Below are 72,089 nucleotides of genomic sequence, written 5' to 3'. Positions count from 1 at the left end.
TACCTCCAAAAGAATGATTAATGAGGTATATGAGTTTTAAATCCCAACTTGTTCTCTGCGTAATTAAGTCAAAGGTCAGATTGATTGTAATTAATGCAGTATGTTTGCTATCTTTTATTCTAAGGATTTCAAAAAAAGCTCTGGATTTATTAAAAGTATTTTTCTCTCTGTCATTACATTATGAAAAAAAAACGTTATCCAGTTTTAGAAAATGTATTTCTTGAGTTTATTCACAAGATGTTTATTGTAGGAATAAGCAGTTAGTTAATTTAGTTAGTTAAACAACACTGTGATTGTTGCACTGGCTTTAATAGTTAACAAAGTAAAATAAATATCGAATTGTGTTTAAATGGAAAAATCATTCCATTTTTTATAATACATGTTTGATTTTACATTTGGCATGGTACGCAGGACTAAGTCTGCATTATATTCATATTTTCTTTAAAGAAGTGGTCTTTAAAATAAAACTCTTTGCAATATTGGATTTGCACCAGTAGAGGTAGCCATAGACTACAAAAAAGTTACATGGTGAACCCTTTATTTTAAGAAATGAAAACGTATACCATAAAATGGAACTGAAAAGTCTTGCATGGTAATCTTTCAATACTCTTGCAGAATGCCAAAAAATAACAACTGAAAACAATACGATGACCAGTCTGATCTGTAATTTTTACAATGGTCAAAATAAGTCTCTGCATATACTGTATATACCATTTGGTTTTGCAATTGTTTATACTTCACACGGTCAAAACGTTCACGTTTCGTACGAAAAGTAAAGGTAAAGGCTGAAAAGTACGGCTCATCTTTAGGATTCTACTGCTCAAATTAGCAGTGTTACAGAGTAGGAACACAAACTATGATGTGTTAATTTAGCTTATGTTTAGTAGTAGGTTCCTGCTCTAATTGATTCAAGACTGTTTCTGTTTAATGTAGGAAGCAGTAGAGAAGCCTGTATTATGTATAATGTTGGAATCCACTTTACAATACTACAAAACAACTTATAGACTCAAAATAACATAAGAATGTGAGAAAGGTTATCAATGAGAGGAGGCCATGTGACCCATCTAACTTGTTTGGCAGTTAACAGCTAATTGATCTGAGGATCTCGTCCAGAAACTCATCTTGAAATAAACCAGGGTACTGACTTCTACTCCCACAAGCCTTTGAAGAGCTCCATAGGGTTAACTTTGCCAGTGCCTTTGAGGACTTTGAATACCTGTATCAGATCCCCTCATAGATCTGTTCAGGACTAAATAGGTTTAGTTCTTTTAGAAATATCTTAAAGAGGGCTGTCAGTTCTAACAGTGCTCTTTTCCAGCCTTTTCCATCTTCAATCAATATTTCTAGCTGGAATATTAGAGAGATAACAATTTGCTTAAGGAACTAGTGTCTCTTTCATGTAGCAGCCATATAATTAAAGTGATAATCATCATGTGCGGCCCTCACTTTTCCTTTAGTGTTTTTAGGTCCAAGCAGATACCTCCATCATACTCTATAATTAGAAAAGGCAATTCCTCCTACAAGGTGAAAACATTTTATATCACATTTTCTTTCTGAAATTCTGCCTTTGACAAACGACATTAAAGAAAGCAAATTAAATGTACTATTCAGCCTTCTTATTTAACACTGTTTAATGCAATGCACTTAATTGTAGTCAAACAGTACAAATAAAAGTAATCTGTACACCAAATGATGATTGTTTTACAAGGGGAATTTAATTATAATATTTCTGCTTAATACAAAATATACATTGACACAGTATAACAACTGAAAGCATTAATAACAATTTCTTAATTACAAAACAGATAGGAAAAAATAAAAAAACTGCTGGAGATCTTCTTTTAAAATAATTTGTAGGAAATGTTAATCACTATGGAAAATTACTTTATTACATGTACACTAAACACAGTATATAGCACATAACACACCACGACTTTCACTAGGACAAACATGATTAAAATTGATGATTAGAATAACACTTAACAGTATATTTTATGTGTTAATTATCCAAGATATGTTTTCAGAGCATGCACATAATAAACCTGTAGTTTCATACACGTACATAAGTACAGTACTTAAACAATCCACAAACTATTGAATTCCATTCCTGATGCTATCTGAATGACAAAACTATACTTTCAGCCTTTTCAAAAGGCAATTTGGAGCCCAATATATATTTATACATATGAGCAATGGCATAATACAAAAATGAACACATTGCTCAGTTGTAACTAGAAGCATACATAAATATAGATATATAACATACACAATACTTTATAATGTCTTACTGATATAGAACAGTACGCAAATTATTACAGCGCTGATACTGCACAATTACTTTTGTAAGGGTCAGCCTCTTTAATTTGCTTTACTGCCAATTTACCATGGCACAGACCCTAATAGCTGCTTATAGAGCAACCTTGACCTCATTCAGAGTCTGCTTTCAGAACACTGCCCCCAATGTACATACCCCCTCCCCTTGTGGTGACCTGGTCTGCTTCTCAGATTTTCAAGTGCTAATACCCCCTAGGGATTCAGCCCGTGTGATTGTAATAACCTTTACGGACTGCTGGTGTGATCCAAACTGACCCTAACTGTCCAGTGGCCATCGGACACGGTGATCCATGTGTGTGCAGTGAGGCTGCTGTCAGACACGGCACTGGAGTGTGGGTACGTTGGGCTACATGGGAGAGAGAACACTGTGTCTGGAGATTCAGCTTTGGACTTCAGCTCTACAGCATCGACTGCCTGAATGTGTTTATTCCAAAAGGGGTTTCGAGTGAAGATTTGTTCTATTCCCAGGCAGTTTTCCAACACACCACAGCATGCCAATGATGTACAGTACACTAAGAAAAGCCTGTTCTTCAAAACATTTTAATGGCACATCTCCCCTTTAACTGATTGTTTTTAAAATTATTTATACTGTAAAGTGTTGTCTGCAAAGTATAACTAAAAAAGGACAAGTGAAAGCAGCCAGCTCTGTCCCCACCATCCTTTTTTTGTTTGCTTTTGAATTTTAAAAGACAGTAAAAGGGAATTTGTCATCTGTAAGTGTCAGTTAAAACCTTTCTTTTTGCTTTCTGTGATTTTGTTTCTGGCTCAAATAGTATGGTAGATACAGAATGGGGGCAAAGAAAGTTGTACTTATTTTGTGTTTGTTGAATACAAATTCTTCTTTAGTGATAAATAAAACAGAAATATATTAGACACAAGGTGATATGCTCTGAAGCAGTGTCTCACAAAAATCGAACATGTAATTCTAAACTTTCCATGAGTTGTTAAGGTACAAATTATTAGCTTTTGTTCAAAGGGGGAGTAATGTATCCTTTAAATTGAAGCTGAAGGAAGGTGAAGGTGTTTTCAGAGCTTGAGACTTAAAGACGTAGATCAGTCGCAAGAAATATTGTTAAAGGTCTGCACACCCATCAACTGTGTAAATAAATTATACCTTCTGGGTTAGAGCATGCTTTCTGAAGTTCTGGACTTGTTGCAGTCGCGCCCCTTTATTTTTGGCATAATTCATGAGTTATTTGAAATTTGGCAGCAACACGAATACCCTGGCTAGAGACCAGCCTTGCTTCAGGCCATCTATATGAATATGAATTCTGGAAGTTTACTTAGACTTATTCTGTCTCTATAGCAACCTGTGTTTGTTTTCCTCTATCCTTTTATTTATTTTTCTAATGCTCAAGTCACCTAATTTAAGATTTATTTTTCCAGATTTGGGTGTCAAAGTATCAGCATGAAAGTAAATGATTTCTTTATGTTTTATCGTGATATATGTATTAGGTAGAGAAACAACTCTTTGGAATTCATTAAATCTCAAGGAAAGCAAACAAAACCTTTCTAAACTGCTGTTTTTACTGTTCTGCTATACTCAGTTATGTGCTGTTGAACCTGTTTTTTTCTCATTATCCAGATAGTTTATCCAGAAACAGAAAATTCAGAATAGTTCTGAAAATAAAATCAGTACCATGCATGTATCAGAACAGATGCCATCAGATGAGTACATTTATGCATCCTGATCTTTCTTTTGAAGATTGTGTCAGCCCTTTACTTTCATTTTGTGTTACTTTCATTAGGTTTGAGGATTTCTTTTATCAGCATTGTTTATCTAAAGTTTATTTCATTGGAAAAGTGAGAATGGATTAAAAATGTCAATACAAATAGAAAAGCACTTAGAAATGTTATTGGTTGTGAGACATCGCAGGTGCACTTTGACTGCTTCTCCAGCATGCGTTGTTAGTTTTCCTTTTTAGTTTCCCTTGTAAGTAGATTCATTTTTTAGCGAATTACTTTTACCTTATTTTACTTTCCCAGCATCTATCATGCGTTTAGTTTTTAACCAGATTTGATTATTTTAAGGCTGCCTGCTGCAAACTTTGGAGTGGCTACACTTGCTCGGCTGGGATGGATCACTCTTTGTCATCACTGTGTGGCTCAAGTCTGACTCCCTGAAGATGTCACAGTCTGCTGCAACCTTTGCCATCGCAGTGGGCAACTCTGCCTGGCTGAGATTACTACCTGTTTCCCTGTTTGCATGCTCAAAGGAGTACTTGTGTCGCTGGAGCTTAATTTTCAGATACGGATTCTGCTGCTGTCTTCTGTTTCAGATGAGGGTTTAACTCAGCAACTGTGCTTACATGGCATCACTAGTCCTCTTCAAACAGCTTTCAACTACACTTCTGCTTTATAGCAACTAACCCCAGCAAGGTGTGCTTGCAGTCTGTCTCTGTGCTTTTTAGTATTATTTGCTGTGATTAGTCCCTGCAGACTGGACTTGCTCCGCAATCTTCTTCGCTCACCAGTGTTTATTTTGGGTTGCTAGGAGACATTGCAAGCTGTGCCGTCCGGATGTCATCATGGACTTGCTCGATTTATGCCTGGCTGCTGCTCAGGAATCCTGCACATCCTAGATTCATATTTGGATTTTGCTGACTTCGCAATGTCTCTGACTTCCGCGTTGCGTCTCCTGAAGGAATTGCTGTTTGTTGGAAGTTTAGTGTACTGTGTGGGGACTCTGGCTACAGCATTGTGACTAATCCACAGCTAATTGTGTTAAAAATAGAGAAGTCTAATTTCTCCATGAAATCTTGAAAAGTTGGATATACATGGAAAGATACTGGCCTACTGTATCTGTTCCTGTTTTTGCCTTCAAGAAATATCAACACTTCAACAGTAAACTCCTGATTTCCATTATGTTGTCATTGTAGGGAGGCTTGCAGAAGTAGGGAAAAGGAATCCTAGGGTTCTTTATATTCACAATTAATCACAGTTCCAAATGCAGTTACAAACATACCTTTTGAAGAGTCTATGAAATCAGCTTTCCAAATTTTATCATTCTAATCTTGCCAACATACAGTAAGAAGTCAGATTCTGTATGTTGAGACTTCATAAAGCAGTTTATGTACTTTCACATTTCATCCATTTCACTTTGTAATATTTCTCTGCTTTTTTCCTCAACATATCTGAAAAATATCATTAAATTGAAACCTACCATATGCTCCTTCAAACCTATTCCCACTGTCTTACTCTTTAAATTGTACAATATTATCTTGCATATCATTAATGAATCATTAAGATCTGGAAATGTCTCCTAGCCCTGGACAGTCTCCATCAAACTTAATAATTATATGTTGATTTTTTAACTTTCCATTTTTGGCAAAATTTCTAGGCTGTGGAGGTGTTCAGTTCCACGACCATTTATTGGTAAATAAGCTATTGGAAACATTTCAATACGTGGGTTCAGACTGATATACATTACAGTATTGAAACAGCTATTGATAGGGTCAGTAATGATTTCCTGCTGACTGGTCTTTCTGCTGCCTTTGATACTGTTAATCATTCCATCTTGCACAATAGATGGGGGAGTGTGGTTGATATTATTAGAATTGCCTCGTCTTGGTTTATAGGAAACAATTTGTTTGAATTGCTCATTGTTCTTTAGCAAAAAGTGTTCACGTCTGAAATCTGGTAGGGCTTAGTTCCTGGTCCCATTCTTTTTAGTACTCATATGTTACGATTGCATTGGACCCTTAATAGGTACAGTATTTACAGTATTTATATGTTGATAAAACCCATTAGTGTGCACGCATTACCTGACACGAATCAAGCCTTTTCACAATTTCCAAAGTTAATTGATGAGACTGAGGTTTTGCCGATTGACTCACCTTATCGGTTCCATAACTGCATCAGCTTTAGTCGGATGATTGATGATGGTGAAATCAGCCCAACAGCGGTCAAGAATATTGGTGTCCACTTTAACCCAAGTCTCGCACTTGAAGTACAAATGTTGTGATGATGCGTTCTATTTTTTTTCACATTACTTGTATCCATTAATGTCTCTCCCAATCTACAACAGAGACGCTAATGCAAGTATTTTTGCTTTTCTAGGATCAATTACTTTTTTGCAGTGCTTACCTTTGTATCCAAATATGTACGTAGATAAAACTAAAACACATAACAATAACGTGCAGCCTTGCACTGGCTCCCTGCTCACCGTTCAGGTCTTGAATGGTTGGGCGCCTATGTACTTCAGATGAATTATCTCCAAATACACCTACATAGCTTTTGTACTCTTTGGCCTTCTTTCAGCTCCTGAAACATGACTGTGAACTCTGGGAGACTCTCCTTCCTGTTTTGTTGTAGAATGCAGTAGAAAGCAGTAGAATGATCTCCCTGCTGTTAATAGATCTAGCAAGTCAGAAGGCACTTTTAAATCCTGTCTAATAAAAAAAGATAAATAATAAAAAAATAAAATAAAATCTGGTCTCAGATTCAATAAGAGAACTGTTGATTTTCAGGGGTTGTAGTCGACTTGTGTGTTAAGGTAAGACTGTACTATCACAATATGGCAACCATGTCTCATGTCTAACACAGCAACCCCCAAAAACAAGCAAGGAGTTTTTATGGTTTCATAAAACCATTCCATGGTGATGTCACACTGAGGACCACCAATGAATTGCATCTTATGATATGATTTATTTGAACTTTTGGAGAGTACCCAATTAAAGAATAATCATCGACCAATATGCAGTATGTGTGCCTACATAAGTAGTGATGTCAACCTATTTGTGAGGTTGGAATGAAATATCTGGTTCTTGCAGGTTTTGTGACTGTAAAAAGAGACTTTGGATTTTTGTCCTTCTGGTGGCAGAAGAAAAGGAAAGTGCTTGTCTTTGACTGAGGAAACATTGCAAGAGCAAATGTGTTTCCAAATATGTGCCTATTCCAAATGCATATTACAATGCTCTTCTATACAGCACACATCAATTTATTGTTTATTCAGCACAAACGTCAGTCCAATTAATGTTTTATTACCATTAATTAGGCAGAGGCCTTCATCCAAGGTGACACACAGAGTACATACAGTCTATGCAACAGCAAACACTGCAGCCATAAACAGTAGTAAATAACCGTCATGTATGTTTCAGTACTGGAAGCATGTTACACAAATGATGCTGATCATTTATAATATTTTCAAATACGTTTTCATACGTGCATTTCATATACATTTTTAAAACCTTTTTTGTTACTCAAAAGAGATTCAAACAAGCTGATTTGGATATAACAAACCTATTAGGGTAACAAACGGTTTAAGTACAGGGTTACCCAAATTTTTTAGATCAATGTCCTTAAAGGGCATTGCACTAGGGTTGTGTTTGTTGTTTTTTCCATAAGCCTTCAGATGGAAAAACGGTGGTGAGCCAGTTTTGTATTTTCTTACTTTATTTCTGCAACTTCCCATAAACCAATATTCTCATTTTTGTGTTTTTTTTTAATCTCTGTTGTGTGAGAGAACAAATTGAAGCCAGCAACACTCTGGCTTCGAAAAAAAAAAAAGAAATATCCTGGAAACTGCTCAATTTAAATAAAATGCATATGTGTTTCTTGATTTTGAGTTAATGGAGACACTAAAAAAATGAGTAAAAAGGAGATGCAGAGTTAGCTGAACCACAAGGAGAGCAGTTAGTGGCAGGATTGTGCAGCATATCACATCAGCAACTGTTCCTACATTGCTGAAGTTAATTTGACATTAACATAAACAAATCACAGTGTGTTTACAGAGTAATTAGGCTGTATTCTCACTACAGCAGCCAGGGCCCTTCGTCACGGTAACCGCAGGACCCAGTGGCAAACTTTGCCCTGTTGAAGCAAAGTCCGTAGCAACGCAGAGCTAGGGCTCATTTGGTTTGACAGAGTGGCCAGTGAAGCTTCCAAGACCCCATATTGCTATGCAAATTTGTTTAGCAGAAAAACATTTTCTTCCAATTCCTCAGTTCAAGTTTTTCTTACAAGGGGCTGATTATTGGCCTTAGAATGTCTTCTGGTGGCTGAGAGGGTTGACATTGATAGAGAAGCTGTTTAGTCCTGCACAGCAGTAAGAAATTACAGCTGTAATGATGATTTTCCACTTTGTTTGCTATGAGTAACTTTTCCATAATGATTTTTTGCACATATTGTTTACAGATTTAAAGATACGTCGATTTGTTTCATTGCGTTGGAATGCAATTTCAGTTTTGAGTTTACACACTCAGTTTCTGTATAATGCATGAATGAAAGATTTTCAATACTCATACAGAAGCTCTGATTCTACATACTGTTAAATGATATACAGGTTTGGGTGACTGGGGAGCATCTCTTAGAACCACCAAAAATCTTAAACTCTAGCAGCAGTGAACACTTTTACCACAAAATGATCACTGTCTTACTGACTTCACTGTTTGTCTGACTTCACTTTACATGACACTTTAATATTTCCCATTACATATTCTATATTTGAGGTTATTATTTTCGTAACCCTTGGCAATTTCAAAACTGCACTTTTATCTGAATTTTAACACAATACTTCAAAATACTTAACTAATTTCAGGATGCTTTTAACAAGGGGAAAAAAATCTCAGATATTTTCCAACAAAAGAGACTGAAATTTCTTTTAGGCAGCTTGACAGAAGACAAACACTAAGTTTCAAATCTCTAACCTGACAGAGATGGGCCAACAATTTTGAGTCATTATCTATACACTTCAGTAGTTAGGTGAATCCTTAATTAATGTAGAGGTGTGATTTGGGTTAGGTCTTTTATTGTCTGAACTCCACTGGCTGAGGGAATGGCAGCCTGACCATAAGGCTGTGGCTGACAACCCCCCTCACTTACAAGGAATGAGCCAGGGAGCTGCTGCAATGGTGAAGATGGGCAGAGGGAGTGGATGCTCTGAAAGGTCTAGTAGAGAGGTAGAGGGGGAGATTAGTGTTTGACCTTCTCCTGAACTACACTTTTAAAATTTCATTTCTAGTATTATCCCTTTACATTAATTGTTTTATATTGTTTTATTGTCACTGTAGTTGGGAGGTCTCACAAAACTTTCATTCTTCGCTCCACTATGAAGATGGGTTAAGGAGGCAGTTCAGTTAATTCTTTAAAACCAAAAATAGGTATTTTAATGCCAAAAACAACTCAAAATAAAACCATATTTTATAAAATTAAAAAACAGACACAACAATTATTTCTGAGATCTCCAAGATGATTACTACTTCATTGTTTCAATGTCTACAACACAGATAAAAGTTTGTGTACGTCTCGATGGGTGCTCCTTTTGGATGAAAAGCACAATATACTGTACGTGCAAAGAATTATAGTGATTATAATGATGATGAATGAAAATGGAGGCTATTTTTAAGTTTATATAAACACCTGTGGAAGACGGTTACTGGGAGTAGAGTTTCTAGTTCTTTAAAAGCTCTTTAAAAATGGCCAACAAAGCAGAAGCCAGTTGGAAACTAGCCCTGCTAGGGGATCAAGCCTAATGGCCCAAGTTGCTTTGTGGAATGGTACATGTGTGACACTAACTGCGGAGACACGTGTGTCTGTAGTTAGTTTTCTAAGTCACGCAATTTTGTAATCTGGCAGTTGAATATGTACAAAAGAGAGAGACATGTTTTTATGACTCATGTTTCATTGACCCTAATCAGGTAAAGTTGCCAAATTTAATCTGTTATAAAAAATCAGATATCTAGTGGATATTAATGAGCCCGCAGTGGTGTTACTGGAATTAAATTGAAGACCATGGAGCATTAAAAGCCTGAGTGTGAAGCTGCTGTTTCCTAAAATCCTATTTAAAGAGAGTTTGCAGGATTAAAGGGTGTTCTCCTGTTTTTATCTAGTGTTTGAGCACTTGATCACAGAGGCATGCCCTAATCCAAACATCAATATATCCTCATCAATTCAGTCACTTGAAGCTGTCCTATGACAGTGGGCTTCTGGTTTGTTTAGAGCTGTCGCACCTTTATTAAGGTCATAGATCTTTCACTTTGATATTTGATGCTGAAAGTCTAATCTGATAAACTTCACTTTTCTTTTAAACTAACATCTGCGAACATTAAATAAAGAGACTCTAAAAAAGATTAACCAAGGTTTGTAGATCGTGTATAATTTTGTTTATAGAAATTAGGCAAAGAAGATAAGCTGTTTATTTCAGCAATGCCACAAATACATAAACCATGTCACTTGAATAACTACAACAGGATACTTGCAGGACTTTTTTTCTGCAAGTTGCCCTTTTTGATGGAACGCAGAGATAGTTGGCTCCAGCCAAGTGCGAATGATTAGGCAAATCAATTGATTTTACTATAAGACCAGTGCAATGCAATGTGAGCAAACAGTGCAGTTTTGTTGCTCCATTATTGAAAACTAAAATAACATTGTGGATTGTGCTGCTTGGGCTTTGATTGAATAATCTCCTTTAATTTAAAGCTGCAAATGATAGCTCATTTCATATGCAGCCAGTTTGGAAGGGTGAACTTGTTAAGATTTGGCTTTAAAGGTTGTGAGAGTCTGGAACAAGCTACCCAGCTATGGTGTCAAAAATAATTTCAGGAAATGACAGAAGGAGATAAATTAGCTACTAGCCATCAACTGGTCTCCTCTCGTTTGTAATCCTTCTTATTTCTTCTTTTGTATCAGTAGGGCTCCCAAACAGCAGGGAGAGAAAGAGAGCCCACAGACATGGTCCTCCAGCACTTCCACTTGTGGATGCAGCAGGCCTCTCTCTGACATCGCTGCAAACTTGCAGGAGCCTAGCAGGTCGTAAGAGCCCAAGAGGGCTGTAGCCTACTGACACCCACCCTACTCCAGCGGCACAGTGCCAAACATGCCACTGCCTGGCAAATCTTAGTCACAGTGAAACTGGTGTCTGGGTCACAGGGTGACACCCGCACAAGATACTGCTCCTTTACTGAGTCAACCACTGGGGGACCCTGCTTGTGACTTCCATTATCGTAGAATCACTTAAGAAATATAATGTTTTTACATGAACTTTAATGTAAGCATAAGTATTTTCCAGATGTAATTTTCCCATCTCATTTGATTTATTATAGAACACCATGCATCTGACTGTTCTACGATGCCTGTCCACTTCAGAGCTAGGTACCAAATATATCTATTGGCTTAGGAGTTTATTTTTTCTGGTTGTTGCGGTGAAGCGGCAATAACAGGCTCCACTTATTCCGTTTACTGGTTAGCTCATTTTTAGAACCACAAATGTACATAAATTGGCTTGAAAAATGAGCTTGGTTGATAGATTTTACAAGAAAAATGTTTGTGTCAGCCTGTCTTGTGTGCTTGGACTGGAGAGGTTATGAATTAATTCTAATAAATTACAAGTCATGTTTATACATAAGAATTTATATGATTTCAAAACTATCTGGTGTACTTGGACTGAGAGGCACAACTTAATTAACTACAACTTAGGACTGTCTAAAACTAGCATGTATTTGCATTTAATGAAGGCACAGATTAGGATTTCACCTTCACATAAATAACTGTTTAGCAAAGATGTACATGACTTTCAATCAGAAAGCTTTTTGCTTCAAAATCAAAGTGAGATTTTGAATGATAATATAAATCAGATTCAGGAAAAGCAGATTCTGCTTATTGGGAATCTCTTCATTTCAATACCTGTTTTTTTCTCCATGCGGAAGAGTGTTTGTTTTGGGAGGCAGCTGAGGTGGGGTGGTCATTCAGAGGTGGGGTGGTCAGATCTATTAAACACTTTGCAGCTTTATGCTGCTTCTGAAAAAAATACCTTATGGGGGCTCAGTCTGTCGTCCTGTTTCCATGGTGCGTACATAACTCTATTCCCCAGAAAGGGAGAACAGGCTTCAGCAGGACGAGATCTGCTGGTGTGGAAGGAAGGAAAATGAATTGCTGTTGGTTGTGGTCAGAGCTCTTTGAGGTGTTACATGCTTTGGTTTGGGCCACTCGGTTTGGGTAACATCTACATCAACGAGTGTTTGACCAGATATTACAGGAAACACAGAAAAATGACAGAAAATCCCTGCATTGTGCGGAAACAACATCAACAACAACAACAACAACAACAACAACAACAACAACAACAACAACAACAACAACACCATAGAACATTCTATAATATAAGTGTGCCTTACACTGCTTTTGGGTAGTTTTACCCATTAATTTATATTTTATGGCACCTGATTTTTCTTTTCTTTTTAAAATCCTAACAGACACGTTTTAGCAGAAAGTTTTAAATGACCCAACAGTTTCAATTATATTATTTAATTAATGTGGCTTTATGAATTTATAATTCCATTACATACATGGCATACTGCACTTTAAGATAAATATAAAAAAACAAAACAAAAAAAAGAACAAAACAAAAAATGATTTTTGACAGGGAAGTTTAATAAAGAAACCTCTAATTACTTCCTAACAGTAGAGTCATAGAGATAACGACCAGCAAAAGTCTAATAGCCAGAAAGAGCCTGGAGTAAAGGTACTGTATATCTTCATACCCTTTTAACAAAGCATGAGAGCACAACACATTTGCTGATAAACCACGGTCTTGTGTACATGGTGTTTGCTTCTTATACAGAAATCATCAGCAGAATCACAGAAGCGTTGAAAGAGTTTTTTCCTGTCTAATTTGAGAACAAGGATGTTTGGCTGGACACAGGCGCCAGATCAGATGGCCCCCCGACATCATGTTAGTAGAGCTCGGTAGTGTTTAAAAAGCCACAGAAAGCCTGTTTAGGAAGAACCGTTTTGCTTAGTGAAAAGAGCTGCCTGTAATGCTGAGGTTGAGTTTTATGAGGGGGCTGTATATCATATTCCTCAATGTATTATAAGTGCAAGTGAATATGCCATGTTTAAGGGGAACACAGTACATAAAAGGAGAAGTATCGCATTTTCCCTGAATTCTTGAGGAAATTGCTCTCATATACAAAGGCAGAACTTGGCGGGGATAGGCAGACAGAGGCTCGTTTGCATGCCATTACTAGGCTGGGGAAGCCTGGGGGTGGGGAAGAGGGGCAGGCACACTAGGAGTGCTCAATCTTTTGGGACTGCACCTAGGTCAGTTTGGGGGTCAGGATTGTTTAGTCTGTAGGTTCCCTCTAGGAGAGTAGGCTCCAGTTTTCCGCCTAGTCCAGTGCAAAACAGTTTGATTTATGGTTAAACATTCTAATCTGTGTGGTGCTTTGGAAATAATTGTTGAAGGGCACAGACTCTCTTGTATCAACGAATACACCAGCTTCACACCATTAAAGCAAGAATGCATACCATGCAAATAATAGCAATACAAAGTGCATGCTTCAGTGCCTGATACAGTGTTTGAAGCACATAAGTTGTTAATATTTATTCCCTCTTCTTCATTAAATTAAGAATGAGGGCTTGATTTACAAAATGCAGTAGGGTGTAAAACGCAAACACAATATTAAAGCTGTTAAATTATAACACAATTTCTTCTACAGAGTCTAAATTAGTGTTGATGTTCCTGAGGAGCAAGGTGGACGCCATACAGTAGGTCAGAAACTATAAAAAAGTTTAAAGGCATCTGTTACTGGAAAGTACAACTGTAGTTAACATTCCACTAAACAGAGTGATTGGAGATTTGAGCTCTCTTACAGTTTTAAAAAGACATTAATTATTCCTTCCCTCTGCAATGTCTCATATCAAACTGCATTTCACATTTTTGATAGAATTTGTCCTGGATTTCAGCTTGAGGACATTCTATTGAAATATTAATAAAAATAGTATATGAATTAATTTGTACTTATTTTACTAATGTCATGTGCCCCTTTTGCATGTTGACCATACAGTAAGTCACTTTAGATAAAAGCATCTGCCAAATGAATAATTGTAAATGTGTTTCAGACTTTATGCCATCGCATACAAAGAACTCCTATCTTGTGCACATTTTCACCTTTTTAACATGTTTCACTGTGTGAAATGTCCTATGAGCCAATGGAAATAGTAGTGAGAACAGAAGCATAATATTCACTGCAGATTCTAGACTCCGAAATAAACTAATACAGCTACTTAAAAACTGCCTCTCCTTAATGACCAAAATGCAGTCAAGTAAAGTGGACCTTTTAAAAACATCCCTGAACTATAAAAAACAGCAATGTTATGCTCATGCCAGTTCTTAATCACGCAGAAAATGCTGAATTTAAAACCGCTCTTGGCTTAATTTGTAATGTAGTCTCTAGAGAAGGGAGGGTAGGGCTGCCAGAGGTTGAACAATCATTGGAGCTGTCTAGACTGGTGGGTTTGATTCGTTTAGAAGAAATTCACTGTCTTTTTGCCTTTTCACTGGATGAAACAGCACAAAGCATGACATGGCAAAAAGTATTCAATTAGACTTGGGGGTGTGTCTTGATGAACTAGCCTCTTTGGTTAGCGGAATAAATTTACCCCTCTACTGTACATGTGTAAACTGGGTGAAATAAATCACAAGGAAAAACCATACGGATCAGGGCTTCCAGCTACATAAGCTGAATTAAATTTCAAACAGAAAATGTAAATTAAGAAGCTTGCCCTGTTGGCAAGCTGTAAAATCCATGTGTAACCTGTAGGGATCCTTACTTTTTGTGATTAATTATCTTGCCTCGTGTAATTTAATAATGCAGATGAGTTATACAAATGTATAGTTAAACTGTCTTAAATGCTGAAGACTCCAGATGCATGACAGTTAGATCCACCTGAGCTTTTACAAGTCACCCACATTGGTATAACGATCATCTTTACTTCATTACAGGGCTCAAACTCTAGCACTCATGTAGGAATACAGGTCGTTCTGTGTATTTACTCACCTTTATGCACTACGTACAATAGTACAGAGAAGCATTTACTGCTTCCAGGTTTACATTTTGTTCACAAAACGGATAGAAGAAGGGCAAGAAATTTCAGAACTATAATATTTACAAGCTGTCATCATAGATCCAGTTAATTACACCACCGTGGAAGAATCTGCTCAAAGGCGTTATGTTCCATTAGGTCTTTCATTGGAGAATTGATGGATATCAGTGGTCTGAATGCGCTTCGTGATTTCGCAGCTACAGAGTTAGAAAGCTCAGAAAGGAAGAAGCCTATCAAGTTGCCTGAAGTTCGACTGCCAGCCCTGGCCAACATCTTCAGGAGGGGATCGGCCAAAAGTCATCATCTTCAGATCCAGCGTCTTCAGGAGTGGAGCGCATTGAGTGGTGGCCTGACCTGTTCTTGAGCTTCCCACACTGGCTCTGAAGAGGGGGTGGAAGATGATGTGAGGTTTCTTTTGGGCTGAATGTATGTTTTAATGTAGTACTTTAATTCAGGTTCCTTACTGTCAAACACTTTATGATGTGTTAGCATGAGCAGCACTGTCAAGTCAAAAAAGGGGAATTAAAACCTGCTGGACCCTGATCCATGAGGACTGGAATTGCTTGTTTCTTGTCCATTTTGATACTGTGTCACCCAAATATAAGCGAGTCTTACACCACCTTCAATCACTAGTTCTAAGAATCGTAATAAAATAAATCTTGTGAAAGGCACAGATAATATGAATTCAATGCCGCAGGAAAATGTAACTGAATTAATACACAGTCTACAGTGTTTTTACAAATTTCTAAAAAAGGAATGACACCTGAAAAAAGTCCATCTGAAACTGTATTTGTTTTGCAAAGTGTCTTGCTTTGCCCACATGGCTTCATTATTCTGTCTGTTTCAATATAATGATGTTTTTTTCTTCCTGGAGTATCAAAGCTTCAATTTTGTACAAAAGGTATAATTGCAATAGTAGTTATTGAAATGTTTTTAGGTTATTAAAGTAACAGAGACCTCAAGTACATTACTGACATGTCAGCAAGATGTTACGGTATCAGTGACAAAACCCAGTATCCTATTTTCTCTGTATGGTTGTCAGATCTTGAATGCTGAAAGGTTCAGGAAAAGCTACAGCTCAGAGTAATTGGTTATGATATTAAGCAGCAAAATCTAAATTGCTTTGCAGTTCTAATTTGTAAGCACTCTGCACTTTCCAAACAAATACAGGCAAAGAAGATTCTCTTACATGCAAAATAAATGCATTTCTAACACAATCTGACCCAGAAAATGTTTTATATCTGCGAAAGCAATCCATTTAGTTTTCTAGCTTCATTTTTGTATCTCAATCTATCCTTAAAAAATAACCCAGTTTGGTGGTGAAATAGATAGCTTAGATATCTTCTTATGCTTAAAATTGTTTTTCCTCCATATAAAGAAATAATAATTCACAATTATTATTCATATATTTTGGAAGCAATTATTTACAGTGTTTGTGTTGCCTATATGCGTTTCACTGTGGCAGTATTTTGGGTTTTGAAGATGAAGAAGTGATCTTGGTCTAATTAGGAAATGTGTGCATTTGCACATTTAGACACAAAGGACAGAGTTATCATTTGATATCTGGAAGCATTAACATTAAAACTATTGCCATAAAATGTAGATGACAAAACACCTGAGACCCAATGGATTATCAATTAATTGATGCTTGTTGTGGGTTAATCACTGAAGAGGCATGCTTGGTTGAAGTGATTTCTAGATTTACTGTGGATGTCAGGAGAGTTAAGGACTACATGGAGCCATTATAAATACATGATGGCTACAGACTAAAGTAGTAAAAAAAAGTTGCAAAATTGAATTGCATGAAAAAGTAAACATTAAGATATACACATGCCAAAAATTGGAAGAATTGCTAAGGCATATTAATCCCCTCAAATCTGTACTAAAATGAATATTGGATTCTAGGTGTGCAGTAGGATCATATCCAGGGATTCACCTGTGCTCAATGCACTTAATAATCATGAAGCTATATCATGCTGAGAAGTGCTGGACAGAAGAGGAAATCACAGATTGAATGAGGTCAAGTTAAAAATATCAAGATTGTCTTTCAAAAAATAGATAAAATAAAATTCTTGTGTCAATAAGTGGATAAAGTAAAAATTGCTTTGCTATGAACGGACAAGTGGCTAAAATTGTTCTGCTGGCACGAAGCAGGCAAGCCACTCTCTGGGAGTGGTGGCACAGGACCTGGCAAGGCAAATCTCATTGGGTGTGTTTCCAAAGACTGGAAGTGTTCTCAGACAGTGAGGACAAGGTTTTCCGCAGACAGCCACAGCGGTGGATTACTGTAATGCTGGTCAAACAGCGATGCAAAATTGAAGCATTGCAGTGTTGAGCTGAGACCTCATACCAGCCACTGCAAGGGACGCTATAGCGAAAACAATCAGGAATTCCCCCTGCTGACGCTGTTAACAACCTTCAATTTGTTTGCATACCAGTGATGTTTTTTCCTTACAAGAACATTACACAAGAATCCAATGCAATATTTTTAGAAATACTTTTAAAAATGTATATTTCTATTAATACATTTGGATGGATATCTGCTTAAAAATGCAGCTTGTGCCCTTCCCTTTCAGCAGGGACACTGTTGTGCCTTCCATTCCTTCCTGGCTGATTGGTGTCACCTCACGTAGTTAGAGATGTGATCCTTCTGTGTCGAGTGTGAACACATTCTTTAGGCGGCTGATCTGCTCATTTCACACCAGTGTCACAATTACTTATGAATTTCATCTGCTCCAGGTTTATCTGTGCCGCCGGTGAGCTGATGTGTTGCTGTCCAAATGCCAGCTGACAATAAGCATATGCAGTGTAGTCTACTGGAAATGTCACAGCAATATGCTTTAAATTACTCTTTAATCATTAATTGCCAATTAAGGAAGCCTTCTCCTTGTACTTAATGCTGCCTCGCTAGAACAGATCTCCTGCTAGTCCGATTAGGAATTAAAAAACTGTGGAAATCCATTTCGGCAGTAGCATTATTTCATCAAGAGATGAGTTTTGCTCTTAATTAGCCAGTAGGCCACAAGGGATATTTCAGTCATGGGTGTGAAACAGCCTTAAGCATCAAGAGATGGAAAACTTGTGACTGGGGAGTAATTGGCATTACCACAGAATGGAGCCTAGTTATAACAATGACAATATGTTCTGCTGTAATTCCAGGTGCTCGTTTCATCTTCCTAGTTAAAAACAATTTAATTCACCTGTGAAAGGCAGCATTGTGCCAACCTGTCTGTTAAACCCAAAAGCTTTATATCTGAAACACAATATTGGTGAATTAAGTTTCTGTCATCAAGAACTAGGATCTTTTTATCATCCAAACATAACATTTTTTCCCATGCAATCTAGTCTTTCAAAATTGATAAACCAGTCAATTATACATGGAGCTGAACTGCAAAAGGAATGAGCTTTATTTAGAAAAAAGAAATGTTAAATCCTATTAATCTAGTCATTGCTTTTTTCAAGGTTTAGAAAGCAATGCAAAGACAATCTTATTTTTTAAAACAAAACAAAACAAAACAAAACAATAAAATAGATAGCAATGCACAGAAAAGGCATAACCACAAAGAGATCAGGAAAAGATTGAGACACTTCTTCAGCTGACACCAATGTAAGACATTTAAAGGAAAGCTTTAATTTTCCATTTCAGAACTTTGACAGTAAAACAAAAGATATCTTATAAAATTTATTGTAATCATGATTTTTGTATGTAATATTTTTAATAGCATTAAAGAATCATTGTAGGATTGTCCTAATATATCTTTCAAACAGTGACCAATAAGCAATTTACAATATAATAAAAAGGTAGTTACATATTCTTACATATATTTTACACAGTCATTCCTGCCTAGAAGCATTGTTACCGAATGGCATTTCTGTCCTTCACATTCATCTTTTGCATTCATCCACCACCCAATCTCCAACTTTGCACCTGCCCCTTTGTTAACTTCTCACTCTACACTTCCAAAACTGAAGCCTATAATTATGCATTGCCTTGTTAACAGCAGCCCACTGGAGCTCAGCAGGTGTGAGACTGGCCGGTGCCTGGAGGGGAGACCTCCTGGGAAAGCTAAGGTTGCTGCTGGAAGAGGTGTTATTGGGACCGGTAGGGAGCACCAAACCTGTGGACTTTGTGGGTCCTAATGCCCCAGTACAGTGATGGGGACACTAAACTGTCAAAAAGGTGCCATCCTTCGGATCAGACATAAAACCGGGGTTCTGACTCTCCAAGGTCATTAAAAATCCCAGAGCGTTTCTTGAAAAGTGTAGTGTCCTGGCCACATCTCCCTTTGGCATTTACCCTCATGGCCTCCTAACAATCTCCATCAAAGAACTGGCTTCATTACTCTGTTTTCCTCTCCACCAATAGCTGATGTTTGGTGAGCGTACAGCCATCGCACTATCCAGGTGAGTGCTACACATAAGGAATTCATTCTTCTTCTTATTATTAAAAAGTAAAAAGGCAGCCCTCAATAGAGCTAGCACTGCAAGGGCACCCCTGTCTCCTAGTCCTGTGGTCAGAAATTTGGCCTACAGTCAAGAAAGGTAAGTTGGATGTTACTATGACTAAGCTCCAAGTAAGCATTTTAAATACATTTAATTCTTGGAAGTTCTTATTCCTCGTGAAACTCTTATAACTGTTGTATTATCAATAGTTCTCCATACTTATCTTTTTGAGTGTCATTAAAACATTACTTATTAAACTGGAACATTAATAAACATACAGTGAGTACGTTTAAATGTTAAATTCTTATAATATCTATTAAATCTTTGTGCTCATAGTTTTAGAATCCAGACAAGCAGTACTAGAAATAATGGAAGTACAGAAACAAGTAGTTGTATCATGTGACTTTTGCATTTTAAATTCATAGTTTATGTTTTAAAATTAAATAATATTAATACATCATAGTAATGAGAACTACATATAACACAGGGAGTGATGCCTTTGCAGTGTTGTAAATATGTGATAAATGTAATGGCACCTAGGAAAGAAATCTCAAGAGACATGAGCATAGAAATTAGAATTTTGGCAAATCAAGGATACACATATTGACAGATAGCAGCCCAACTTTCACGTTCCACCCGGTGCTGTATATAAGGCGAGTTTCTGAAACAGGCAATATGACTAACAGAAAGAGTCACCTGCAATCTACTCTACTGCAGGGCTTAGAAACCGCACACAGTCCTGTAAACCAGTGGATTTCAAATTGCTAAAACACATTGCTGAAAAAGTGTCAGTGCCATCTCTGGCCTTGTGTTCTAAGAGGTTTTATCACACCTCCTTGAAGCTGATCAGTAGAAAGATCAGTAGCTATAACTTATAAGGAGCTCCTTGAATAGTATAGGCTTTATTTGCCTTATGTTACAGGCAAAGAACGGGGATAGGATTTTGGAGGCAAAGGAGCATTCTTTTTGTGCAGCTGAAACAGCCAAGGTTCCAGGGGCTGAACTACATACTCAGAGATATATGAAAGCACTGTGTCTTCCCAGTTGGCAGTTATGTGGAATTTGTTTTTTACTGGTTAAATCAGTTTTTTTTTCAACATAAACAATAACAAAAACAAAAAGATAACAGCCTCAAACAGAATTAAAAGTGAAACCTGTAATTAAGCATGTACCTTGTTAAAAACTAACTAGAAAGGCCTCAAAAGAGACAGCACTGATTAAGCACAGCTTTTCTGCTTTATATTCACAATACAAATTAAGGACTAAGAGATATTCTTTATAGAGCTCTTGGAAACTGAATACATAAAAGCCCTGTCCCCAGGTGGCACTACAATTAGCTGCTAAATAAAATCACTTTCTCTGTCATCTATACAATTTTAATTACAAACTGGGTAAATTAGTGTGCCATTTAAGTAAAATAAATGGTCATGTTCACAGAGCACAAAAACAAAATTTCCCCTGAGAAGTTCATAGAAAAGCAAATTAATACAGAAATGTTGTACATATCAGCTTAAATTGAGGTGCGAGATGTATGCAACTTGTGACTGTCATAGTGAAAGGTTATTGTTTTAAATTCTAATTTTCGTAGCGGCAGAAAGGAATATGTGGTGAAGATCCAGATTGAGGCCTCAAACCCGTGGCAGAATATCTGTGGATCCAATAAAATTAAAATTTAAGAAGAATGGACAATTTCAGGGAAAGCAGTTGCTATTGCACCGATAGCTACAAGCAATACTTAATTTTATCACTACAAAGAAATAAAATCACAAAATGACTTTTGAGCTCATTGATCTCATTTGTATTAAAATTCTGAGACGATTTTGTAAGGCACATAAATGCCACTGGACCAATTTTTAAATTTGGAAAACCCGATTTAAATTTAAATTTCTCCACATAATTATTAGTCTTTTAAGAAAGGGTTTTGGTTTTGTGATGCTGTTCTTATACACTAACTGAATCTACTCTTCTTCAATACATCTTTAGCCTGCTATTTTTGTTCTTTCTTTCTCTCACAAATGGCTTAGTTTCTGTTTATTTTTATTTCAAAGCTCTGTCTGAAGCTTTCTTCGGTGTGCTGAATCTGTGTCACGCAGATTTATTTCTTATGGACAGCCGCACACATTATATTCACACATTTGAATAGTTTATTCTCCATCCTGTTTATTGGCATGGCACTTACTAATGAGATTTTTCTCTGGTGATAATGCCTCTCACCCTGGACTTTACTCGTCAGGAAGCTTTGTGCAGCTCTGAAACAGACATAGATTCATGGGAATATCACCCTACATATTTTTCTAAAAGCCATGCCTAGAAGTAGTGATATCTGACCTTATCAAACCCATCTTCCTTTTAATATCTTTCCCAAAGTTTTTCCAAATGATTACCTTCTGTTGGGTTCAAGTAAACATTCCACTTTGTCTACTGGAAGATAATAATTACAGTTTCAGAGTTTCAGGCAAATTGAATATATTTTCATTGCTTTTTTGATAAAAAAAGAAACAAAATAAAGACACGGTGTATGTTCATTTCTTTACTCAGGTTGTAATCGGATTTTCATGCGAAACACGTTTTCCTCACATTGCTTGGTCATTGTCCCCTGCTGATCAGTATTTTATTGATCATATAAAGGATAAAGTAAATTGCAAGAAAACACTATCCCTAAAAAATGCAAAATTGTAAAGTCAATCTGCTGCACATGATAGGTATTTTGGAGTTGTCCAAGAGTATTCCATGGCTAAATTATTAATATAATCATATAGTATTAATAAGTAAACCTGATGATTTTGTTTTGTACTGTAGAGTTGGGAAATTACACAAGCATCTTTTGTGTATCAGTGAAGGAAGAGACTAAAAAGAGACTGAAAATGTGTGGGGCAATTGCCAATGGTAAGAGGTGTGTTTTCTTAACTCTCTACTAGAGCTAGGTTCCATTAGTGGAATGACCTACATTTCCAAGCCTGCTTACATGGGTTCATCATAACCTCTGTCTGTAAAAATGGTTTTGTACCAACTGTCACTCTGAATGCGGATTAAAATTCTGGTCATGCCAAGCTCAGTTGTGTTGTGGTAAAAGCCCAACAGAACTATGGTCAGTAGAAGCAAGTCTCTTAGTGTTAACAACCCTCCCATCTCACCAAGATAATGAAAAATCACTATCCTATTTTATTAAGTATTACATGTAAAATACTTGCTTTAAAGGATGAATGTGTAAAAGTAAGTAATTCAGAAGTTGTCAATTGAAAAAATGACACCGTATTTTTAACATACGGTACCCTGTTACAACATGAGACATCCTAAAGAAGTAAAAAATAGGCTTTATGAAATAAAATTAGATTTAACTGGTTGATTTTGTAGATCACAAGAACAGTTTCTGTGTTTCTTTCATTTTTAGAATAATTAGCACTCTAGTAATGTTGTGACCTCTGGGTGAAGAGGTTGTAATAAGATGCTGAAGTACTTTTCAGTTGTGTTTCTACCTGACAGACATCTCCTACAAGACATTTCCTGCCTGCAGAGCACTCCTGTGTTCTTCTGTCAGAGGCTGGTCTCCAAAACTGCCTCGGCCATGACTCTTCTAATGAGAACAGTTTGAGTTTTACACCTGCTGTGGTCCGCGCTCAACACGAATCTGGTCAGGAGAAATTATTTATGACCCTGCCTTTCACAAGAGCTGGGGTGGAGATGTTCCAGTCCAGAGCTGCATTTTATGGCTTTTGTTTTAGTCAGAAAACCTTTATTGCAAACATGTGTGGAATGAATTCAAGGAACAAAACAGACTACAAGCATCTTTGGTCTTATGCTTTTATATACAGTGCAGAAAAAAATCACCTCCCTCTGCTTTAGTAGTAACAGTTGCATGAGTCACTAACATCTGTATTGTCTTATGCAGTTCGCTCACCACAGACATTTGTTCTTCTGCCTCTTGTTCTAATTTAGAATTTAGAAGTGAACCATTCCATATTTGATTACACTGTGCAACTGTAAGCATTTACATGAGGCAGTTGCCACTCACTTTACCTTACTGTCTGGATATTTAGGCTATTGCAAAGATTTCAGGTTGGAATGTTTTGACCCTGCTGTAAGAGCTATACTACAGTAAAATGCCCCGTTTAGTTTTCTTTTCACTCAGCGTGCCACTGGCTGGTTTGCTGGAGTGCTCAGTTTCAGAATAGTGTTGTTGTCACTGTTTCATGAGACTGACTGCACACTGAAGCAAAGCCTTTCTGTGCTTTAATACATTTTATATTTAGGAACGTTAAAGTTGCCAGAGAAAGAATGACTATAGAATACTAGTTTTCCTGTTTTCCTAATGTATCTGTTTGTGCTAATTTTCTTGACAACAGGTGATTGAAGGAAACAAAATAAACGATCAGGGTTAAAACTAATTTAGTTTGGCTTGCTTGTATGTGAGATGTACAGTATAGTTCCTATAATAGCGGGATAGGTGGGTTGTTACTAAATCAGTTTTTTGGGAGGAATGTCTATATTGCAACCTTGAACAAGGAAAATACATGGGCAAACATGACTTTAATGTACTTTTAATCTGGAACGGAAACTCATACTACAACTATACATGATCAAAGTTATATAATAGAGTACCTATTACAGAGTACCTCATGCTTTCATTCCTGTACTAAACTAACAAGCTAATGTGTGAATGTAACACAAAAAGCTTTCAATTAAACCACCAGAAATATCCCCAAACACAAAACCGTGGTAAATACCTAACTTCTTTCCATCCATGACTTTTAGAATATCTCTTTTACAAGGCCCAGCTCTTTTACAAGGAATAACATTAGCTAAAAATGTTATTCTTTGTAAAAAATGCAAGGTTTTCTTTTGGTGGTTAGCAGTTAGTGATTAATTCTAATCAGTAAATGAAACCCCCAACATTCTGAGAAAATAGCTAGTATCCCCTTAAAGGATAATTGCAGAATAAAATTTCTATCATGCAGTGGTGAAAGGAATAAACATTGGTGATTGCTTTCTCTTTTCATGGGGGTTCCACTTAGTTTTTTCAGTTTTCTAGATAATTTGTTTTGCTCAAAAGTGATGATTATTTCCAGAGACCTATAGCAGCCTACCACCGAATTTGTAGATCACCAGTCACACACCAGTGGATGAGAATGAAGGAGTAAAGGTGATAGATAGCTACTGCTATGTATCACAAAGTCTAGGCCACTTTGCTGGGGCATGTTTTTGTACATGTAACTGCAGATATTTTAATTAGGCTGAGCTGTAGCTGACAGAATTGAAATCAGCTTGAAAAACCACTTTCAACAGTAAAACGTTTTGTTTGTATTAACTTTAAACATATCTTTGAGCTTGATTTGAACCTTTTGGTCTGTATCACAAATAATCCAAGAACCTAGTAATTGGCTATCTTGCATGAATAAAGATATAAGGGTAGTGAGCCTAATTTTAGGGCCTCTGTGAAACCGAGAAGCTTACAATTTTAACCTATTGACATCAACAGCAATAAAGAATGCTATTTATCATGAACTTGCTACCAGACGTGGTTCATGCACTTATTTGGAATGTTATTTTTTTGGCTTGAGGTCAGTGTTGAGGCCAAGTCGTATTCCTGTATTACTCAGTGGAGTTGAGGCTGAGAATGGTTTTATTCTGCTGTGATGAAAGAACCCAGATGAGTAATAGGTTGGTAGATTGAAAAAAAAACTTTGGATAGATTTTTGAACATTGCAGCTACCATCCAATGTGTCTGTTCTGGTGGTCTTTGGTGTAGACATTCCTAAAAATTTACCAGATTATCCACAATACATCAGGAACAAACCAAAATACGTTAGATTCAGAAATACCTGAGGCATCTGTTGGTGCCTACAGTACCTACAGGCTGAGGTGTCCCTGTAACCAGCACATTTCAACAGTTGTTGAACAATTAGCAGCAAATTAGCCTTTCACACTGTGAAGAAAGTTTCATCGTGTTCATATTTTATTTTTAAGGAATCGTGTCACGACACGCTTTATTAATCTGAGACTTCACATGCGTTTAGCAAATATAAAAACAAACATGCCCCGACGTGTTTGGACAGCACGAATTATTATTATTTTTTGCATATAAAGAAAAAGCATGAAGATAGCATCATGCGGTCTGAGAATGCCAGCATTGTCTTTTGATACATTTAATCTGATATTCAAGCAAACTGATATTGGATTTAAGTCACTTTACATGATTTAATTCACATAATTAAGCTTGCGTTGCTTATCAGATCCGTAGCGTGCTCTGCGTTTCCTTTAATAAGGAAACTGCGGTAGAAGTTTCCTTATTAAAGGAAGGGTAAGAGCACGGAGTATAATATATGAACACTAACGGCTCCATGTGATCGAGAAGGCTTTCTTCAAATACAACAGACGTTTGCGTGCGCACCACACCCTGCAAAAAAAACCCAAAACAAAACACGTGCTTTCATACAACGATTTTGAAAGACGCAGAACAAGGTATTGTGACTGAATGTTGTTTGTGCAACCTTATGTGGTGATTTTTATACAGTAGGTCGATAGTTCGCTAAAGCGCTATTGCCGCACCAGACAGATTTTTGTCTCCATCTCTCGGGACTGCTTTCTGCCCGATAACCAGCTCTGATTGTGTTGTGCTAGCATGTTCTGACAAGTGACCACCGGGGGGCAGTATCACCCTGATTGTGAGAGCCTAGGAGAGGGAGACGCATCTCTCCGAGGTATTCGGCAGAAATCGAAGAATACGGAGCGCCGCAAAAGTACAGGATTTTTCTGAATATCCACCTTTCACTTTGCAGGTGGTTATTTTGTAAGACACCAGATTGTGATTTAAGGCTCCGAAAGATTGCAAAGTAATGCTTTTCAGCACCGTTTAATGGTAGATAAGGAGAAAAAGCCGCAGCAGTCCTTTGATTCATCTGAATGAAACTTATCAATAGTTTTGGTACAAACATCGACAGCAGCAGTGGTTGCATTTCTTTATATTTCACAATTTGTTGTTCCTCGAATTCTAAATGATTTTAAGCATGCAATCAAGCTTATATTATCTATGTGTCATTTAGACGGCATTTACAGTACAGTACTTTCTTATCCCACCTCTCAAAAGAATATTCATGTTTAGAGTACCAGTTGAGTAGGAATACGTTTTTTGAAGAAGAACAAAATTAATCATGATATGTGTTCGCTGCAGACCATATGTGCGGCACATATTCAGAATCGGTATGAAAGAAGAGAAATAAGCCAAATATGTGCGTTATACTGCTGTTCACACACAAGTAATACATTTCTTCTGACAGAATAATAAAGCAAACATAAAGAGGTCCCTCAAAATGTTCATGCCGAGAATAACAAAACACCTAACGATAGCTCTTACCGTGTATACAAATCCTAATATTAAACTCCCTGTAAAAGGAAATTATTAATTTGTAAGTTGTGTCCCCACGTAATACATGCTAAATAATGATTATCAGTTCATGAGTATTACTTCAGTACCATTATCGTATTACGTACTTTACCTGAAAGTGGTCAGATGTAATTGTCATGAATTTCATAGTGTTAAATAAAATGCATTCTAGAAACTTCAGAAAAACGCACTTCTAACGGCCGAGCTACAGTACGTCTTTTAAGACCATTGACATTAAAAGTATAACCTTGTAAAAACAACGCTCTATTAAATTATGCAAACAGCACATGAGCTTTTTGAAAACTGGAAATGTGAAAGTTTTCTTTTGTTGTTTTCAGTTGCAGTATTTCAGACATTGGTACCGTCAGTGTCTCAAGATTTGATTACAAAACAAGGTAGCTGGGTCAACAAAACAGCATGCTCCCTTCCAGGCGATTCGCTGCTCAGCTACTGTACTTTAGGTAGCACACCTGCTGAAGATGGTTCAATAAAACGTCATTTGACAGCTATTAAATTTTAAGAACATTTGAAGAACAATTTTAGTACCAAAGCACTTAACGGTAGATTCGTAAAACGCTTTAGAGCATCATTATGTCACGTTGTGAATTCTCAGTTTATGTCATGGCAAAGTACCGATAAGACTTCTATTTTATAGTCTGTAGGTGCTGAATAGGATCTATGAATGCCGTTAAAAACATTCATACATGAATCAACAAATAATTACGCATTTAGTCTAAAATATATCAGTAATTATACAAACTATTTTTACCTCTTAAATACATTTTAACATTATTTTAGACGATACAATGCAAACTGTATGACAATGACAGCCTATTCAGCTAAACAGCGACATCCGAAACACGCACCACATACAGTTGAAAGACTGGCCCATTAAGCATCACGTGTCAAGGAGCTCTCGATGAATAACATAACATAGTGAAAATGTGAGACTTGGTACAGTGAGTGTTTTGTTTATCTCAGTTCCATTCTGAGTGGTTTTACTGTAGTTGACACAAAATGCAGTATAAACACTGGTAGGTTTTGTCTTTCATGCCCATGGAAACCGCTACCAAACTATTTAGACCACATCCCAGTGCTGTCTATATTTTAAAAGGCATATCTGCCATTGTGGGTTTATCATAGAATAGCAACATGCATATTTTGAAACATGTCAGTTTTGTTTCCCTTAAAGTTGTTTTTCCTCTCTGTTTTTAAATATGCATGTAGTATAAGCTGCGTGTTTTGTTGAAACACCCATACCATGACCTTGCACTGAAAATATGTACCACTAGTGCAGGGAACATTCTGTTGATTCCAAAAGAGGCAAGAAATCTGAAGAAACACGTCACCTGTACTGTACATGATAACTGAAGCCTGTCTCAATGATATTCCTTGACTTTATCACAGTTTAGGCACAGAGTAGGATGTGTAGATTCCCTTTGTTATGTGGCCATCTCATGAGCATGACAATTATGTTGAACACAATAGTGGGGATGGATCGTGCATCTCCAAAGTCTGAGATTTTGAATCAAAAGACTAATTTTCTGATTTTTAAGTAAGAGGGTACTAAACTTGAACTTCTTTCCTTAACCTTTGAAGCATTCGCTAAAGACATCATACAATTACTGTAACTCAACTAATGCATGTTACATGTTATACAATGTGTGCCCCCTGATTGGAGTTTCCCAGTTTTCCATGTCAGATTAGCTGAGATCCATATGGATTTCACAGCCCTCATGGTCCAGTAAGGAAAACTAAATCATATTTGGTCTCCAAATAGCAGCCTTCCCTGTGGCTGATCTATGTTGTAGTAGCAAGGTCATTTAGAGAACAAAGTAATTATTTTCAACCCAATTTTAATACATAGCACATGCATAGTATATGTATATGCTAAGTCTATCATTAGCAGACCAGGATATTGGCTTTGTGTTGTCTGGGTGGAAAAACTAAAACAACCTAAAAAAAAGAAACTACAGTACCCGAGTCTGGCCGGCCTTTGCTATGTACCTTAGGACAAGGGAGGAAATTCAAGCAAAACTATCCTATTTCAAAACATATTTTGTTACAGGCAATGTAACAAAGCAATGAGAGAAGGTTGGATGGAATATGGCCTTTTTTTGGTATGAATTCACTTACCTCCATTTTACAGGCCTGAGACTTTGATGAAATCTTGGAAGTTACTTGGAAAATTGAAAATGAAGGCACACTCACGCCAAATTCAGTCCAAATTAAAAACAGCTTGCTTAAAATGTGGGATTGTCAGTGTAATATTTACATTGTGAATTCCAAGTTTGGAAACTCACACAAGAAAAGGCATTTATGGAAATCCTTTTGTTTTACAGTCAATTCCGGTGGGTTTCATATGGACAAAGGTCAACAAGTCAAAATGACATAAAGGAAATTGCTTGCCTGAGTAGTACTGCTTAGATACACAACTTTTGTGCTGCAAAAAATTAATTTGACAAAGTTTTTTAAAAAAAACCTTCTGTTCACTTCTAATTTGAATTCTTTTTTACTCATGTTAAATTTCTACAAATGACTGCTGAAGATTTAAATAAGATAGTTGCACTTTATTATTATCATAGTTTTTATTCTTGTACACGTTTTACAAATCGATGCTCCTGTGTTATAGATAACAGAGATGCAATGATACATTAAGGTTCCTTTAGAAGGAAAAACTGAAATCTTACATTACCTCACTCGTTACAGGTTAAGTTTAATATATAATAAGCAGTATTTTCTGAGATGTATAATTTATGTTTGCGGTTCAGAAGCAGGGTTATTGGAGTGGTGAATTTTTGCTTTGGAATAAAAAAATGACCTGCACAATCCTATCCACCATGCCCATAAAATTGTCCTTCTTGCAGCATCTATTGCAAAAGCAAAATAGTTTCAAATTCTACATTACAGGTCTATTGGTGAGGAATTCTATCCTATGAATAGAATTTCAAATATATCACACATTTTCTCCAGGTGGAAAGCAAATTATGTTTTCTTGCATTTTATCTCGATTGATTTGCTATGTGTAAATTATGGCTATGAATATTAATTGGTATTTTGTATCATCTAAGCATAGCAATGCAGACATACTGTATATCCAGTATGTATTTGAAAGTCACACCCTTATAGGCCATAGGTGAAGCTAAGAACAGCAGTTACGGTTTTGTGTGAAGGGCTAATTAGTATTCATGCCAAAAATTCATTGCAACTGCTGTTCTTAACTTCAACCCTAGCCTGGCAGGTTGGCCCTTCTAATACATTATGAATAATATGCCTCTGAAAAACTTTTATATAGATATTAAAAATGTCTCTAAAAAGCATATGAAAAAAACAGCACATGCAAGACAGATAGTAGTGAGCGCACCCTGTGAGAATACAGTAGAGATCTTTGCATGTTTGCTAATGCTTTTTTGTGGTGGTCATAATCAATATTTTAACCAGGTCTGAACACTGAACCAGTTACCTTCAGGGTATTCTTGATTAAAATGTCTAACAAAAAAATATCTCATGGATTAAAAAAAATACTGCACTGATGTGCATAGAAAGTAAGCCTGGGTTTCTTGTGAGTGTTGGCAGTGTGCTTTGAAACACTTGAAGGCTTTCCTCAGCTGTCTGTGTGCCCATGACTTGCTTCAAAGCAATGTTATGGCTATGGCTTTATTCAGCACTGAGGGAAGCCATTTGTCTGATATTAATCTAACCTCTCACTGCCAGTCAACAGCACTAGCCCTGCCTTGTGGCTTCTACTAGGATCATAGCAATAAATGCAGTTTAGAGGTTTATAGGAATTGACTACAATAATTTGGTGCAGTCTAAAGCATTGATTAAAAGAAACAAACCACCTCTAGAAACACCTCAAGATTCCCTTTTTTTGTAATGCTCAAATCAACAACAAATCAATTGCAAAGGAATCAATTCTTTTCATTCTGAAACGTCAAACTGATAGCCAGGCTGGCTTAACATGTACAAATGATAGTGATTTGAAAGGAAGCGGACTGACTTATACATCAAAGCAATAGGAGTGACCGTCAGTGGCCCATTCAGATATGAATGCATGGCAGTGTTAATGAAAAAGAAGCTCATACCAAATTAGAAACACTACTGATTCTTCACTGGATATACTGAGCTTGAGTTGACCTGCTTTAAAACAGTCTGTTTTAATATTTACTACAGATTGCTTTATTTGGGTTTAATCTCACATAGTATTTTTATTACGGCTGATAATTTGTGATCTGTGTTACGCATGAGTGTTTTATTGGATATTTTTCTTAGTCTCTTATTGAACATTTTAAAATATTTCTCAACTATTCCTTTTCCTAATCTTTTTGATCCATTGAGCTACAGGGAAGCCTTGTGAAAACCTGCTGTTTTCAAAAAGTATTGCACACTGATGTAAGAGAGATTACATTGAAGGGTTAAATAATGTTGTATTATCAAGTTATGTTTTTAATGCAAAAAACAATTGAGATCAAGTAGTTCACATTTCTTAAGGAGACTAACAAGACATCTTTGATCCTACCTTTCCAAATTTCCCTACCTGAATACAAATCCAGGAGCTGTAATTAAAGGCAGAGTGTATCATTCTAATATGTGTCTGTAAATATTAATTATATAAAGATATTTCTCAAAATTCCTCTGTTCTTCTCATTCTAAATGGTACATATTGAAATTAGTCTTCTGTATTTAAGAGGTTTTGTTTCTTTAATTGCTTTCTTTTGGTGCTAGATGTCAACTAATCCCTGGGGGCCTCACTGTTGCCTCACCTGAGATGCTGGCAGACTGGCATCTGTTCTTGTGAAAATCAAACCATGGCTTTCATGTGGTCATGCAGCCCATGGAAAACAGGAAAATGACGCCATGCTGCTTTCACAACTGTTGGAATCTCTGTACAGTCACCGCATTGCACAATACTCACGAAGACTGCAAAATGAGATCAGAGAAGCAAATGGACACCAACACGGGGGAGTGAAAGACACCACACGAACAGGCAGAGAGATCTGCTTCAGCTGAGGCTGAAGGGCTTCAGAGATCTAACCTCGAATACGAAAAACAAATGTGTTTTCAGAAACGGAGACAAAGACAGGGGCGAGAATAAAGCACATTCTTGAAGTTCACTGACTTTTTATTCCTGATAGAGGCTCCTAAAGCACCTCTTTTCTGCTTTTAAAATTGTTTTAGAATTGATCAACTTGCTAGAGGGCGAGTTGTGGGTTCGCGGTGGGTCATGTAACTAGCGAGTTGTTGCTGGGATTCCAGTCAGCAGAGAACAGGTTGAACTTGGGAACAGTTAGCCAAGGCTGTCTCAGCTCCCAATAGAACAGTGACCATGAAGCTTACCGGGCACCTACAGACATACAGTACTATCAATGAGGCTTGTGCTCCTCCTGCAACTGTTACTGGACCTCCTGTGTGTTGCTGTGTGGCTTGTGCTGTATCAGAGGAATAATGAGCTGAAGGGTGGGCAGGTTGGAGCTGTCTGTCTGCACTTCATTGTTCACCCCAAGGGACCTCATTGGTCATTGCTGTGAGCTGAGATGTAAGGAAGCAATATGGCAATTCCAGATTGTGTGGGTGTATAATAAATAAGAGTCAAAGTTTCTAAATTAAAAAAAAAACACATGATGTCTTTATAATGAAAGCTACACCTTCATGTTTTCTCTATGGCAGAGAGATGCAAAATAAGGGAATAGTTCAATATACCATGAACAAATGAACCAGCCGTGACAGAATATTTTCAACCTAAATGTAACCCAGAGTGGACATGTTTGGAGTGGTTGTTTTCTTTACGACCATATTCCCCACCTCATAGTGCTTTTCTGAACTTCCTGGGAAGTTATCTTTCTGCGTGAGTTGCTCAGCAGGCTTTTTAGTATGGATCTTGTCGGCTCTTTTGCCTGCTTTGATCTCCAACCATTAATTACACCTGAACTACTCACAAGGTCACACAGATCCTCAAACCTGACCCCTGCACAAGGGCAAGCCTTTCTTTGGCACACTAACCTTGCCTTTCAATTTTGCACAAAGGAGAACCAAGCTGCTTTGTTGTTTTTCATACAGGAGAGTTTGTAATTTCGTTATTTGTGCATATAAAGATATATTTATATATTATACAACAGGGGAAGAGCACAATTCCAGTACTTAAGGGTCACAGGTGACATCTAAAAGTAACTTTAATTTTTAATTTTAGCTGTTCCTAAATCTTTTTCTTAGGCTTTTGCTTTTACTAATTGTTTGCCCGGTTAAACACTTTTCATTGCTTGAATATGTTGTTAAAACATTAAGAGACCTACCCCTAAATCTTTAGGATTCCAGCCTTTGGGAATTGGAGTCATGCATTGCTGTTCGAATGCATTGTGCAAAATGTTCAAAGGTAGAAAACATACACACAAACATATGGAAATGTAATCAAAGGAATAAAAATGTGTTGTCCACTCCGAAAAACGCCACCATTTTAAATAACTTTTGTAGGTGTGTGGAAATTGTACCTGAGGCAATGTTAAGAGCTAACTGTAAAACAAATCAGTATGTGAGCACCTGAGTGAACGCATCCTCTTCTTGAGTAATTAGTGAAATGAGTAATGAGTAATTAGTCTGAAATAGCCTGGTGGATTTACAGTATGCATCAGCTCATACACAGTTATGCTTACAGGACTAAAAAATACGTGAGTTCCACTTCTGACTCAGAATGACTTGATGTTGTGAATGATTTTTGTGTCCTTTTTTGGACCTGTATTTTGTCTGCGTTTATTAGTGGTAATAGGCATAAGGTGCAATAAAAGAAAACATAAAAAGAGAACAGGCTGCTTCTCAAATAATTAGACTAAATTGATGCATGATCCATTTGAGTCAAATTAGTACGCTGTTTTTCAGATTCACTTTTTACTTATTGAGTGAGATTGTGGATGGAGATAATTCTTCAGTACAATAATTACTCATGCCGGCATCAAAGGGGTTAAAAGGCAGAAAAGATAAATATCTAGAATGTGCTTTTTAAAAAATAACTACAATTTTCAGCTCTAGAGAAGGGTTACTGAAAATCAATTTTTTTTTGCAAAACCCTTACTAGTAACGGTATTCCATAATCCTAGCCCTTTAAAAACAAGTAGCATTGGATTAAACATATTTAAATATGTCTGGTGTGACAAAGTGAAGAAGTTGAATATTAATGCTTTGCTTAAGGGAAAAGTTAGAAGGAGCTATTTATTTATCTATTTATGATTTTCGTTTACAGGTATCCACAGGAGTAACACTTCACCAGACATCTCCAAAGACACAGCCGGTAAGTCACAAGAGGACCTCCTTATGATCCAGGAATTTATTGCCTTTGATGCAACTCCCCCTTCCATCACCAATTACTGTCAGAAAGCCCCTTCATATAAATATGGCATATTCTCCAAGTTTCACAAGTGAGAATATTTGTTTTAGGTCACATGGGGTCCTTCTGTGAACGCTGAAAGGTAGGAGTGAGAAGTGAGGATGTTGTAAGTTAATTAAATATCTGAGGGATAAATTGTCCTCCAAACAGAAGAGTAAATAGTTGGGTTTTAGAATCAGCATGCTTGAGAGGCAGCTCAGGGTAGCACCAATGTAACATGGCTGTGAAAAACAGAGTTGCCCTCAAACAATCTCATGGTATGAATACAGTGTGTTTACATACTGTACAGTGCCCGTCATTTGCCAAGCTTATTATTAGTATAACTTTCACTGCAGTTATTCAACAAAAATATCACATGTGTGTTGTGTTTTTTTTACTCTAAATTAATTGTTTTCTGATTTTGTTTGTGGGAAGGAATTGTTTGCTGCACACAGTTGTAGTATTGATATTGGTAATAGACTGGAACTGCTGCTTCAGTGTGAAATATAAAATTCAAGACTTTAGTAGCAGTATGGGATGCCACAGAGGTGCATTTGAACAGGGGTGTTCAATCCTCATCCTGAAGGGCTGCCTGTCTGTGGGTTTTCATTCCAAATGCCCCAATTATGTTAACTAATTATTAGCTTAACTGGATTGTTTTTTAAAGTTTTCCCACAAAGTGGTGGCAATTTCAGACTTATAAACCATACCTGGATGGAGGACCAGGAAGAGATACTAAGAGCACATGACTCTCCCCCCCGCCCCCCCAGATGGGACGCCAGTCCATCATAGGGCCTAAGCCCGGCAATACTGGTTCCCGTTTATACAACTGGGGGAACTGGAGCAACTGGAGTAAAGAACATCACTACAGACATGTCTGTAGCAGGCACCTAAACCCACAGCCCACCAGTTACAAGTCCAGAGACATACCCACAACACCTAGAGGTACAACGCAGGTCTAAAACAATCATCCTTTGCCCTGCTGAGCGGGTTTATCATTTTGGGTTGCACATAGACAGGTGTGTTCCTGCCTGGTGGCTTTGCAGCTTTATTTCTCCCTGGTTTCTCTTCCATGGCTCTTCCCTTAGGGTAGCCAGATCTCCATCTGAAGGCTGTTCTTGTCACGCCCTCTGCAGCCAGAGGGCGCTCATTCTCTGTCATGTCCCTAGTTTCCGGTCTGCTGTCCTTCCTGTCCCTCTCTTCCTTGGGCTATATATTTCCGGGTCTTGCACTCTGTCCTCGCTCAGCATTGATGTTCGGATGTCCTGAGACCCGCCTGGCACCAGGGCGCCCCACGTCCGCTCCCTGAGGGCATAGGTTTCTATACGGCGTTCCTGAACTCTTTGCACTAATGAGCCCGGGCCTTTTTCCCGTCTCGCCGCTACGCATATGGGTCTTTTTCTGCTCTCCTGCTCCCCACGGTTAGTCCCTTTGGACGTCCGTGACAGTTCTCCCTCCCACACACATCCCAGCACCTGACCTAAACTCAGATGCCTGCAGAATCTCCCATGACTGTTTGTTTGCTGGCAGACTTAAAATAGCATTACATTCTGCCACCTCTACCACTATCTCTCCTTCACTGGAGGATGTGGGGTGATGGTGTTTGGAATTGGCAGAGTTTCTACTAACTGGGCAGACATGGGGACCTCAGTGAGCTGGACTATTGATCAGAGTGCACAGGGATGAGCAGTGTGCCACTCTATAACTATACTACTAATACTCTACTGTGTTCCACTAGTGTTGCAGAAAACCACTTTTCATTTCAAGTCAAAATGAGGCCCTACCTTCTTGTTGAGAAGACAAGCACCAAACATTTACAACAGGGGGATAAAAAATCTTAAAAATAAAAGACTGTGCAAATGTGAGCTGGATTGCAACGTCGAGATTAACCCAAGACAAATTATTGTTTGTATGGATTGATGTGGTACATACCCCTGCCTTTAGGAATGTGAAGTAAAGACTTTGTTGTGGGAAATCAAAAATGAGCACTGTGAGTTTTCGATATCAGATTAGGTCTACTTAATGTTTAACTTCATCTTAAAAGACACACTATTCATTACCTGCCTCTTAAACTAAACTATTTAACCTCTGTATCATACATCTTAATAAAGGAAGCTGATTGATCCTATTATATCTACTCGGTTTGAATCAATTAGGACATGATATATAAAATGGGGCACAATGAGAAAGTGACTCTGTATTGCAAACATTGTTCAGTCATTAATTCAGTATGAAAATCTTGTTACAATGATATGTCTGCCTTATGCAGGCTTTTGAAGCCTATGCATTATGCACAGTCTGCAATCTTTGAAGACACTCATAATACTTTGTGTTTGCCTCTTTTACACGCCATTAAAATATGCATTTAAGTCGACAAAAGTGTTTCTCTGCAACAACAATCTTTTCTTCTTGTATAAATGCTGCACTTTGTATGAAGTGAGCATAGAGAAAGGAGATAATACTTATTTATGACCAAGAACTTTGTTGGTCACTTGGAATGTTTATTGGAAATGTAATTTTTGTTGCCTACAATTACCTTAACGCTCATTTATTCTTGTAAACTGGGTAATCTATATTTTTTGGTGACGTATTTCTCTCCCTGGGCTTTTGTTATGAGGCTGGGCTCCCAGTTTATTACAAATAGGAACAGTTTCATTGCAAATTGGTTTTTGCTGTTAAAAAGCCCTGTGCCCTGTGTACCTTGCCCTAATAGCACGAAGGAGATTGCCACAGTGAGCTTCTGATGTGGAACAGACTTTGTGAAATATCTAATCACCTTATCATTTGAGTAAATGTCTAGATGAGGTCAATACTTCTTGACCCTTACATGGCATAGAACATGGGCCATTAGTCAGGATGTATAAGCAGAATGTTCTCCAGGCCTAATTACAGCTTATTTTGAAAGGCTATAATTTGATTGGTGGAGAATTAAGGCAGCTCCTGGTGGAAAATTAAGACAGCTTCTCATGGGTCATTTTATCCTGCTTCTACAATAATTCTTAGCTTGATTAAAAATTGATCCAAAGCCTTAATGTGAATATATTATTGCTGCTATCTGTCACACTTGACAGATAATTGGGAGTACACAACTACATTTGCTTTGAAATATTCCACAGCTTGTTATTTGGACCTGGAAGTTTCCATGACTTAAATTGATGATTCTCTAATGCAGGGTTTGCAGTTGAAGCTTCCTTATCTGCAGAGCTTCGCTTACCGTGAGCTTTAAACAATACTTCTGCACCCCCCCGCCACTGTCCCTCATTTAACACGCACAGCCACACGCCCACACACAGATGCTTATGCATTGCTGCAATGTAAATAACCCATCAAGTACTCGACCTGCTTTGTATTGTGCAGTTACTTCACTTTAGGGACATTGTATAGAAAAGAAGGAGAAAACATTTATGCAAAGTAAAAAATATGAATTATTTAAAATAAACACAGGCCATGGCTGGAAATGTGTTCCACAAACCCACTGCGGCTATCAAGAACATGATAGTTATTGGTCTCCGCTGTGACGTTGAAATCCTATTTCACAAAGATGTTTTTTTTCCTCTTTTTTAAGCTTTAAGAAGCCATGGAAATAGGAATATTTTTAAAACACACTCATAGAGGCTGCATCATTATTGACACGCTGGGATAGTGGTATAGGAGACTCAATGTCTGCAGAACTCACCCAGGCAGCAATGTCATCTCTTTTCAGGGGAGGCTTAGAATATTGCCATTTTCACGGCTTCTTATTGTTATAAACCCCCACAAGGAAGACAGTTTACAAAACGTATAAAACACAACTAGAGGTTCACTGCATAAGCTCATGACTAGGATGCCTATTATGGGACACTTGCGCTGCTGGTAGCGAATTGTGCAGGAGCGGATAACACCTGGCTTCTGTGCTGTAGACCCCACATTGCCTTTATAGTAGAGGGAAGCAGCTGTTTCACATCTGAACGCTGATACCTGAGGCTGCTCTTCAGGCCTGGAGGTGGCTGTGTTTCTGTAACAGGCTTAGTGATCCATTCCTGTATCCCCAGCCACATCTATCTGTCATATGTTGGAGCCTTTTGCAGACTTATATTGTGCTTGGTGACATTCTAGTGGTGAACTTAGCCTCCAGTTTACCAATGTAATTAGCATTTGGAAATTGTGACAAAAAGAGTATTGTTCTCACAGGCATAGGTATGTCATTCCTCAGCAGACAATGTGATATATATATATATATTGTTAATAATATTAACAAATCAAGTGCAATACACTGAAAATATCAGCAGAAAAAAATTGTGCAGAACTTTCTGCAACTGAAAACTATATTTGTCAAGCATTCTTTATTCCGGTCATGTTTCAGTATTCACCCAGGCAACTGTCCTCTTCTATGGAAGTTACTAGTAAAGATTAATAACAGCATTACATTCTAATGAATGTAAATGAAATATTTATTAAAGATCCCTTTGCTAGCAATTAGGATGGCATGCAATCTTTCAGCCACAGAAAGCAAGATGATTGCCTAGCTCCCCCCCCCAGCCCCCTCCCCCCAAAATCCCCTGTCTTCATGTTGTGACAAAAGAGCCAAGGCTGGAGACTGAAGGTCCCATCTCAATTACAGCAATTCTGCAAAGCTAAGGAATTGTTGTGAACATAATTATGTCAGCACGGAATGCTGGTTTATTGATTTGCGTTGGACTACATATTAAATTGAACTATGCAAAACGCTAATAATTTCACAAGGGGTAGGAACAGATTCCTCTTTACCACCACCTAGAGAGTCTCCAAGAAGCTGTGGAAGATAGGACTGTAAGGTCTGTGTCAGCTCCAGTAAAAACACAGGCAGCAGTACTACGACTCTGTAACTCAATTAGTAACACTGTACATTGTCAGACTTTGACACTGAAAACATCTCTTCCAGAGAATCTATCATTGCATTAATCAGATTCTTTGTTTTGTCAATCAGATCTGTACCTTTGAGTATTTAATGCAGTATGTTTCTGTTTATCTCTCTTTACTTGTTGGTAAATTCAAAGTTGATCTTTGAATAATTTCAAAGTTATCAGGTGTAGGACCCTTCAAGTAGTCCATACCTGCTTCTCTCAATCACAACTGCCACAAAGTTTACAATGTTCGATTTGGTAAGACTTTTCAACAATAATTGATTGGCTTTTAAAAGCACAATTACATACAAGAGCAAAAATAACTATTTTTGAAAAATGTATTATCTGGACTTTCTGAAACGAAATGACAATCCAGATGTTTCATGCCATTGGAATTAACTGTGACACAGTTCCTGTGTCTTCAAAGAGTTTAGCCTCCTTAAAGTTGCGTTCTAATATGTAATGTTGAAGAAAATTCGGCATCTGTTGTTTTTTCCCTTTCTTTAAGGAAATTTCAGTCTTTTTCCTGACATGCTTTGAGAAAGCGATGCATCTTTCCATGTTGTGATTCCCATGTTTGTGTTTGTGGATGTTAACTTAAACAGGTGCTATTGCAGACAGCTGGGGGGTGGGGGTCAGAGGTCAAACAATCAAAAGTGGCCATTTATTGCATAGATCATCAAACAGAAATCCCATCAATGGGCTCAGCCGAGCATGGGGGAAATTAATCAGCTCAGGACTCAGTGTTTAGCCATGCTGATTATACCCTCGAAAACTGAGCACGAGATGACAAGTCAGAGAAAACTAATGTAATAGGAGTTCACTCCTGACAAAGGAGAGGGAGACAGATCAATTTGCAATATTCTGTTCAGCACCCATGCAACAAAGCAGAAACATGAAAGCAGAACATTAAGGGACGCTCCCTATGAACTCGACAAATCAATAAACATCAGTGGTAAAGAAAAAGTTTCTCATTCTGTTGAGTACCCTGGGGCCTTTGACGTGGCTCTGAAGTGCTGATGAGCACTGATGGCCTTTGTCATATTCCCTTTTCACCTGTTTGGTGTTATCCATCAACAGTGCTTGATCAAGGTGGGCTGTGGTCAGGGCTACAAGGGACAGAGGAACCTACATCTTTACTGGGCCATGTCAGGCATTTGTGTTCTCTTTATCCTTTCTAGCTTTATTGCCAAAAAAAGATGATCCCTTATGGATCGGATGTCCACACTGGCTATTGCCGATTGTCTTCCTGTAAAACTTAGGAATCCTGTAGTAATGTGATTAAGACATTGTTCTCTGAATATTATATGTGATTTTGAGTAAAATACACAAAAAATGGAAAAGGAGCTAACAGTACAGATCCTTATCATATTTCGCTTGTACAGTTCCAGGTTTATTTGATTATTTTCTTTCAGTCAGTGGTAAACAGACAGAAGTTTGCTTTTATTAGTTCAGTCCAACAGGCAGACGATTTCCAAAATCATGCCATAGAGCAGAGGAATCCGTACTACCTTCCGAGAGCATCTACCACAAAAGGCAAAGAAACTTAAGAAATTTCGTTACTAAATTATTCAATTTTCGAGAGCTCTTTCTTTTCATTTCAGCAAATTGTTCCCAAGAACTGTCATCAAAAACACTTAGACACTGATCTACAGTCCTTTATAGTAAAAAGCACATCGTTTTTTAAAGTTTCCTAGAAATATTTTCTTGTTACCTCGAAAATGCTTGCACATTATTGGGCTCATTGTATTAGTAGATGGGAAAATCGTTATTTCTAACATAAGAATGTAATACTAAGTATTCAGCTCCTGTCTTCACTGAGGTCTGTAGTTCTCTGAGAAGCTGGGTTAAGAATGGCACAAAGAGTAGAGGTAGGGCCCACACAGCCAGACATTTAACACTCCTTAGTAATTATGGGAATTTCATTCCTTCCCTGGCAGGGAATGTATTTTTTTTCCGCAGTTTTTCATGCTGCGTCCTATGAAATCCAATAGAAGTGCTTTTATCCCCTGAAGATACAGTACAAATCATCGTTGGTTTTATCTCAGCTGGGGTTGTCGATTTTCTAAATGAGCTTAGCCTCCCCAGCTGCCCGTCAGGCACATTTTCCCTCTTTCCCTACTCTGGAGCTTTTGCTGGGTTTAGGTCTTTTCTTCTGTCCTTTGTTCACTCAGGGGAGAGGAGCAAACAGCAGGATTGATCTTACATTGCATTTTGGTATTGTTCCAGCCCCCTCGTCAATAGACCTGGGCTGGGAATGCATTGACTGGAAAAGAAGGGCAAGATTGAAATTCACTTTTTGTTCTCTCTGCCTTTTAGTGTGCAGCGGAATGTTCCTAATCTGAAGGCTGCTACACTGGCTGCCCACTATCGACATGCAAATTAATCACCAAGCCCCACATTAGGGTTAAGTAAAAGTCTCTTCAAGGTATCAAAGCATGGGAAACGACTGTCCCTCCTGCTGAGTGCGACAGGTTTTGTCTTTAAAGTTTATTTGTATGTGTTGAATTTGATTTTTCCCCCCCCATTTTCTTTCCTTCTAGCAGGATGTTGGTTCAGAGCTGTCTGCTGTTTCTGTCGTTGCTTCATTTTCTGCAAGTGTAATAAAGATGTACAGTAGCAAGGGACTGTGCACAGTTTTAAACGTGCTTTCTTAAAAGTCGAGCACAACGATTGCAAACTTGTTGTCATTTTCGGTCAATTAATAGGTTTATATTAAAACATATAATAAAACTCTGACTGAGACTTGTAACTACTGTTTTAAAAATTAAAATTTGGTCAAATATTGATCTCAAAGGTTATGTTGGAAAAGTAAAATCCAACTTTAAATGTCTCTCCTTTGGGAACTGATCTTGAACACACAAGTCTATTATGTGAAACTATGTAATATTTGCAGAATGTCATTTTGGATTCATAGAATATCATAATACAAAAAATAACTCTTTTAAAAGACCATAATGGCCTTACAGCAGAGGTGATTGAAAACAGTAAATTGAACAAAAAATAAGCTACTGGTACAAAATTATTTTTTATAATATTATTATTTTAAATTATTTTATGCATGCTAGTTCCATAGGTGTTAACTTTTTAGTTATTTTCTATTTGCATTAAACGAGTTTAACTGCTGTACATGAATAAGAGATTCAGCCTCCTATTTGAAATATGAAACGACTGAATGAAGAAAAACATATGACTTCACGTCATCTCAATATCAATCTCCTGATTGTTGTATTGATACATTGTGTAGATGTGGTAAATGGTAAAGCTTCTCACAATTCTCATCCATTAAAGAAAAATCCTTGACCTTATATTAATACATCACACTTTGTGGCCTTGAACTTCATAGTTCAGTTGGCTCTAATATGCTTCATTCAAGAGCAAAGTATTATGTACAGATTAGCACCTAATAAAAGCTTTAAGATTAATTATGACATAGTGTTGTTTAATAACTATTAATGGACATTTCTCATGAGACGCTACATATAAGTTCTTTGAGTGGTGAACAAAGATATTTAATTTAAAGGTACTCCACATTATTTCATATTCATGGTTCAGTAAAGAGTTCAGATCTTAATTAATTATGTAGTTTCCTAGACACTACACCTTTTTTCAATAAAAGTATGGCAAACCTAATTACTATGCTTGACTAGCTCTCTGTATTAGTGCTTTCTTTTTATTTAACCTTACTATTCTACAATGGCTGGCTCTTGTCTTCCTTTAAGAAAGAGTGGAATGAGAAAAACAAGGGGTAGAATAAGAAGCCTTTTTATTTCTTTACATTAAGTTTTAGATTTTTTAATCATTTATATACCTTTTTTCAGAAGGAGTTTGGAAAGAATGTCCTTTATCACAGTCTTCCTGGTAGTCATACCGTAGATAAAGTTCCTTAAAAGGTTAGACATCTGTATCATTTGAAAGGGATTCTTACAGACCGAGTCAAACAAATATCATTATGTAAAGGTGAAACAGAGTTTTCATGGTGACTTTAATACTATTTTGTTTCATGAAAAACCAGTCTGACCTACATCTCTACAGATATACATATTCATTATAGTATGTGTGCATACCATATATATGTATATATACCATATATAATAAAGTTAATTAGAGTGCAGCTGATTAACTGAGAGGGGAATATGAATTCACAATGATAACTAAACAAGCGCAAATATGACTAAACCTTAAATACCTTATTTTGTACTTTGTGTGTTACATCAGTGGTTTTCCAACCCTGGTCCCAGGGGATCTGCTGTGTCTATTGACTTTTGCTCCTCCTGAACTCTAAATTACTCAGTTAATTGATATCTTTAATTGGTGCACTTGTCTGTTTAGACTTTTGGTTGATATGATTCAAAGACTTCAGGCAAGCAATTTTCCAACAAGAACTTTAAGTGCAGTCACTCCTGAGCTTGTATAGCTTTATTTCTGAGTTCAATTAATTGATGATCGGTTTGTGATGAAGGGACACAATTGGGAATGACATTGAATCAGACACTCCCAAAATGAATATTTTTTTATCCTGATACCAATTACTTATTCCATTCAAAATTTTAAGACCTGAAAGCAGATTTAAAATATGCCCCAAACAGAATATTGAACTCAGTGAGCCAGTGATGAAGAGTGTGATGCCATGTAGGGATGTGCCTCTTAAGGCATGGCTTTTCCTCTGGTTTCTGTGTGGCTTTTTTGATGCTTCCCCCTGCCCAAGATGGCCCCGTGTACCCCAGCAATCGTTCAATCAGCAATCAGCTGCACATCCTGCACCAGACAGGATAAATTGAGTGCTGAGCAGAAAACAAGATGGTGTTGACAAGGAGCTGTTCCAAAAAAGGAATAGTGTCAGATCACTCTGCCTTTACCCAGCACAGGCCATACTCATCCCTGCTTGAAAAGTTGGCTGTGAAGGATTTTATTCTGAGCTCTGGTAAGAAGAGAGACACAATTGCTAAGAGTAATTTTTCCCTATCTCTGATAGAGAGACACTGCTACTGAGTGTTATATTTCCTAGCTGGCATAGGAAGAGCAGCACTCAGGCTAAGTGTTATTTTTCCTTGTGTGGGATGTTAATTTTTTCGCCCTTGATGTGGGCTCTTGTTTGCCTTTAGTTTACCACAGAAACATGTTTTTTAAAAATAAAACCTTATTTTTCATTTAAGTCTTGTGTGTGGGGTGTATCGCTGCTGGGGGCCCGCCTAGAACCTGTGTCCTGTGTCCGACCCATGTGGCATCACAAGAGCCTGGCTGAAGCAAAAACCAGAACAGTAGCTCCCTGGGATCAGGATTGGAAACTGCTCTGTTAGTGCAATAGAAACCCTTCTACAGTCTGTTTATTTAAACTATTCAAATGCATCATTGTGTACCATGGTGAGATGTTTGGAAAAGTCCTAAAAACCTGTAAAATTAAAAATCCAAATTCAGTTAAACTTTTAATTACTAATAAGTCCATAGAGTTATACTTTTTCTATACCCAATAAATCTACCACTGATGTACAGTATTGGCCTTGTTGACACATTGCAATCATTGTGCTCTGGCAGCCCCCTACTCAACTGAGCAATGGAACAAGTGAACTTACTTTGAATTAAATTAATTGACCAGGCAGTTTTAGTGTAGACAGCGTGATATTTAGGCATCAGGGGTAACACCAATTCTCTTTTGGGATATTTAATGATCAAGTAATCAGAAACCCAGTTTAACATCTCATTCAAAACAACAGGATTACTTAAATATATATACAGTATAAGAATCCAGAGCTCTCAGGTAACAGACCTGGTTGAAAAAAAGTTTGATCAAAACTTATGGAATTAATAAATTAATGCCCCATGCTTAAAGTAAGGCTTCCTTTCAATTCTTAATATAGATACTCTTTAAAAACTTAGTTCTTATCTAATCCATGGATTTGTTTTTTTTAAAGCATCAAGCAAATGGCGCTGGCACTGAAACCTCACGATCATCTCCTTGTCACATTAAAAAGTTAGATGTGTGGACCATTTAATAAAGTTAGAATTTTTCCTTCCCCATATGCAATATTTCATATTTAATTCAGGTAGCAGAAGTGCACACTTCATCTGGGTCCCTTTACTGAAATTCAGGTACCTATCTCAGAATCCTCAGGAACCCTTTTAAAGTCATTAAAAGAAAGCTATTTTCATCTAGCAAGGCATTTCTCGATTTACATAAACCTTAGATAGTTATGTGTTGGTAAAAACAGGTTGCGTTTTTTACTGTAGATGCCCCATGAATGAAAGGCAAAGATATGAGATTGGTTATATTTTAATTAGCCATGACCTTCCTTATGTTTGGTTTAGTAATCATGAAAGGTAAGATGGAACTGTCAAGAGATTGAATTTGCAAAAAGACTCACCAGTTAAATGAAGTTTAAATAATAAAAATGATTTTTCTTAATTGAAAACTAATTGTTAGCTCAAGCGCGAGTTAGGTAATGGGCCTGAAACAAAGTGATGGCCCACTTTAAAGCAGAGCCAATTAACGCTGTTGGAGGTGTCCTACGTGAAGTGTTTTAATATACATTATTAGAAATAATTATGGAAAACTACCATTATGAATTAATAGCTTTGGTGTAAAAATTAAATGTTACCTAATACAGCTTTATAGAAACATGGAATTCAAAACTGTAGCTAATGAAGACTCCTCCTATTGACAGACCAACAACGTGTTTCACCTAATGCCGTGTGGAAGACTCTGATGGGGAATAACAACAGTGCTATTTTTGACAATAACAGTGGCTGAGGAGAAAATTCAAACTATCTCAAAGTGATATACAGTACAGTTCCTCAGAGTAAATTTCTCAATGTGACAGACAATGATCAAATAAAGAACTTGCGCTTGACCTTGCTGTAAGTACAGGTGTTAACATTCCTTCAAGAACAGTAGGATGTACATTAGCACAAAGTGGTCTCAGTGGGCATGTAGCTTTGACAAACAAAAAAGGATTGTCACCTATCATGTAAAGTTCCTCATGTAAATTCTTCACATGAGTATTAGATAACTTTTCATTTTCATACAAAAGCTACCACTGTATAATGCATAATATTGATAAAATGTAACTTACCATTTTCTATGTTTTCACAACAATTTCTAAGCTCTAAGGTGTTTAATTAATACTGTTTGATTTTTTCCATTTAATTTTCATAATGTATTTCTATTAACTATCCCAGAATACTAAGAAATCGCTGAATGTGTTTTTTCATTGCAAAGCAATTCATTCAGTACCAACAGTGAATGCTACTGCAAGGATTTTATAGTTTATCTAAACCTCATTGATTGAAAAAAAATCTGAAAGATCAGAAGTGGCAAAACCTTGACTATAGTGCTCCTAAACTTTGGATTAAAATTTCAACCCATGTATAGGAGACTCTGGAAGCATCAGTTTTTCAGAACTAATTCAAGTTATGTTTGCGTCTTACACTTTAATTTACTCTTTTTAATCTTTAATGTTTCTTAATAGATTTTTCAGCCAAATATTTTTTTTTATTTTTTATACATTCTGCACTTTCCTTCCGAAACCCTGTGTTGCAAATATGAGAGACATTGTATTAAATACAAGTGGATGGATTGGTTGAATATTGTTTAAAAAACAGAAACATTAAAAATACATTGCTATTTTGTGGAGAGTTTGTAGGTGAAGGTATTGCTGTGGGCTTTATAAAATGGTATTTAAGAGAAACAATACAGCCTCATACAGTACTCAGCTTTCATTTTCTGGGAGAACGTACCTTTTATTGTTTTAATTTATGAGCATAATATGAGACTGAAAAAGATAATGTATTTGAAAGGCAGGAAAAAAAAAACTAACCGCAATGGCAGACACTGTAAACTGCTTCACACATTGGAACACGAAATGAAATGCACATGAAGGTCATTTTAATTTCCCTCACGATTCAAGCTGCAGAAACAAGATTTGTGAAGAAGTAACTTCACAGAAATGCAGTAAAAACATATATATGCAACCCACAGGATTTGTCTAATCAAAGGTATCACAGATCAGTCTCATCCATATGAAATGTGCTTGTTTTTAGAATTATATGCCGCTTCATGTGTTGTTAAGTGTTGTAACATATATATGTGTGCACTATCTTTCATAACAAAGCCTGATGTGGGTGTAACAGATTTTCCACTAATCTCTCAGGGGAATCTGCACAAATACACAAATGGTTACTGTATAACAAGTACACATGTAAGGAATTGATGAAGAAGACTCTTCAATCATTTGATCTTTGGGGACCATCTATTTGTTGATATTTTCGTATGACATCAGATGTAAGAACATGTACAAAGTTACTGAAACCATTCATAGAAACGAGTGCTCTCAGAATAGTTTATTACTACAAATTTATTTAAAATTTCTTTGCCTCAGATCTGAAGAGAATTATATCCTCTTAGTTCCTCCTGCACATTCTTGAAAGTGTGAAGAATCTTATTCCAATGTTGAATGTTTCACAATTAACATTACATCAATATCAATAGTGAACACCAAAATGATTTTCCCCCTGTTTTTTGCACCAGGCAGCTATTGACAGATTTTTTTGTACCCTGATGTTGAATGATTGTAAGCATGACTCCATGGCAATGTAATTGATAATTCTCATTCATTTTAGAGATTTGCCCTTTAGGCATTCTTCTGTACTTATTGAAATCTGAGCCTTGTGAATTTTGAGCATCCTTGTGAAATTTAAATTAGTGAGTGCTAATCTATGCAATAGCGTATGTGATTCAAATCGAATCAGCTGTGCAATAGACACTATTAACAGATTTGTCAACCTAACATTTTAGCATTTTTGCAGAGAGTGTACTGCAAAACAAAAACTGTACTGTAAAATGCATGGTGCCTTTTGTCTTTTCAACACACATCCAAGTGCAATAAAGCCTGTACTCTTGCCTTTTTAATTTCCTCCTAGTGTTTAAGTACCCAGACTCAAACTAAAATATACCCAATTATAGCTGCTACCAGGCTCTCCTCCTCCACATCACAAATGAAACTCTCTAATAATTAAACAGCAATAATGTCTTAAATAAATCACTTGACAAGGAAATATGAGAATGTAATTAAATATTTCAGTCATTTTGCAGACTTCTGCTTTTTTTTTCTTCTGTGCAATGTTTATAGTTGTATACTGTGTGGTAGGTACTAATGAAAATCTTTAATGCTGCGTAAAAGATCTCAGACTGTTTTAATGAAATATACAAATCAGATTTCAGGCACCTTGTTGTGTTTTGGTTTAAATTTGCAAAGACAGAACCAAAAAAAAAACCTTAAATTAACTCTAAGTAGTAAATCATTCAGTAGATGTTTAAAAAAGGTTTCCCAAAAGCTTTCTTGTGTTACATTGCTTTCACAGATTCTAAATTAAACTTCTACTTTACAGTACAAATAGAGGGTTACCCAAAAATATAGCTATAACAATAAATCAGATGAATGACCCTGATCAAGACTTTTATCCCTTTGTAACAATTAAATCAGCAAAGACTACAGAAAACACATCCTCTCCACCAGCCTTTTAGTTGCTTAATGAAGAAAACAATAAAATAAACATTCCATAACATACCTTAGGTAACTCAGTTTAGAAACAGTGGGAATGGTGTCAAGCAAGAAAAGCTATATGTCTTGGTAATTAAAGCCCAAACTAATGATGCAAGTTTCCTTCAGCATGATTTTGTCTGATTACGAGGCTGCTTCATTAAGAGCGCTCAGACTAACGAGGTGTAGCTGTAATAAAGTAATTTTCTGTCTAGTGCAGTGATAAAGAGTTCCTCTAGCTAAGAAAGGATTGAAAATATAATTATAATTGGAAATGGTTGAGTAAAGTTATTACAGGGTTGCTGAAGGGTACAACGTTCAGCCTGATTCTTTTTGCAGTGGCAAATCCTAAAATTAGCATATCAGAAATGACAAAGTGTGTTGATAATAATTAAGCAGATTGCTAGCTCTGATGTAATTGTTAAAGAAACGAGGATTCAGAATAAAATAAAACAGGCTTTCCCACGTCTGTACATACTCATTAGGGAAAACAACATAAAAACTAAGATTGTCAAAAGAGCTGCCCTACACTTTTGGTTAGTTATTTCTCATATGAAATAAATAATTGAAAACATTTTTATGATATGGCTTTATACTACAGTGAACCTTACTTATTTCGCTCTGTGCTTGGTGGCTTTATATATCCAGGACATTTTGCTTTTAGTTTAAAGTTGTTATAAGGAAATGTGTTACTCTGACAGGTTATCGGAGCTTTGTTGAATATATGTTCTTGCTTACTGTGAAACGTGTAAACCAAGTCTTCTCTTTCAGTGCAGTAAGTGTTTCCAGATGTATGAATCTGTGCTTTCTTAGAAAGATCAATGTTTATCAATGCCTTTTTTTGTCTGTTCTGCAAGACAGCACTGTAATGTTAACTTTATTAACTAGACAAAAAGAGTAATCTGTGGAATCGGAGCTTCCTCATTGGATAATAAAATTTGTGACGCATCAATCAATCTTATCATGCAATTTACAATCTATAGGGGAAGGGTAAAAGGAAAACATGTTTCTTCCTAAGAATTAACATTGTCAACTCCCATATACTTTAAGAACCCTGCTTGCAATTCCCCATCCAATCAATTCTAAAAAAGCAAATTATTAGGCCTCTAAATTAAAAGTTATATGCATGCCATCTGAACCGGGGCAATTTGCCTTTGCTGTGATCAGTTATAACATTAGGGGACCTTCAGAAACAGAGCTGGCAAAATGAGTGGATTTCCTAATGAAAATGTGCAGCTTTTGAAACAATGCTGGTAAAATGAGAGGATTTTTTATTGGTTCATTGAAAATGTTAGCTGTGATTAGTTACACAATCCAACATTAACCTGTAAATTAAAATTCCTTGGTGCAATTTGATGGGTGATTTAATTTTGTCCCTTTCTGCTTGCCGCAGGCTAATTCCATTATGAATTCTTTATATAGCTTTTTCCCTTAATGATTAGCAGCTTCTGCTCAAGTTCTGATTACTATTGTACACTTAGCACTACATAAAGCAGGGGATTAATATTCCCCAGAAGAATTGTTGCTATGGATCTCCTCGTTCTCTTCCAAGAGATGTTTCTGCAGCTTCAATTGTCCATAAATTATGATCTCCAGTGAATTAGCCGTGAGACTGAACTGAGAGTAACAAGCTGAAGAGAGCACTCTAGCTCGGTCTGAGACGAAAGTGATATACTCAATTATTAATAGCAGGGATTTTGATAATGTAAGAGCAGAGATATTTTCTTTTTTCCTTTATTCTTTTAAAAGTAAAGGGACCTCCAGCATATTAGGAAGAGAGGGGAGAGTTCAGTGCACTTGGACGAACGTGAAATTCAAGTAATAAATACCCTTGTGTAACAAACATTTTCCTGGAAAGCAATTAATGTGAAGGGATGAAAGTATTTTTTTCTTCCTAACAGTACAGTAGATTTCAGCAACCGTGTACAAGGCTTGTTTGCAATGTGATGTTTCCATTTTGTGCCTTGTGCAATTTCCAAAATAATCTAAAGCCTTAACATATGGAGTATTGTGTTGAATTGCAAAACACAAAATTTGAAAAAAGCATCCATTCATACTCTGAGATATTTATTAAGCTAGAGGGGCACTGTATTATAGAAATTGTGGCAGTACAAGGTTCCAACATAAGTTAAAGAAAATAGAGAGTGCACATAATCAAACCTACTGCTTTGCTTTGCTTTTTTGTGCCTACAGTGTAAGGTTCACATACTTGTAGCCAGGAAAGTAAAGGAGTTGGGACATTTAACATTCAAATGACTTGATTGAAATGAGTCTTGCAATCTCTTATTCATTACAGAAATATAGGAATTCTATGGATTTTTACAAACTATTCTTTCTTTTATAGTGACAGGTAAAAACAAGGTGACATGGAAAGCAAGATTAAGGACTGACATCCTTTTATCTCTCTTGTACTGTAATTACTGCATAGACAGCTGTCATATCCTATTCCCCAACCAATGTGTCTCAAATTCTTGTTCTGTCCCTTTCTATGCAAAGCAATTGGTTGAATTTGTGATACAATATTATATGTAGTCTATGTTAAGACCAGGCAGATTTTAACTAAGGCCTAGTTGTTCCAACTGAAGGTCTTCTTATTATGTATGTTGTCTTATTCTTCCTACAATAAACTTCATAAAAGTTTTCTGTGAAGTCAATTCCCCTAGTTTAGGAAATTTCAGAAACATTTCAATCATTTGCCACTGTAAATAGTTTGAAGGAATACCTGCAAACAAATGCCACAGACATTGAAAAGAATAATGTTTTAACAATATCTATTTAGGAAACAAATAATTTAAATGTTATTTTTTTCTGAGGCAGGGGTAATAGAGACACAAAACATTTTCATTTTCTATAAATGTACTACTAATAAAAAAGTGTGGTTAAACACAAATAGTGACTAAAGAGAATTTCCTTATTATATAACATTTGAGCTTTATAAAAATGCTGTATTTTGTCCCACTCCTAGCCCTGCTAAAACAGTTCAGTGTCAGACTGCTGGGTTGAATCCACCAGTTCAGATTTTGCCTTGAAAAGCTCTTGGAACAAAATGTATCTACTGCTTCCAGGGTGAACAGCTGGCTTTCAGAGCCTAATGACAGCCAGCGATAAATCACTGGCAATTAATATTTCACTGCTGACTTGTGCATAAGATCCCAAGAATCGGGCAGAGGATATTTTTCTGTTTTTTTAATAAATGCTGCCCGGGGTTCATTTGCTCCATGACATGCACTCTGTTTTAATGTATTATGACGAAACTGGAAAAAAAAAGATGTGAATGAAATCTATAAAGTGGCCAGTTTCTGAGGGCCTTAGTCATGTCATTGCTGACCTTAGGCCACTTCTACCTAATGGTAAATGCCTTCAGACATGAGCTCCTCACCCCCTTTTCCTATTACCCTTATTCTGCATGAGTGATTTGATTGAGAGCCTTCTGGTTCAATTTTCTATTGTTCTGATTTGGAGATCTTGTCTTGAGATCCATGTAGGATACTTGTCTATTGTGGACCTAATAACTGACAGTTCATTATTGGATTTGTTTAGTTCACCTTACTGTATCACTGGTATTATTAGGGAGACAAAAAGAACACAAAATAGTTATCTCGTACCTTCAATTTGGCTCAGTGAGTACTCGCAGCCATATTATGATCCATGTTTAAATTGTGAATAAAAGTAAAAGAGAAGATATTGGGATATTGGTGATGCAGATGGACATTCACTGATATTTACTACTCGGTTGTTCTGAAGTGTTGTGCTACAATTCAATAATGAACTGTAAGCTAGGTAGAAAATAAATTATTTTGCAGTCAGAGGTTCTGCTAACTATAACTGAATTTCTTGTTTCCAGACCAAAAAAAACAAGAGGGTGCAAATGATGGTTACAAATTACAAAATGAAATGGTCAAATCTGAAGATAGAACTGTGAACTGTGAAAACATACAGTGTGTATGGTGAAAAATATTTTTCGTGGTCCACTTACACCTAATTCACATGCATGTCTAATGATCTCTCTTAATTCCAAGGTACATAAAAACTTGATATATGATCTGTCATAAAAATTAAGTAATGGATTTTATACCATGTCTTAAAAATGGAGCCTGCAATGGATTCACCTTTTTGAGGCTCCCTGTTCTTAAATGTCTGCCTTAAATACTGGATTCTTTGTATCAACAAGAAAAAGCTGTATCAACAAGAACATCCCAGTCTCTTCATACATGGGATCTTCAGATGTTTGATTTGTTTTAATGGTGATTGGGGGTTGGTGGTTTGCATGTTTAATTAGCCAAAGCTTTAAAGAACCACAATGGAGAAATGCTTCTATCATTGAATTAAAATAGAGGACTGCTAGGCTCATGTGAAAGTCCCAGCAAAGCTCAAAGTTTTCCACAAAGACAAGACGGAAGTCATGTTGCTTTGTCTAAAACAAAATGCAATACACTGTGGAGACTGAACCCCCAATGAGCTTCAGACCTCCCTTTGTCTCCTGTATTAAAATGTGAAATATTATTATGCATATTAATACAGAAAGGTTTTCACTTGACTATGCTTTGCTCAGGCATAATCCGTGGATGCCTGAACTTTTTTCTTTTTTTTGTAACGTCAATTTCTACGCATTATTAGTTTTGAATAAAATTTGTTCTCTATATAAAAGGTTGCAAGGCCATTCCCCCAAAGATGCAGCAGAGGTAAAAATGATAATTACATTTTTCCTCCTGTGTAATTCTGTGATTATATAGCGCTATTCCCTGGCACTGCAGGCCTGAAATGGTTGTGAGCTGTCAGTTAGTCTCCTGTGTAATCCTTAAAGCAGAAGTACTTAAGTGAGTTTGTTAGTCCAATGTATATATGATATATTAAACCTGGTGCATGCTTGGATCAAATCCCACACTTGCAAAGCTTGTTTATCAGTATTGTTATTAAAACTTTAATAAAAACCCAAGCATTGTTCGAAAGTATACAATAATTAAGTAATTAAACAGGATTAAAACAAGGATTTTCTTTTTGAAGTCACTTTTGGTTTGCAAATTATTTTAATGAAGAAGTCACATTGATAAGTTTGCTACACCTGGCAAGCGCTGAGAGTGAGTATTAAAATCAATCAGGCATTCTCAAGTAGAACTGTTGGAAGTGTATAGTGATTAGTGCTAAGAGGAATATGGAAGGGAGACTACAAAAACATGGATTACAGTAAATAATTAACAATGGAAAACTATTAAATTATATTGCATGAAGAAAAATTCTTCAGAGCTTTCAACCAGAAACTGTCTAAATAAACACAAATAAGCCTGGAGCATAGCAGTTAATCCAGTGGGTACAATTATAAACAATTGCAGTTTAGCACAGCTAATAAAAGAAATAATAGAGCCAGAGTAATTATCTTATTAAATTCCTGCATAAGACTGTTTTTTTCTTTAGTTTTCAACTGTTGCAGGATAAAATAATATCGCTGTACATGTGGTAAAAACGTTATTTTCCATGACTAAGATGATGCAAAGCTTTTATCACAATTAAGAGCACAAAGATTTTTGAAATACATCTCAGCAAATTTAGACTATTGCACTAAATATTTAACACATAGAGCAAGGTTAATTTGAGCACACTGTCTTATAAATGTTTAGTAATAAACTAAATTGAGTTTCACAAAGTTGTTTTGTCAAAATATATTGATATGATTCTCATTATACCTACATTCTTAGAGAGGTAATTCGGTTATGTTAGTAACAGGCAGATTGTCTTTAGAATCTGTCAATGGTCTTTTCTCTTTAACAAGGAAATATCTTCTTTTTTACAGAATTAACATTGATTGCAATAAGGAATTGGATTCTTGGACTCAATTTTATTTGCATCACAAGGATTTGTAAAAAATTAGACAACATTTGGTTACAGAAAAAAAACACTTTTCAACGTTGCAACATTTTGTGACATAAAGTAAGCTATTTTATAACACGGTGAAACCATAGATGAAGTCTTGTGACTGCTATACCAAAAGGGCTGAGGATACTGTCAGAACACTAACTCGCAGCCTTTTCACCCATGTGTTTTAAATAAATGAAAAGCTAAACAACATGCAAGAAGGACACTTCACTGCAGAAAAAAAAGAAATGAACAGATTCTGCATAATGAATGAATTTAAGGTATTCCCTTTGTTGTACCATAGGATGAGACATTGTGAATAGTATGCAGTGCCAAATAATGAAAAATTGATTGTGACTGAAGGATGTTTTGCGCTTGTCTGTTCTATGGCACTGAGATCTGTTGTACAGTGATTAGTACATTGCTCCGGTGCTCCCGGGAGTTTGAGCCAAACAAAAACATTCCAGACAATGAGGTGTTAGAAAAGGATAACTCAATTAAGCGTTAGGCTTCTCCTTTTGAATGGTGACAATGTGGAATGTGACACTTTGCCATTAGACTTCACAGAAGAGGTGTTACAGGTGCCGCTTCTAAAATGTCCTTTCTAATACTCTGCAAAATGGATTCGTGAACGGGTTTGTGTTTGGTCTATGATTGGTGACACCATGCTTACTAAGAAAAAGGCAAAACATTGCTTTAAAGTTGAGTCAAAACATTAGTAAAGTTTTATTCAAAGGTTTTATCAAAGCTGTATGAAGGGCTGGTGCTTTTACAATGATTCTTAGTCGCTTCACAGTGGACCTTTTCTTTAATGCAAAGCAGAACCCCAGCTCTGGTAAAAAATGAATCTTAGCTGTTCACCAAAGTACTAATGAAAGGGCCCCAATCAGTCAAAGCTGGGTCATCCAATTTCTTGACACCAACAGTCCCTCCATTAAACTGATGAAGCACAAAATAAAAAGTGATCTGTCAATGGGTCCATCATACTCTGTGACAGGGCATGATGAAGATCTTGCAGCTCTCAAATGAGCCATCTACACTAAAGTACTAAACTAATGACCTGTCTGTAGAAGGACAGTTCATCTGTGACATTGGTTTTGGCCTAAGTGCTACCTGAAAAATTGTTGATCAATCCATTTATCCTGTCCAGCCCATTACAAGCCATCAGATGCTTAGAATAAGTGACACTTGGAGATATTAAAGTAACCAAAGGGTTAGGCCATTTTGGACATCTTCTGCTTTTACTTCTAAATGAATAGAATTAGATATCTCATACAAGAGTTGAGAATGCTGTCTCATAGGACATTTAGTATCATCTATGCAATTATAATAGTCATTATTAGGGGAAATGTACAGATACAATGCTGTAATAAAGCAAGATGTGTGTAATGTGTAATGCAAATTTGTACTGTACAGCAATCTTCAACGCCATTTCTGTGAAATATGTGGAATTATCAAAAGCATTGATCAAAACAGAATTTGAAAAGCTAACATAAATGAAAATGATTTTGTTTTGTATCAATAGTCTGCGCAATGTAAAATTATTGACTGTCTTTAAATAATCTAGTTACCTTTTAAATTGCTATTTATTTTGTGAAATGTACATCTCACATATTATTCCATAAAATGTAAAAATCGTAAAATGTAAAAATTACGAATAAACATTCAATTCAATTTGTCCAACAAAATCTTTCATTAATTTTAAAAAAAATCAGCCGTGCTATCATTCCAGGTTTGAAAATCCTGTACCCATCAGTACTTTCTTAAAGCAATTTAAATATCTGATCACACCATAAGTAACACAATACATCTTTTTTGAAAGTGTGCCGCTTAATGTATGTCCAAAATATTCAGTGCAGTCAGTGTCACTGTTTTCCATTGTAGACAGATTCTCAAGACAGTCTTGGCACTTTTTATGACAGACAATCCAATCTCCAGATGTTAGTGGCAACTTCCCAGGTAGACTTCCAAACAATTTTTTTGGAAACAATGATTAAATAATTTATTCAAAATATTTTCTGCAAAGACTTACTTTTCTTCCTCCAGTGCTAATTATGTACTGTAGTAATTCTGAGCCATTACAGTTGGAACTAGTTTCAGCCTCCACTCTTAATGTACAGTGCATTCATGCAATCATGCAAATTGGACATTTTTTGCCAAAGTGTTGACTGCATCCAGGCTTGGAAAGTAGGCCAGAATTACTTCTGCTTGGTTATACTCAATGAAGCGTAGCTCAGAATTCTTTTTTTAAGGAGCACACATACTGAACTCGCATGAGGAATGTGAAGGTGGGCAGATGGAGATGAATTTTTACTTCTTAATGATGTTTTTCTTCCATGTGTGTTTGTGGGCACTTTTTGAATCCTGCATATCGTTAAGCCAACATTAAAAAGCAGCTTTGAAATTTCTGTTTTAAGGACGTTATTGTTTTATTCAAAACCTGAATAAAAGACGTTACGCCAAGTTAAAAGGATGTGCTACAATTTTTAAAAATAAAAACATATCTGTAGTATGCAAAGGAACAAGTAATAGCATTATTCCATGCTGAAAAGAGAAGAAAGAAAACACACTGTTTCTTTGGGTGTGAGGTGTTTTCTTTCTTCTCTTTTCAGCATGGAATAAACCTATTACTTGTTCCTTTGCAGCCTACACATGCTGATGCAGCTACCCACCTGAACTATCTATTGTATGTACGTTTTTCCTTTCCACCACTTATTTCATCAATGAAGAGTGCATCTGGTTTCCTATTGGGAATTCATTTGTCTTCTGAGATCACCTGCTATTGTGTGAAGTAGATTGAAGGAAATTGAATTTTGATTATTAATCAGAATACATTGAGCTCAGATTTTGGACTGCTATCTTCTTTGGAAATAGTATGCTGTTAAAACAGCTCCCCTTGTATATATTACATGTAATTACAAGTCATGTCAATTATATTTACAACCCCCCCAAAAAAGCTTCACAGCTGTATCATTTTTTGCAATTTTTCTTGTTTCTTTTATTCAGCTTGGACTTAACCTCTGTTGGATCCTTTGCAGGCATGTAGACGTGACTATTTTACTGTATATTCTCACACTTACATGCATTTTGTTTTAGGAATTCAGAAATGCCCCCTTTCTATATCATTTCTCATATCATCTGTATTATGCTGGAAAATTGTATTTGGGTGTAAGCGATATGAAATTATAGCAGACAATTTGGTCTCCTCCCTATCCTGGGACATAGATTTCCTGGGAAGCTCTCTCAGAGGATTTGTCAGGGATAACCCTGCAGTGCGTGCTACATGGGTTTCGTGTTTGGTGATTGGTCAGGCACTATTAATGGAACAGGGGCAGACTGCATAGCAGGATTACTCATCTCATTCGCTCAATGTGTGAGGATATTAGAGGGCACCTCCACAAAGGAAAAAGATTTGTGTTACTTAGATATTTATGTATTTGCATGTATCTGTATTTGGTATGCACTGAACTTACAGTATATACATATACATGTATGTGAAATACAGGTGATATAGACTTATATACAGTGCTACAGTATAAATGTTCATCTGCACCACTGATTAATCTTCTAAGCCTATAGTATGTACTAAGAGACCCACACGTTTCTGTAGTTGCCTTGTGTTGGGTCTCTGGTGGACTGCTCAGCTCTAGAACAGTTTGATTGCATTTTTATGGTCTTCAGATATTTAATAGCTTCTTCCTGTCATTTTCTGAATGAGTGAATAAGGCTTAGCCCTCTGGGAGCTGGCTCTACTTCTCAAAGTGCAGAAAACGGCAACTATGAGTGTACTTGACTGATTGCCTTGGTCTTAATTGTTCTCTTAATTAGCCACAGCACCACTTGCAGCCAGGGAGATATTTGCAGTACTGGTAAACAGCTCCACCTTGGAGTATTGCTCAGTGCCTCTCGGATACATGACAATAAGCTTTGAACACATTCTGCTCCCCACAGAGACAAAGAGCTGCCAAGTCTTCAGCCCTCCTGTGCGTCTGTTTCCTCCATGTGATCTGTCACCACACAGCACCGGAACGGCCTTTCTGGGACTGCTTCTTAAAGGTGAATAGGCACATTAAACACAGCACTTACAAATGTTTTATTATTAGTAGCATTTGTTTTTTGAGATGTTAACTGATAGAGGTAAGATACTCGAAGCTATTTCAATGTCTTGCTCTCAAATAAGATCCAGTCAGAATTTTTTTTTCCTGCTTAAGGGTGGTATCTGCGTGGGCTAATGAATTATGGCAAAGGCATGGGAACTATTTTATTTTATTTTTGTCAAAGCACAGCACAGGTTTTCAAGGCTGAGAAACCTGCACTACATCAGCCATTTCCCAGCAGCTGTCTCTCATTACTTTATTTTTCCCTTTGATATTTTTCCCCTTGTGTTGCTGTTGGTTAAACCTGCAGAGGAAACATTATCCCTTGTTTTATACAATAGGGTTTCTCTTCCAGAAAACAATCATTAGAATTATAAGGCTACAATGCTTTTTTTTCCCGTATTAAAGAGGGCAAAACATACTTAGTTCATGCTGCTACAGGAAAAAAAAAGTGAGTTCCACTGGAGAATGATTAGGCATTTGTAGAGTAAAGAAAAACCGTAGTAGACAGAGAATCCGGGTCACACTACATGTGTGTGTTAGGTAAACATCACAAGTAAAATGTCATACAGGCAACTACATCATAATCTAATTTCCTCTAAGGCTTTTGTGTGGAGTAATACTGTTTACCTTACATAGGTGCTACTGCAGCTTATTATGTGATATGAGAATGCCACCCCTACTGTCATAACTTAGTTTCAGTCATCTGCAAGTGTAGCACTTCTCTGGGTCATGCTCCATCATGTACACGGTGTTGTAGATGTATATAACATATTGAAGAGAACAGCCAAAAGCATAGAATGTCTGACTGTGCACATAACGCACAACACCAGAATTAGATAGTGAGGACAAAGTCTCATTTCTATTATTCCCATCGCTAATTCCAATCATACAGTACATGTTTCATTTCACTGGTTAATACCAGCATGGACATTTTTTATCATGCTTCGCCAATTTCAGAAGAGCCCCTGTTCCCTGGGCAGGTGGATAGGTCAGAAAAGGACTGTTTCAGACTCTGTTACTTGTCCTCTTTTTCACAGTCATGCTGCCTCTTCAATTGTGTTGGCCACTTTGAGAGCTCAGTGGACAATTGATAATGTGATGGAGAATGGAAACCAATGGGATGTGAATGAAAGTTTAGTAGTATAGAGATAACTTTGATAGTTACTTGGTACTGAGTGCACTGGCTGTACATTTGCCCACTAATGATGTTTTATTGCTTGTGCACACTGCTTTGTATCTGCTCTTCCTCAAAATACTACCAGTGAAATCCATTTACTGCTGCTCAGCTACATTTTCTACCCTTTAAATTTTGTTTCTAAATTAAATACACAAGGATATTATGCAGTACTCATTGTATTAATATGAAAGATAAGATCTAACTCAAAATAATGTGAATGGTCATGCATTACATTAAACTCTGACATACAGTAGGTTTTCATTTCAAGTCTGTTTTTTATGGTTTGTACTAGAAAGTAGAAAAAAGCTGAAAAAACCTAGCAGATATCAAGAAAAAAGTCCACCTGAGCTAATAAAACATGAGAGGTGATACAAATGTTTCATATCTCCTCAACTGTCTCCTTATATATGTATTCATCTATATTGTCAGTACTGTTAAAAATATTTTCACAAAATACATTTACATTTGCTCTTTTATAATGATCACGACAGTGTTGTTTTCAATATAACATGAGTTGTATATTAACGCAATTACAGTTATTTCTCTACAGATGCAATGTGTTAAGAATCTATTGTACATGTTGTGATATTTCCATTCTGAAGGTTAAAAGTAGACTGCCTTGGGGCCATATTTAATATTTGATAAGCAAAAGAAAGGATGTAAACAACTGTCAATTTCTTGCTTTGCAAAAAAGGTTACAGGACTGACTTGTTGTATTGAGTGTAGCCAAACCTGCTGATGAACAATTTGTCCCCATCTCTCGGCAATGTTGGGATTTCATTGATAAATACTGTATGATTACGTAATGTGAAATTAAACTTCTAAAGGTACATTCTGGATAATTAATATGTAGTGCGTGCAGTATCGTCCTTTTGAACTGTCATGATGCAAACAAGGCCAAGTGAAAGAAAAAATAATGAAGTGTTCTATAAGATTCAGAAATGTTTCCACATTGCAAGAAATTGCCCTGTGTTCACTTAAAAAAGAGTGGAGCAACCAGGATGTCAGTGCCAACTTAGAACAAAGCAACTGTAGGTAGGCAACCCATATGCAAGGCCAAACAGAATAGTTCAGCATAAATTTGTTTTCCACATATGAGGGTGCCCTCACAGCTATAAAGGGCTATCTACTATAATTTCCTTATAAATGATGGAGAAACGTCTTGGAATTAAAACACAATACACCTTGATCAGCTATAACCAAACGATGAATTTATCACACTGCGAATGAGCAGTCCCATTCAATGTGTAATTATTTAGGCACCATTTTGGGTTAATTATTGTCATTAGCATCATGTGTTCTAAGTGAGTGCATAATTTAAGAAGAGCACAGATGAGCTTTCAGACGAGCAAATCATTTGGTAGTGGAAATTGACGGAAAAACAGCAGGGAAACAGCCAAAATGGGAACAATTATTTTAATGATCTGACAAACGCATATGCTGCAAATTAGATTTAGTTCATAGCTCCCCTACTGGTTGCTGCGTGAAAACATTTAGCGGTGGTTCCTTAACTCTGGAAGCTGCTAACTTATGCACTGTGTTTAAATTAACAAAAAAGAAAAAAAAACACATTTCACAAGTTCACATCTTATAGCGTGTGAGAAGTAGGTGAGCTATACAGAAAGTATAGAAAAGATACTACCCAAGCACAATTCTACACATCTTACAGAACAAAATGTTTTAAAAAGACGTAAAGTGTTGCAAAAAGCTTTTTTGAAGAGAGAGGCTATTTAGTCATTAAGTGTCCTGTATGATCTGTGGGCCACAAGGTCATGGAGGAAACTGATATGATCTAAAAATAAAATTCAAGTCTAGAAAATCTCACTGATACATTTGTATTTGTAGCACGAAATGAACTGAACTGATGTGCTCAGGCTTCTGTTACCTTACTGCATGACATCACAGCTGGCGAAAGTAGAGTTACCATAACTTTGCTACTGAATAAAACTGAATCAGCACCACAAATTATTTCCAGATTTTCACACACAGTAACTTATTGTTGGGAGGGAATTGTGCATTCAAAATATACTTGTCATCTGTGTTTTGCTTATGGGTATGGAACGTCATACCTCCTGTACCAGCGAATCTGTGAAGAACAGGTTAGCTGTCAAGATTTTTCATCTGCTGGTGGCAAAATTAGCTGGAATTAATCACTTACCAAAGCTGCCAGTCATTTGGCTACCGTCCTCACTGCTGTTTTCTTATCCGTAGGTGGTGAAAATGAGGGACAAGAAACTCTAACATCTGGAAAAGGCAGCCCTTTTTTCCCTGATTGGTTCGCAGAGATTTATTTTAATGTTTTTTCTTTTTTTATGTGCTGAAAACAGGGTGCGTGATCAAACGCTAAATTATCTGAATCACTTTATTAGCTTCAGAGCACCATTTAGACTTACAGTAGAAGCAAATCTGTTGGACATGCAATCCCGTTTAATTAGAAAACAACTTTGGTAAATTAAGTGATTTAAAAAAAAATGTCAATGCTTTTCTAAAAAAGATAGTTAATTTGTTTTAATTTGCCTAGATAATTACCATGTAAATTAGCATTCCCTCTAGGTTTTCCAGTAGTTAGCAATTTCCACTATTTTACTCAGAGCACAAAAACACAGATGTTATTAAAAATAAAAACAGGAGAGGTCTCACTGGGGTGTTTGTGGCTAGTTATGAAAGTGTTTGCGGATTATTTCTTTCTTTAGAAAAAGAAATGCACTTGTGTGAATGAGTGTAGCAGAACAGTATAAAAATAATTGTGTACCACAGAATTAAACACTGCAAGGGGAACTTTGACATTCTCTCTTCTGTGAAGCACAGCAGCGTGAGGAAAAAGCTTGTTAAAATCCTAATAGTAGCTATCAAAGGATATTGATTATCTTTCCCGCCCTGCATCTGTGACAAACTGAGCATTAATCTCAGTCCTGTGCACAGGGGCTCTTAGGACACATTTCCACCAGGATAAAGACTTCCCTAAGGCAAGAAAAGTGTAAAATAAACAGACCCACGAGCTTTCTCTTAGCCAGTCCAGCATCCCATAATCCACTTTAGTTGTGTAGATCAAACATTCTATTGAGCTGCCTGGAGGCAGCACTGGCACAAGTACTGGCTCTGAAACACCCAGGAGGGGCACACTCTCATTCTACTGCCACACTTCATTGGTGTAAATGCTTTATAATTCAGACATTTGCAATACTTCCAATGGAAACAACACGGAATACATGTACTTTCTAATATTCCTATATTTCACTTATTATTTCAGTTATCACTTGACTGTTTCTTTATGACTTAATAAATGCTAAAAAAAACTATTTGGGCTTGAGTTTAAAATATTTGGGATTTTTTATTTGATCATTTAATCATTTTATTTCTAATTTGATCATTTAATCATTTTATTTCTATAACTCTTGTCGTTTTAGATAGCTTATTATTAATAACCATTAATTAGAGACATAGTATCGTTTGGGAGATGTGCCTTGTAACAATTAACCAAACTTGCCACAAGTACCTGACAAACAAAAGGATGCAGCGAGAGCCACTTTTTTAGTTTTCTTCTTATTTGAGTGCTCTACATGAAGTAATATTTTTATATTGAAACAATTGATATCCCATAGCAAACTATCACATAGATTTCCTGATAATAATTCTGTATGTTTTCTGATAATTCTATGGCATTTTTAAGAGTATGTGAAAAGGACTTTATTTAGAAATAGTTTGTACTGTAAAGTCACTATGAGCAATAAAAGACACTTGTTTTATGGTTAAATATCCATAAAAAAAATATCTTCAAGATCTCGTAATGTTTGCCTTTCTAAACTTGTGAAACCTTTCAGATGAGCCAGCACACATGATTTAAACAGGTAATCCCTGCTCAATTCCTGATCTGAACATGAAGCAACACATATCTACTGCTACTGTATGTGGTCATTAAGGCCTGGACTGTCCACTATAGACCCAGTACCACTCCAGTTAAAGATGCTCAAGAGCCAGTAAATACAGTACATGTACATGCCTGCCACTAGCTGTGTCCTACAGGCCTACTGTCTCTCAGGTATCTTCCACTCTGCAAAGGTTTAGATAAAGGTTTATTTCCTGTTGAAAAGAAAAGAGACTCGGCATTTCGGCTGTGGAGCCTTCTTCAGGTGTGAAGAAGGCTGAAGACCTGAAGCTGACGCAGCTCCCTATTTGAAGTTCTGTCTCCCAGTCTGCCAGAGTAGAGTAGCTCAGCACACAAGCAGGTGAGCAAAAGGATCAGTCTTGTGACCCAGCAGGTTTGTAGCTCCTTGCTTAAAGTTACTCTACATCACCATTACTGTTTCATCGGTGTTACACAGAGACAAGAGCTGAAGTGCTCATCAAAATGCTCCTTACTTTGATCTTGATATAAAAGACTGTGAACACAACTTAAAAATCTGAATTATAATAAATATTATGTAACACAAAGCCACACCTCATCTAGTTTTAAACACCTTGTCTAGCTGTCTCTAGGTTTATTTCTGTCGGAAGGTTTGCTTTAAATTGTATTTCTTTGGGAAAGCCAAAGAAGACTGAAAGATCTTAGTGCTATACTGTACCTGAAGAGTACATCTTTAATAAGTTAAATATGTTCATCAGACATGATAAAAGCCTACATCATGTATAAAACATTATGAAATGGTGATGGAAGACCCGCATAGCGAATTATCAGTTTTAAGCAGGAAGGTCTGTCATGGATGCAATAAAAATTTTTATATGTGTACATGTTAATCATCATGCAACAATTCCACACACATGAGAATGATAAAATCAAGCTAATTTAATTTGCATTTCTATAAATCTCACTTGTCTTAAGAGTTGAACCTATTCCCAAGTTCTTAAGTCATTTGTGTATTAACTAATATCGATTCAAACACCATGCAACATTTAAAAAAAAATACATTTCCAGTTGAAAAATATTTAGCTTGAGTGATGTGACAATTTTTGTGAACTTCTGTCAAGATCAATGCCTATAAATTATTTAATAGTGGTCCTACTTTTGTAGAATTATTTAAAGTATCATAATTGCAGCTCAGCTTCCCAGACTTCATTTTCAAGTCAGGATTTCTATTGGGAGCGATCATAATCACTGAACAGTATAATGTTACAGCCTAGGTATAAAAATATCTTCTTAATGACTGGAAAATTGGTGAAAACCATTGACCTGAATCTAGACCAAACAGAAGGCAATATTTTTCAAAGGGGAAAGAAAACTGAGTAAATTGTCACCATATTTCTGTTCCCTGCTCCAGGACAAAAGATAAAATACTTTTGGGGGTTCCGCTTGTTCTGTATTGTTGGAATTTCTTAAGATTTGTTTCAAGCTCAGAATAGGTTAGGATGTGATTTTACATAGTATACACATATGACAGAAATTAGCGTATATATCCAAAAATAATATTAGAATTAAACTTTTAATGTCTTGTCATCACTAACACAATTCTCTGTTTATTGCCATATTGCTTTTAAGTGTGGGGCTGTGATTCATAACGTAACTCGTCTGTTTTAATTTCCTAACCTAATAATCTATTTAGGGGAATGAGATTTTGTGTTTTTGTCATTATCTACCAGAGCCTAAATCAAATTTTAATTATGACTCATTGACCAGAATATAAACTGAAACTTCACAATTCATCATTAATACGTAATAAAAATACTAGCTAGAAAAATGAACTGAATTATATTTAACCAACGCACCCTATTGTTTTGGATGTTATAGTATATATTATCTCAATAAAGGTTATAGCTATATTGTTCCCTATAAGGCATATTAAACTCTGGTGGGTGGGGATCCAAGCTTTTGTGAAAAGATACAGACAACATGATAAACCTCTTTTGGCACAACTATCATTTGAGGCGGATAGATTAGTCTGCAGTTTGCCAGACAGCCCTGAAATGGAGACAGGAAGTGACTGGTGGAGATTGTATGAGGGAGACACATTGAAATGCAGGCAGGAAGTGCAGCATTAGTCAGGTCTGCACATCAGACATTAGGAGAAGTGACAGAATCCGTATTGATTGAGATGTGTACAAAAGAAGCATTAAAAACCTGAAGGGAAGCCAAAGTCAACATTTTGAATCTGAGCTTCCAGATGCAAAGGAGTTGTGAAACGTTTGTATTAAGTTTGTTTTACTGTACGTAAATGAAAAGCCTGTATTCCTTTTAAGATAAGGATGTGCCTACACAGCTGTGTTGTCCTACAGTATACAAATTAGAAGTGGACCTGACCTGAAATCTGAAATGTAATATACACTCTGACTGAAAGAGTTTCTTTTAACTGATCAAGAAATAGGGCACAGCGATATGATGTGTGATTCACATCGTGACCATGATTATTAATACTTTATTAACAATAAAACATTAATATTCAATAGTGAAGTATGTAGTTATAAAAAATGACTGATTTCCCATAATCTTTTCACAATGAAAAAATCACATGAAAGTTAAAAAGGATGTTACTGAATATTTCTTATGTAGTTTAAACATTTCGGATTGTGTTTGTGAAGTATAAATGACTTTTCCGTAAACAGCGTTGCACAATTTAAAGCAATTTAATTTCTACAAGGTGGTGTGTTATATGTATTAGTGTTGAATGATATGTGTGGATCAGCAGCTTCTGCTGTGCATGCAGAGCGGCAAATTTTAATAAATATTAATCCGTACCTGCAACAACATGTAAAGCAGCCATATACAGTACTGTAAATATCTTTGAAGAAGTAAAGTAGAAAGGAGTTCCATCCACAATTTGTTTAAGTCACTGTATCTTAGTTGCTCTAATACTAACTTAATCAGGTAGTTTTTGCCAGGTCTATTTGAACTTTATACTATATACTTTATTCTTTTCCTTCTCACCCAAGGACACTGTTGACTTTCTGTCTTGGTAAACAAATACTGTAGCTCCATAAGCATCATGAGTGCTGTCATTGAAGAGCTCTGCTTCAGTGTCACAGAGTTCTATCTATCTTTTCGGGGGTCCTATCATCCCTGACCTACAATCAGGACGTAATTTCCTCAGTCAGGTACGCCAAATAAAATTTCTGTTAACTTGAACTTCTTCGCCATGTCAAATTAATTAGAGTTTGATAGAGCTACCGAACTCAAATATGAAATATTAGGGAAATAGCAGAAAACAAATACTGTGCATACTTCCTTGTAATCCTCAAATAGTTGTCTTCACTACTATACAGTATAAAACGATTTCTGTTTTGTACTGAGGATGACTATTATGATAATTATGATACAGTAGCTTCTATTTAGAACTAAATTAGAAACTTAAAAGTCGGCATTGTCTTCCTGTGTAGAAAAATGTGAGAAAAGTCAAATAAACTGTATAGACCAGTCGACCAGATACACAAGAGGAAACTAAGGTGAGGTTCTCATTTAAATCTGAGAACAGATGGTTCTAATGGTCTTGGAAGTCTGAAACAATCAGATGCAGAGCCCGGAAGAGCGTCAGCGCCTGGCTTTTAAGGTGGGCAGGGAATGGGAAACAGGTGCAGAGAATGAAGTCTTTAGTGAAAGGGCTGGAGCACCCTTAAGGAGGGGGGACTATAGTCGTGACACTTTTGGTTTGGTTGGGCTGTGTATTGGACAGCGGCTTCCAAAATCACAGTCATAAGTATTATTTTTGCTTTCATGAGTAATTGCACTCTGTATTGCACTTACTAGTAAGCATTTCAGATATTCTTGTATCCGAAAGGTACAGAACTGCAACATTATATTATTTTAACATTCATTGTGGAAAAACCAGACAACAACAGCTTGTACATCGATCTACCTCAATTTATGTACTACATTTGACAGTCTTTAGTGTGTTGACATACATACTTTGTTTTCTAAGATAAAACAGAAGTATACCATTGATTACATAATTTAACAAAGTGGTATTTCACATATTCAAGGAATGCTTTACTCTACTTTGACTCTTTTCAGATAGCTGCCTAGATAGTCTGGGCCAGCTTTCCGGAGCCCCTGGCTATCCAAGTTTTCACGGAGAAACAGCCAAATGTGTGCAGTAGGGCAGCGCAAAAAAGTGTCAAAACCTTTCCAAATGAAGCACAACCTCCCCTTAATGTGCAAGGCCCCTACTCAACTTTGTATTCAACATGCATGCCAGTTTCATGGTTCTCTTCAAATTAGATCATCTGTGCTTTTTTTTCTTTCTATTAGTGGTTAAAACATGTTATGGTTTGGAGACTGCTAATCATGAAATCAATTAGATCATGACCCAGAAATTCTTGGAAGAATGATTTTTCAGCTTCACCCTTCTCTTGCTGCCTGTAGGGTATGTAACCCTACCTCTTACTCCTTGGTGACTTCAATACTAAAAACCTATAATAGCTTAGGGAGTAGCCAGGACAGAACTTCAGTATATCAGACCTTCCATCTCCCAAGTTAAGAAACCTAATTATTCAGCTAGAGTAAAAATGCAGATGACAAAAAATTGGACATGCATATGTACCAGCTTTTTAGTTCTGCAATTTTCTTGTTCTAAAGACTTAGTGTTTCATACATAATCAAATGATATATTCAGCTGAGCAGAACATCCACAGTGTATTCTGACTGAGTAGAATAGGATAGGTCTGTCCAAGCTTTGAATGGCCTTACTTGTACAGCTTGCTTAGGTGTTCATTGGTACATTTTATTTTTTATTTGGTGCTTATAGGCCAGGAATTAAGATATTTGAAGCAAATGTATGAGCAAAAACATTCTTTTCCAGTTTTCCACATTTAAACACAATGTAGCAAAATGGAAATGAACTGAAGCTATTAATACAGTAATACAGGGTAAGTATGACAAGATTTGTTGGATACTATCATTTCCAGAATCAATGAACAAAATGAATACAAATACAGTAAAAGGTCTATCCAAGCTTTGAATGGCCTTTCAGTTTTACTTGAACAGTTTGCTTAGGTGTTTATTTTAAATGTTTTTATTGATGGGGTTTACATTAGCAATTTCTCACATCATTTCTCCTTGTTTTGTATGAAAGCTACAAAAATTGTGTTAATGGTATATGAATAACATTCCTGTACATTTTGCAAATAAGAATAATGTGAATAACATGAGGTTCCTAGATGTTTTTTATCGTGAGTGCTTCTAGTAACCGTATGACTTTTGCTTGTTATATGCAAATATTACTGAACATAGATCTTTGGAGGGACATGTTGACTTCTGTCTTGATAAAAAAATCTAAAGGAATTATTAACCATCCAAGCCATTATCTTCTCATTGTCTGAACTGTTCCCTTTATTATCTCTGAGACATTTTACTCAATCTTTTACCTATCATGTACTATTGTAATACTAAAAACAGCTAGGTTCTTTTTTATTTTAGCATGCATCACAATATTCTTTTCTATCTTTGTCTTGGCCTTTCTAATATCCTGGTTTATATGTGTTTACAATTCATTGTACTCTTTTTCTTTCTTTAATTATTTTACAGAGTGCTTACTTTCTCCTTATAGTTTCCTTAATTGGTTTATGAAAATATTTACCCCACTGCCACACTGTAATTAAGTTTTTTACCTTTTGCCAAAGATTGCCATAGTTAAAAGGACTGTGTATCAGAAAACTTCAGCTGGAATTGAACAGTTATCTTGTGCATTTATTGTTGGAACATCAAAAAACCTATAAAAATCTCTAGCATGAAGTCAACCAAGAGCACCAAAAGTGAGTATAGGTTGGGTACATACACTTGCTTTTGCAAAATTTACATAAATTCAAATTTGCTACTATATGTATAAATAATCAATTTAGCATGGATGGCACTAATGGCACCAATGCCTTTTTTGGGGATCCAAATGTATTAGAAGAGAGTAGCATGCTCTTGCTGCAGATAGCACTACTGCATCGTAGATCAAAATATACTGAGTCTGATGCCCAGGGTCTGTGTGTGGAGCTTGTATGTTCTCACTGTATTCACATGGATTTTCTTTAGATTGTCTGATACTCTCCACCTTCCAGAGAAAAGCTAGTTAGGTTTGATTAGCTTTTGTAAGCTGCTATCTCAGTCCTGCCCAGCACCCTATGCTTCTGCAAAGTGCTCTAGTGTGCTTCCACAACAAGCCAAAGTGGGACCTGAGATCGGGAAGGATTTGAGATGAGTTTAAGACATTTTGTTTAATTCATGCCATTATAATCATGAAGATACAAAAATGAAGCAGCTTTCTTTCCTTAAGCCACATATATACAGTGATTTTAAGAGTCGAATATGTTTTGATCTATTTTTTTTCTTTAAATGGAATTATTCATCATCCCCTTCTTGCTTTCAGTGTAATGTAAGCCAGTGTTGACCATATGCCATAATGAATTTTGGAAGACAACACAGACTTGCTGATTAACTGTTCTCTGAGTTGGGCATGTTGCCTGGACAGCCAGTCAAAAAAGCTTTAGAAAGATTTCGAATTTTGGATTGAGCTCACAAAATGATTATCCTAGAAGCCCCTGATTTTGACCAAAAATGTCTGTGACACTTTGTTGCTTTCTAAAGCTACATTTTACATGTCCAGTCATAACATAAATGTTGGCCCAATTATCTAGCCTTAGACTACAAATATTTGGACATGTCAGTTCTTAATGACTGCTTATTTTCAGTTTATCTTGAAGGAATCATTCCTCAACATGTTCACACATTTGAACAGTTTTGTTTCATGTCAGGTTTTGATGTTTCCCAGCTTGGTGTTAAACACATCGTCAGTCTCTGTGTTCCTTAAGGCCAATCCCTATCATTTATGTGTTGGCTAGCTGGGTTTAATGTATTCTCTATGTTGCTGAAAAAGACAAGATACAAAATATGTTTTGCCTTTTTGTTGCTGTAACAGAATACTGTACATTAAACTCAGCTAGCCGACATACATAGTATAACTTCATATTGTACCCTAATTGACATAAAAGGGAAGCTTTTAAAAAGTGTTAATTACTCTGATGACAGAATATTCATGCATGATGAAAGCAAGACAAACAGCAGGTAGTGGTTATGAAAATCGGAACAAAGACAAAAAGAAATACTGAATAAAACATAAGCTGGAGATTTAAGAAATAATATTCCTTTTGATCACACATTCTAATAATAGGCAAGGTGAGGAAAGGTGTTTTACATTTGACTTTATGTTGGTTAGCATTTGATAAAACAGTATAAAATAGTATATGTTGATATAACTTGATATGAGAGTTTCTTCATTTTTGCAATATTTTTTGTAGAAAACCCATTTCAGTATGAGCAGTTGGATTTTCTGTTTCATAACTAAACTATAGAAATTGTTTTCCTTCTACCTCTTTGAAAACACTTCTTTTCTGTGCATACTTCTGAACAAAGTATGCACAGAAATACCCGTCTTGCACAAAGACGGGTATTTGTTTCTGCAAACACGGTTAACAGTGTGTAGTCAAACAAGGTGTGAATTGAAGAAGACCTCAGCATTGTTTGAAAGCTGATTCGAATGGAATGCCTCTGGGTTTGAATCACCAATGTTGCCTGTTCTAAGCTTTTTTTTTTCTTTTTGTATATGAGATTTAGATTTACTTGAACGTAGATTTTGTGGGGGATTTTGCTTCTGAAAGACTTCATTGTCTTTCAGGTACCCAAGAGGATGAGCTATGAAGCCCCTTGTTTTCATAACCCACTGAGCAAAGGGAAACCTATGCTCCAATTACCTGAGGACATTCAAGACGGCAAGTGCAATTAGTCAGCAGATAATTAAGCTGTGCATAATTGGAATGCTACAGACAAATCACCTTCAGTCCACAGTGGCACTGAGGCATGTAAAGCATTCCTTTTGAGGAACGCCGTTTGTAAAGGAACACACTGTTTGACCAAAATCTTGGCATAGTTTGGAGTTGAAAGATGAAGATACAGAGGCAGATATAACCTTTATACTCTGCAACAGCTTGTTGAGTTGATTTAACAAAGAATGTTGCCAAAATACGCACTGACAACCTAACTCGAAGCAGGTAACAATACATTTATTGGCTTGTTAAAAACAACTTTAACTTTAACAGTGAATTTCCCCCCATGTTTGGAATGCAATAGCATGATGCCATGCTCAGAATTACTGTAAATGCTTGACATTTTCATTCTTAATCAACACCTTGATGGACCAATCTAGAAGAAATAGGCTGAGATCGTGCTTGGCTCTTGTGATGTTTCAGTGGGAAAGCAGTACCAAAGGCTGATAAAGACAACTAATCCAACAAAGAAAAACATTTAGTTCTGTTATGATATCATT

General features: G+C 36.5%; 1 long non-coding RNA gene across 1 annotated transcript; it reads left to right on the top strand.

The window, feature by feature from the left end:
* The first annotated feature begins 25,957 nt into the window (after nt 1-25,957).
* LOC107079359 (uncharacterized) lies at nt 25,958-63,162 on the top strand. Its single transcript, XR_001480315.2, has 4 exons — nt 25,958-26,058; nt 34,212-34,259; nt 58,534-58,638; nt 62,071-63,162. It is a non-coding gene; the product is annotated as an uncharacterized lncRNA (long non-coding RNA).
* Nucleotides 63,163-72,089: the final 8,927 nt, after the last annotated feature.

This window comes from Lepisosteus oculatus, chromosome 17 (genome assembly GCF_040954835.1).
Source record: "Lepisosteus oculatus isolate fLepOcu1 chromosome 17, fLepOcu1.hap2, whole genome shotgun sequence".
Classification (NCBI taxonomy): Eukaryota; Metazoa; Chordata; class Actinopteri; order Semionotiformes; family Lepisosteidae; genus Lepisosteus; species Lepisosteus oculatus.
This window is presented reverse-complemented; position numbering and strand designations above follow the sequence as displayed.